At 47.4% G+C, this 71,582-nt stretch overlaps 2 protein-coding genes across 4 annotated transcripts; one reads left to right on the top strand and one right to left on the bottom strand.

Annotated features, from left to right (window-relative positions):
* Positions 1-26,278: 26,278 nt before the first annotated feature.
* Positions 26,279-29,959, top strand: LOC127297663 (uncharacterized). 2 transcript variants are annotated; one of them, XM_051327978.2, is made up of 12 exons: positions 26,280-26,497; positions 26,579-26,663; positions 26,756-26,807; positions 26,929-26,949; positions 27,036-27,089; positions 27,417-27,467; positions 27,660-27,722; positions 28,270-28,335; positions 28,451-28,489; positions 28,998-29,120; positions 29,353-29,445; positions 29,527-29,959. In XM_051327978.2, exons 1-12 carry the CDS (start codon positions 26,398-26,400, stop codon positions 29,770-29,772), a joined length of 993 nt encoding a protein of 330 aa, XP_051183938.1. In that variant the 5' UTR covers positions 26,280-26,397; the 3' UTR covers positions 29,773-29,959. The 2 variants fall into 2 exon arrangements, with proteins under 2 accessions (XP_051183939.1, XP_051183938.1); XM_051327979.2 differs by lacking the exon at positions 28,270-28,335 and having other exon boundaries at positions 26,279-26,497.
* A 2,326-nt stretch (positions 29,960-32,285) lies between these two features.
* Positions 32,286-57,160, bottom strand: LOC127297662 (protein ARABIDILLO 1). 2 transcript variants are annotated; one of them, XM_051327976.1, is made up of 12 exons: positions 55,731-57,156; positions 55,489-55,647; positions 55,335-55,412; positions 55,127-55,258; positions 54,502-54,629; positions 54,294-54,381; positions 53,855-53,949; positions 53,069-53,132; positions 52,472-52,647; positions 51,806-52,027; positions 33,293-33,377; positions 32,286-32,788 (listed from the first exon to the last, which is right to left on the bottom strand). In XM_051327976.1, exons 1-12 carry the CDS (start codon positions 57,024-57,026, stop codon positions 32,612-32,614), a joined length of 2,700 nt encoding a protein of 899 aa, XP_051183936.1. In that variant the 5' UTR covers positions 57,027-57,156; the 3' UTR covers positions 32,286-32,611. The 2 variants fall into 2 exon arrangements, with proteins under 2 accessions (XP_051183936.1, XP_051183937.1); XM_051327977.2 differs by lacking the exons at positions 32,286-32,788; positions 33,293-33,377 and having other exon boundaries at positions 51,835-52,027; positions 52,399-52,647; positions 55,731-57,160.
* Positions 57,161-71,582: the final 14,422 nt, after the last annotated feature.

Here is a 71,582-nt window from a genome sequence, read left to right on the forward strand (position 1 = left end):
TTTCGTTTTTACATTTTTTGAACTTTTATTTCCCTTTATAATACCCATTTGTTTTCAGGTCAAAACCTCGAAAGTTAACATAACTAGATGGTGAACCCTTCCAAACTTCAAATACAGAGATTGATAGATTGGTTCGTTTATCATTTTTACCGTGAATAGTAATGGCTACAAGAAATCGGTGATGGTCTATCATTTTTTGCGTGAAAAGTAATGGATACAACAAATCGGTGATGGTTTATCATTTTTTGCGTGAAAATTAATGGCTACAACAAATCGGTGATGGTTTATCATTTGGGATTTTCGTGAAAATTAATGGCTACAACAAATCGGTGACGGTTTAACATTTTTTGCGTGAAAATTTATGGCTACAACAAATCGGTGATGGTTTATCATTTTTTGCGTGAAAAGTAATGCCTAAAAGAGTTTATAATTTTTAGCGCGTGAAAATAAATACAGAAAACCGCCCTTTAGCATACTTAGAGAGTGGAAGGTAACCGCCGACAGAGAGAGAGAGGGGTTATCCTGCCCGTTAGATCATACGATCAACGGTCGGCGGGTACGATCCGCGTGACATGGGCTAGACCAATCAGGGCAATGTTGCACGTGTGAGAGAATTTGTGGAGGGAGAGGGCAAAACTGAGTAGTATCAAGAAACCAAGGGCACCTATGTAATAAACAGACTAAGGGATTCAAATATGAGATTTAAAAATGGAAAATGCGTGTTTTGTAGAATAAAACCCATCTTGGCCTATCTCAAACTATTTGCAATACAAATATACATGAGTGTGAGAATTGTGGCCTCATTTAGACAAAGTATGTTTTGGGGAAAGCTGTTTTGGGAAGGGCTTATTGTGGAAAACCATGCACCTTCATAGCTACTAGGTGATTTGAGAAGGCCTTTGAGAAGTGGCAATTTGTGGTAAAACTTGATTTATCTATGACTTATCTATGTTTTGAGAACTGGCAATTTGTGGTGAAGACTCCATGAGTATGTGCCACTATTTTTCGGAATTTTTGCACATTAAATGACTCATTTAACTAGTTAATCCCATTTGTTGACTGTCTGTTGACCAGCTACTTGAGGGTAAAACTGAGCATATTGCACTAGCCAGTATTAGCACTCAAGGGGAAAACTGAGCACACAAAAAATGCTAGTATAATGCTCGAGGTTATACCTGAGTATATCTAAATTTCCAGGGTTAGACTCGAGGACGCGTGTTGCGGTGCAGAAATGAAAGACGTGCAATATTTGACGCGTAGACGCCGGTCGCGGTGCAGAAGTCGAAGACGTGCAATCGTGGACGCGTGGCGCATTGCAGAAGTCCAAGACGTGCAGACGTGCAGCGGTGGACGCGTAGGACGCGGGTCGCATTAACCACCCCTTGCCTTTATAGACGCCTCCTCCCACTATCTCTGTCACTCTCACTCGCTTACGCAACGCCGCCTCTCTCACGTCCCATCATCTTCTCCAAAGCAAAAAACCCTCTCCCTCTCCCTCTCCTCTGCCGGCGAGATGGACAAGGAGAATGCAAATCCCATCGTCCACGGCGCCGTCGGCTCCAAGCGCGACGCCTCCCTCTTCGACGCCGTCCCCTCAACGGACGTCGCCGCCGCCTCCGCCGGTGCATCGGAGGCTGCTGCCGCCGGTCGCGGTCAGATCCCGCCGGGATGGGACCCCTACGAGCCGGTGCCGTACGTCCCGCCCCCGAACCGCTACGACACCTCCATAGAGGACCCATGGAACGAGGTAACTACGGTTTGCTTCCTTTTTTGTTCCCCATTCCTTTTTGAACCCTATTTGTGCTGGTGTAGATGGATCTGTGGATGGATGAGTATTGGGCTAATATTTGTGCCGATTTTATTCCATTTTGCTTTGATCCCTCCTTGATTTCGTTCAAGATTTGGGTTTCGGCCGTTCAGTTAATTTATGCAAGTAATAATGGGATCTCAATCAGTTAATTTATGCAAGTAATCATAGGATCTCAATCAGTTATTTTATGCACGAATCAAAAGATATCAACCGTTTAATTTTGCAAATAATCTGGAATGTGTTCAAGTTCAGATCTGGAATCTGTTTCTTTGCCTATGATGAATCGGTGGGCACAGATTTTTACAGGGAGGGTTCAGCGAACCATTTCTGTGTACAAATCTGTTGTGCATGAGCTTTGGTTCGCTTACACCGTCCTCGTAGACATATAATCGTGTCCACTCTAACCGAGGCTGCCTCTGTTTTTCCTAACTTTGTTATCATGCACGTTTGCAACTCATTCACTAATAAATTCCCGTTTGATATGGATCAGCTGTTCTGGCAGCGACGTCGGCGGCGACGACGAGCACCATGACGTCAAGACTCGCCAGTCTTTGCGGAGGCTGCAGGTCGGCCAGTATGTCTCCTACCTCGACGTCGCCAAGGGTGTCTACAGGTGCCCCTTCTGCACTAGGAAGCTCGGCGGCACTGACTTCAACTGCGTCCTCACGCATGCCGAGAACATCGGCCACACCAACCCCAAGGTCGGCGCGTCGGTGAACCCCAACTCCTTCCGCGCCAAGCACTTGGCGCTCGGCATGCACCTCCGCAGCATCCAGCGGGTGGAGATCTCCGGCGGGCGCATGCCTCCGCTCAAGCCCAAGGCTCCCAAGGGGAGCAACAAGTGGAGGCAGAGGCAGATGGGGTAGGCGGAGTCCTGGACGTGTGCTGCTGCCTCCTCCATTTTGTTGTTGGGATCCCTTTGTTGTTAGCTAGGGATCCCTCGTTGTTATGTTGTTATTATGATGGTGCTGTACTGCTGTGAAGAACCTCGAACCCTACTATGTTTGGCTGCTGAATGCAGCTTATTATCTATATTATCTATCCCTATTCTACTATATGACCTTGTGAATTTATCGTACATTCCCTGTAGATTTGCTTCTAGATTTAACTACATACATATGGACCAGATGGAGTACTAGATTGGGATCCCTACTAGATTTGCTGCCATATTGGGAAAACAACCAGGGCCAAAAGGCACAAATAATAATTGAAGAAAGACAGAAATGCAAGCTTCTCTAGATTTGATACTAATTATGTGAAAAAAGGCAGAGAGAAGGAGGCAGAAAAGGTACTCTTAAAAGGGAAATGTCAATGGCCGAGAGAGACAAAACCCAGCTCCTGCTCACGTGCAACCAAACGCTATCTCGTCCTGTCCCACGCGGTCCCTTTCTACCAGCCCCACGCGACGCGGGCCCACACGACGCGGCCCCACACGTCAGCACGGAGCGGTCAACTTAACGGGAATCCTGCCGTCTGAGCTGCCTTCTGCGGGTTTCAAACAAGCACTTGGGGAAAACTGAGGAAAAACTAAGGAGCTGGGGAAAACTGAGCACAACTAAGGAACGGAGGGCACGAAAATAGAAATCCCTAGAATGAACTGGCGCTTGACATCTCCAAGTCTTCTCGCCCCTTCAGGTGTAGCAATGTCAATCTCCAGGTCCTCGAACCCTTGGACTATGTCCTCCACCGTGACACGAGCATAGCCATCTTGAATGGGGTTGTTGTGGTGGAGTGCTCCAGGTAAACATGGTAAAGCACTGCCGATGGCTACCTTCATGGACATGTTCCCCATTGGATAATACAGATGACATTCTTTCATCTCCTTTACATCGTCCACGGGGTAGCGAGGAGGCTCCGGTGCAGTAATTTCGATCGCCGGAGGCTCCGGTGCAGTAATATCGATCGTCGGTGCATGTGCACTAGCCGGCGGGGCCTCTGTAGAAGCCACACTGCTTCTCCGCTGCTGGCTTCCGAGATCCGCTAGATGATCTGCATGCGTCCCAGCTGCTGATCTTTCTTGTACTAGTATATTCACGGTTTTCTTCATCTCATCGATTTTCGATGCCAACCGTGCCACAACATCTGCATCCTGATCCATCTTTCTCTTACGGCTTCTGTAACCGTACGGGTCATCGTTCTGGGAGAACCCTATTTTCCATGGAATGTTCCCCATGCCTTGTACACGTCCTCCGTGTTCAGGATTCCCGAGGGCTTTTGTCAGCGCGTCGTTCTCTCTGTTGAACTTGATCTTCCCCTCTTGAGCATCCCTCATTGTGTTAATAAGGGCTTGGGTGGGCTTAAATGTTTTGTCCCGGTGAACACACTCCCCTGTCTCCGGGTGTAGCGTTCCCCCATGCCCGTACCACCAGCTTTTGGCCCTTGGGTCCCATCCCTCCGTACCTGGACGGATTCCTCGTGCCCTCAGCTCGTTCTCCATCTTCTCCCACCTAGGCTCCCAAAGGCGATACCCTCCTGGCCCCATAATATGATTGTACTCCTTCTTAGCCGCATTTTCCTTATTTTTTCGACATTTCAATGAACTGCTCCGATTTCTTTTGCTTCACAAATTCTGGCCAATCATGTTTCAGTTTCTCATATTGTCCTTTGAAATCCGGAGTCTCGTTCTTGTTGACATAGTCACGGGCTAGATTTTGCTTGAATTTCTGGAATGCGGCGGCCATCTTATGAAGAGCGAACTGTTTGACTAGCCTCCTCCTCTCCTTGTTTTCCTCAATCTTGTTACCCTCCTCATCGAATTTGTTGTATTCCGGAGGTAGAACGGAATGTTGCATAAGCTTTTTCAAGCAATCTTTTTTTGTTCTCTTCTCGACAAAAGTGAAACCAAGACGTGCCTTCTTTGGCTCATTCCACTCCTGGACGGTGATCGAGACGTTTTCTCTAACAACGGCTCCGCATTGGTTGATAAACTTGGTGGCGTTCTTGTGGGGCTCCAGCGGCTTGCCGGTTGCACGGACAACCTCGATGGTATAAGTTTCTCCTTGTTTCAGCGTCTTGGTTGCGCCACGCTTTGACGACGTACTCGATTGTTTCGACGATCCGGCCGAGGGCTAAAATAAGAAAGAGAGTCGCGCGCGTTAGTACACACATATTTATTCAAATCAGTAAGTTTGTATCACCAGAGGCTCAATGTATATATATACCTCGGCGCCGGAGGTGGTTGCTACTTCCAATTGAAAATCGTCGTTTATCGACGTTTCTTCGTTATCATCTTGCTGACGGCCTTCATCTTGACCGTCAAGGTTCAGATAAGAAGAGATATCCTCTTCTTCTTGTTCGGTCGGCACATAAAGAATATCGCCGTTTATGAGGCCCATTATGTGTTCTTCAGCGTCCGGATCATAGTTGGCCATAATCGGGTCAGCTCTATCGTCCGCCATATGTCAGTCCTGAAAACATGTAGTAAAAACAAATTAATTAAGTGAAGAAGGGGGCGGTGGCGGTGGCGAAAGGGCGGTGGCAAAAGGAGGGGGCGAGGAAGGGGTGGGAGAGGGTGTCGCGGAAGAGCGCGAGACGGGGCGGCAGACAACGGCGTCACGGAGAGGGAGGCGAGGACGAGCGCGTTGGCGGCGATTAAAGGTTTTTTTAACGGCGTCACGGAGAGGGGCGACGACGAGCGCGGCGAGGAGAAGAAGTACTGGCGCGCGTATACGGAGGGGGCGACGAGGTGATCGCTGCCCCCTCCGTATACGCGCGGTGGTTACGTCAAATTTGAGTTTTTTTTAGTCAAATTGTAGTTCTTTTTTGAGACATAATTTTTAAGTCAATTTTTAGTTTTTTAAAGTCAAATTTTAGTTTTTTTTACACAATCTTTTTTAAGTCAAATTTTAGTTTTTCTACACAATCTTTTTTAAGTCAATTATTAGTTTTTTTAAATCAAATTTTAGTACAAAATAACATCCCAAATTTTGTTAAATTTATAGATTTAATGTCAAAACTACATATATAGTACATAATTCAAATTTTGTTAAATTTATAGAGTTAATGTTGTTATAAGATAGAGATTTAATTTTAATTTTAGTTAAATCAAATTTATAATTAAAATTTTATGAAGTTAAAAAAAGGGGCGCCACACACACGTACAGTACACGCGCGCACGGCGCCCCTGTCGGCGTTCTCTCTCTGATACAGCGGGCGGCGCCGCCGGCTGCCGCCGCCAGCCATCATGCATGGCGAACGGCGCGGCGTGGAGACAGGCGGCGCAGGGCGGAACGGGGCAGGGCGCACGGCGCAGGGCAGCGCCGGAGCGCACGGAGGCAGTGGCGGCGCAAGGCGGAGAAGGGCGGCGCCACGTGGCGCGCGGCGGCCCCGACCGAGAGAGCACACGCGCGGAGAGGCGCAGACGGCGCCGTAGGGCGGAGAAGGAGGAGGGGCACAGGGCGGAGAAGGGCAGCGCGGAGACGAACGGCGGCGTGGCGCGCTCCGGCGGCGTGTGTACGGTGTGGCGACGAGATCCTCCTGCGGCGTGGCGACGATCCTCCTCAGGCGCGCGGATGAAGACGAATGGCGAAGTGTTCGGCGCGGCCGTTCAGCGCCAGTTTATATAGGGACCCCCTTTAGTCGCAGTTGGTGTCCCTTTAGTCGCGGTTGGCCACACCAACCGCGACTAAAGGTATTTTCGCCCGAATTCCAGCGTTCCCGCGTAAATGACCTTTAGTCGCGGTTGGCCAGGCCAACCGCGACTAAAGGCCTTTTTCAAAATTCTTTCCATTTATAAATGTTAAAAATACAAAATAATATATCAACAAATTCAGAAAAATAAAACTAATTCATTTCTAAATGTGAAAAATACAAATAATATATCAAAAAATTCAGAAAAATAGAACTAATTCATTTCAAAATCTAAAAAATACAAATTATATATAAAAAAATCAGAAAAATAAAACTAATTCATTTCAAAATGTTAAAAATACAAATAATATATCAAAAAATTAAGAAAAATAAAACTAATTCAATTCAAAATGTTAAAAATACAAATAATACATCAAAAAATTCAGAAAAATAGAACTAATTCATTTCAAAATCTTAAAAATACAAATAATATATCAAAAAATTCAGAGAAGTTCTTCCCGGCCGCCTCTGTCTTCCCACAAGTTCTTCCCGGCCCGTCTTCCCGCCAGTTCTTTCCCGCCTATGTCTTCCCGCCATTTCTTCACGCCTCTATCTTCGCGCGTATCGATGCTCCTTTTATAGGCACGGCGCCACTTCTGCTTTGTCTTGTTCCTCCAACAGGGCGTCGTGCGCTACCCACGCGTCCTTATCCTGCCGACAGCTTTAGTCACGGTTGCACCCTCCAGCCGGAACTAAAGCTTACCCAAACGTCCTTATCCCACCGACAGTTTTCTTAGATGACACAAAAACCAGATTTAGTCCCTGTTGCACCCACTAGCCGGGACTAAAGGTTACCCAAACGTCCTTATCCCACCGACAGTTTTCTTAGATGACACAAAAACCACATTTAGTCCCGGTTGCACCCACCAGCCGGGACTAAAGGTTAGATGACCAGATCTGGATTCCTCTTCTTCCCGCCATTTCTTCCCTGTCTTCCCGCCTCTTTCTTCCCGCCACTTTCTTCCCGCCTCCTGTCTTCCCGCTCCCATTTTTCCCGCCATTTCTCACTACATATATGTAGCCCGGCTTGGCCAGCATTATCACATCTCTACAATCTCTCATCACTCTCTCATGGCTTCCACCGCACCCACTCTAACCTACCAGCAGGTGGAGGAGCTTTGCGCCTCGAACTACCCTTGTCCACCGGGCTACCGCGTCCCCGCCGGCTGGAGCATAAGCGCCGGAGGCGTGCCGGTCCCTCCCGTCCCTCAGGGTACTGCGCGCCGGGCGGCCATCACGAACCACTACTACCTCGATCTCACGCCGGAGCAGCGGATGAATCCCCGCTGGCATCCCGATAACCAGCATACTTGGGACGCCTTCTTCATCAATCGGCGTGACAGGGCGCTCGCCAGGTATGAGGAGGACGGTCTGCCTCCTAGGAACTTCCACGAGGCCGGCCGTCGGCTATGGTGGTACGGCCGGACTCTACAGAGCGTCATGGACTACATCACGGCCAGTGATATCCCCCGCCTGTGCTACCCTCAGTTCGAGCCACGAGCGCCGCCCGACGACAGCGACGACGACAGCAGCGACGACAACGGCGGCAACTTAGAAGGCGACGACTACCAGTACAACGGCGGCGACTATGAAGACTACGAGTATGCATATTATACGCCTAGGCAGGAGTGTGACTAAGTCACTCCAAATTTCATGTATCATCAGTGGTATCTCGAATCAATCGAATCATTCGAAAATGGACATCAAACACATCACAGATAATATAATTCACATGATCCATTCAACAAAGTTTGGTATAATAAATTATTACACATCATTTCTTCCCTTGTGTCCCTGCTTGCTTACGATTGAGCCGTATCCATGGAGCATCCTCATCATTTAACTTAATGCTTGGGTCAGTGTTCACTTTGAAGGGCGGAATTTCACCAAACATATTATAATCTTCTGACATGTCTGTCTTGCCCTCCACTCCCACGATGTTTCTTTTCCCTGAAAGAACAATGTGGCGCTTTGGATCATCGCATGATGTACTGATCGTTTTCTTATCTTTCTGTTTCCTCGGTTAGCTACTCATGTCCTTCACATAGAAAACCTGAGCGACATCTTTTGCTAGGACGAATGGTTCGTCAAGGTAACCAAGATTGTTGAAATCCACCATTGTCATTCCGTATTGCTGGTCCACCTTTACCCCACCTCCTGTTAGCTTGAACCATTTGCACCGGAACAAAGGGACCTTAAAGGAGGGTCCATAGTCAAGTTCCCATATCTCCTCTATGTAACCATAATATGTGACCTTTTGCCCATTCTCGGTTGCTGCATCAAAGCGGACACCACTGTTTTGGTTGGTGCTCTTTTTATCTTGGGCGATCGTGTAAAATGTATTCCCATTTATCTCGTACCCTTGGAAAGTCGATATAGTCGAAGATGGTGTCTTGGCCAGCATGTACAGCTAATCTACAACATCATTGTCATTCATTAAATGTTTTCTCAACCAACTGCCGAAAGTCTCCATGTGGGCCTTCCTAATCCAGGATTCAGGCTTCCCCGGGTTGTCCGAGCGTAAAATATTCTTGTGTTTCTCAAAGTACGGAGCCACCAAGCTGGAATTGGTCAGAACTGTGTGGTGTGCTTCAGTCATAGAATGGCCGTCCATACATATCGTTGATTTCCTTTAGATCGTGCCTTTTCCACTTAGTCTCCCCTCGTGCCGCGATCGAGGAAGACCAATCGGCTTAAGGTCAGGAACAAAGTCAACACAAAACTCAATTACCTCCTCATTTCCATAGCCCTTGGCGATGCTTCCTTCTGGCCTAGCACGGTTACAAACATATTTCTTTAATACTCCCCTGAACCTCTCGAAGGGGAACATATTGTGTAGAAATACAGGACCGAGAATGGAAATCTCTTCGACTAGGTGAACCAGGAGGTGCGTCATAATATTGAAGAAGGATGGCGGGAACACCAACTCGAAACTGACAAGACATTGGACAACATCGTTCTGTAACCGTGGTAGAACTTCTGGATTGATTACCTTCTAAGAGATTGCATTGAGGAATGCACATAGCTTCACAATGGCTACTCGAACATTTTTCGGCAGGATACCCCTCAAAGCAATCGGAAGCAATTGCGTCATAATCACGTGGCAGTCGTGAGACTTCAGGTTTTGGAACTTTTTCTCCACCATGTTTATTATTCCCTTTATATTGGACGAGAATCCAGACGGGACCTTCATACTGCTCAGGCATTAAAAGATGACCTTCTCTTCTTTGGTCAGAGCGTAGCTGGCACGACCTTGAAACCATTCCGGATGCCGGTCATCAGGGTCTTTCAAACGTTGCTGGTCCTGCCGTGCTTCCTTTGTATCATTTGTCTTCCCATACACGCCCAAGAAGCATAGGAGGTTCACGCAAATATTCTTCGTAACATGCATCACGTCGATTGCAGAGCGGACATCTAGGACTTTCCAATATTCTAGCTCCCAGAATATAGATTTCTTCTTCCACATGGTTGCGTGCCCGTCAGCTCCCTTCGGAACTGATTGTCCGCCAGGACCCTTTCCAAAGATGACTTTCAAATCCTTGACCATATCAAATACCTCAAAGATCGGCAGTGCTCCGGCAGCTTCGGCCGGTGATCTGCCTTGCCGTTGTAATGCTTGCCTTTCTTTCTTACTGGATGAATTTTCGGAAGAAATCGACGATGCCCAAGGTACACGTTCTTCTTACAATTTGGCAAATGTACACTTTCAGTCTCATGTAAGCAGTACGTGCATGCATTGTATCCCTTATTTGACAGTCCCGAAAGGTTACTAAGAGCAGGCCAATCGTTGATGCTTACGAAAAGCAACGCTCGTAGGTCAAATTCCTCTTCTTTGTGCTCATCCCACACACGGACACCAGGTCTGCCCCACAACTGTAAAATTTCATCAACTAATGGCGTTAGGTACACATCGATGTCGTTGCCGGGTTGCTTCGGACCTTGGATGAGCACTGGCATCATAATGAACTTCCGCTTCATGCACAACCAAGGAGGAAGGTTGTAGATGCATAGAGTCACGGGCCAGGTGCTATGGCTGGAGCTCTGCTCGCCAAAAGGATTCATGCCATCTGTACTTAGACCAAATCTTATGTTCCTTGCGTCAGCTGCAAAATCTTTGAACTCTCTGTCGATCTTTCTCCATTGCGTTCCATCTGCGGGGTGTCTCAACTCCCCGTCCGACTTACGGTCCTCTTTGTGTCATCGCAACAACTTGGCATGCTCTTTGTTCCTGAACAGACGTTTCAACCGTGCCGCGATCGAGGAAGACCAATCGGCTTAAGGTCAGGAACAAAGTCAACACAAAACTCAATTACCTCCTCATTTCCATAGCCCTTGGCGATGCTTCCTTCTGGCCTAGCACGGTTACAAACATATTTCTTTAATACTCCCCTGAACCTCTCGAAGGGGAACATATTGTGTAGAAATACAGGACCGAGAATGGAAATCTCTTCGACTAGGTGAACCAGGAGGTGCGTCATAATATTGAAGAAGGATGGCGGGAACACCAACTCGAAACTGACAAGACATTGGACAACATCGTTCTGTAACCGTGGTAGAACTTCTGGATTGATTACCTTCTAAGAGATTGCATTGAGGAATGCACATAGCTTCACAATGGCTACTCGAACATTTTTCGGCAGGATACCCCTCAAAGCAATCGGAAGCAATTGCGTCATAATCACGTGGCAGTCGTGAGACTTCAGGTTTTGGAACTTTTTCTCCACCATGTTTATTATTCCCTTTATATTGGACGAGAATCCAGACGGGACCTTCATACTGCTCAGGCATTAAAAGATGACCTTCTCTTCTTTGGTCAGAGCGTAGCTGGCACGACCTTGAAACCATTCCGGATGCCGGTCATCAGGGTCTTTCAAACGTTGCTGGTCCTGCCGTGCTTCCTTTGTATCATTTGTCTTCCCATACACGCCCAAGAAGCATAGGAGGTTCACGCAAATATTCTTCGTAACATGCATCACGTCGATTGCAGAGCGGACATCTAGGACTTTCCAATATTCTAGCTCCCAGAATATAGATTTCTTCTTCCACATGGTTGCGTGCCCGTCAGCTCCCTTCGGAACTGATTGTCCGCCAGGACCCTTTCCAAAGATGACTTTCAAAACCTTGTCCATATCAAATACCTCGGCACCAAGCAGTGCGTTCCGCAGGCTTCGGCCGGTGATCTGCCTTGCCGTTGTAATGCTTGCCTTTCTTTCTTACTGGATGAATTTTCGGAAGAAATCGACGATGCCCAAGGTACACGTTCTTCTTACAATTTGGCAAATGTACACTTTCAGTCTCATGTAAGCAGTACGTGCATGCATTGTATCCCTTATTTGACAGTCCCGAAAGGTTACTAAGAGCAGGCCAATCGTTGATGCTTACGAAAAGCAACGCTCGTAGGTCAAATTCCTCTTCTTTGTGCTCATCCCACACACGGACACCAGGTCTGCCCCACAACTGTAAAATTTCATCAACTAATGGCGTTAGGTACACATCGATGTCGTTGCCGGGTTGCTTCGGACCTTGGATGAGCACTGGCATCATAATGAACTTCCGCTTCATGCACAACCAAGGAGGAAGGTTGTAGATGCATAGAGTCACGGGCCAGGTGCTATGGCTGGAGCTCTGCTCGCCAAAAGGATTCATGCCATCTGTACTTAGACCAAATCTTATGTTCCTTGCGTCAGCTGCAAAATCTTTGAACTCTCTGTCGATCTTTCTCCATTGCGTTCCATCTGCGGGGTGTCTCAACTCCCCGTCCGACTTACGGTCCTCTTTGTGTCATCGCAACAACTTGGCATGCTCTTTGTTCCTGAACAGACGTTTCAACCGTGGTATTATAGGAGCATACCACATCACCTTGGCGAGAACCCTCTTCCTGGGTTTCTCGCCCTCAACATCGTCACCAGGGTCATCCCCTCTGATCTTATAACGCAATGCAGTGCATACCGAACATTCATTCAAATTCTCGTTTTCACCGCGGTAGAGGATGCAGTCATTGATGCATGCATGTATCTTCAGAACCTCTAATCCTAGATGGCAGACAACCTTCTTTGCTTCGTACGTACTGGCGGGCAACTCGTTATTCTTTGGAAACATATTCTTCAACATTTTCAGCATCAATGTTTTATCCCTAGTGGCAATAGCACATCCACAACCTTAGAACTTTCTGTCACTGTCCCAGATTTAATGGAGGCATGAACCCACTATCGAGCATAAATACTCCCTCTTGGAGTTACTAGCAAAAACTTGGCCAGAGCCTCTACAAATAACGGAGAGCATGCAAGATCATAAACAACACATAGGTAATAGATTGATAATCAACATAACATAGTATTCTCTATCCATCGGATCCCAACAAACACAACATATAGCATTACAGATAGATGATCTTGATCATGTTAGGCAGCTCACAAGACCCGACAATGAAGCACAATTAGGAGAAGACGACCATCTAGCTACTGCTATGGACCCATAGTCCAGGGGTGAACTACTCACTCATCACTCCGAAGGCGACCATGGCGGTGAAGAGTCCTCCGGGAGATGATTCCCCTCTTCGGCAGGGTGCCGGAGGCGATCTCCTGAATCCCCCGAGATGGGATTGGCGGCGGCGGTGTCTCTGGAAGGTTTTCCGTATCGTGGCTCTCGGTACTGGGGGTTTCGCGACGAAGGCTATAAGTAGGCGGAGGAGATAGGTCAGGGGGCCACACGAGGGCCCCACACGCTAGGTCGGCGCGGCCAAGGGCCAGGCCGCGCCGCCCTAGTGTTTGGCCACCTCGTGGCCCCACTTCGTATCATCTTCAGTCTTCTGGAAGCTTCGTGTGAAAATAGGCCCCTGGGCGTTGATTTCGTCCAATTCCGAGAATATTTCCTTACTAGGATTTCTGAAACCAAAAACAGCAGAAACAAAGAATCGGCTCTTCGGCATCTCGTTAATAGGTTAGTGCCGGAAAATGCATAAATATGACATAAAGTATGCATAAAACATGTAGATATCATCAATAATGTGGCATGGAACGAAAGAAATTATCGATACGTCGGAGACGTATCAACGACGCGCACGATCGCGTCTAGTGGCACGTCCTGGTGCGCTCTGGGCGTCACTGGGTGCGCGTGTTCTGGGCAATGCCGACGTCTCCTGTGGTTAGAGCGTGCACGGTCGTGATCAGCAAGGTCAGGGCAAGCTCAAGGACATGGTGTGGTCATCCAGACGTGAGAGGAGAGGAGGTGAGCATGTGTGTGTCATGTGGCCGGCATGGTGTGGATTTTTGTCAACATTGTACTAGGGTACAGTGGTGCAAAGTGCTAGGTTTTTTCCAGAGGACTAAGGAGAGTAGAAAAGATGACATGAGCAAGATGGTTGAGGCTAAAACTCACCAGGTTTTAGTGTGTGTGGAGTAGGTGAGATTGTGCACATAAGGTGTTTGATGTAATGGCCGAAAGAGAAAAGTTTTCGGATTTTTCCAAATCCTTTTATGGGTGTGATTCATAAATGATTTGGCACAGATTGGTGGTGGTGGGGTGCAAAATTGAGTTGGTTTGTGGAATTTCAAAAAGGGTAGAATCTAGAATCTGTTTCAATGTCACCACTTTGTTTGATCATATTTTGAAATCTATAAAGAATTTGCAGGGGTATCCTTTACTAAAGTTGTTCACCTTGATGAGGTCTTGGATGAGGTGCAAAGAGTTGAGAATGTTTAGTTTAGAAATCTCTTAATACTAGGGCTCAAAGTGGGAATCATGAAATAAATGGCAGTTTTGACCATTATCTCATGTGAGCTCAATTTGAATTCAAATTTGATTTTATTTGAGTTTCTTTGATTCAAATGGTGTTCTTAAGTGTTTAGTAACATTCTCCAACCAATGGCACAAGCCAAATTGGCCTAGGTTAAAGATTTACAAAAATGGGCATAAGCCTCATATGTGAATTCATGTTTTTATTTTATTTCTCTTTGATGTTGAAAATGGTAGGGTTTTGGGTTTAAGATCATTTCCAAAATACTTCAACAAAAAATCATGGCAAGAATCATCACACACATGCATGAGCACTATGCTCCTAACTTAGTTTAATAAAAGTTTTTGTTGGTTCCAAAATTTGTAAATAGGGAAAATGAATGTTTCTTTGTTTTGAAAATTTGGGGTGTTACAAACCCTTCCCCTTTAAACAAATCTCGTCCCGAGATTTTAAGAAAAGTTAGGTTCCTAAGAGAGATTGGGCAATTGGATTAACAGGAAAACATACTTGGGATGGCCTGAGGTGCTTCTTGTGTTTCTGTTGCATTTATGTGGTAGAGGCGGCTGTTGCGGTTGTTCGGGTTCCTTCTAGCTGCGAAGCAGCGCTGTTGCTGGGCAGGTGCAGCCGTATTGGGGGCAGTCTTGGCTAACCTTTTGGGGCACTCATTGGGGTAGTGACCCACAATTCCACATTCATAACAAGTTATGGTTAACTTGTCCTTTGGGGTGACGGGAACAGCGTTACTTCCAGTCCTTGGGGCAGTATTTGGGTTGTTATTGTTACCATTGGGGTTGTTGTTGTTGTTGTTGTTGTGGTTGTTATTGTTGCTATGTCTGAGCAGGTGGCTTGTTGTTTCTTGGGGCAAATCCTCCAGTTGAATTGTTGCGGTACTTTTGTGTATGGTGGGGTCCATTCTGGTTCATCATCCTGTGCTTGCGGTTCTTGTTGGCTTGATGCAGTTTTCCTTCCATCTAGATGGCTGAGTCCACCAGGGCTTCTAGATCAGCAAAGGGAATGTTGACCAATACAGTCTGCATCTCATCGTGCAGTCCGTTCAAAAATCTTTCCTTCCTCTTTTCATTGGTGTCGGTCTCATCCGGGGCGTACCTTGACAGAGTAAGAAACCTGTCGCGGTATTCCACCACGGACATCCTTCCTTGCTTGAGTTCTCTGAACTCGTCTCTCATCTTCTTGATTAGTCCTTGGGGTACATGGTACTTGCTGAACTTGAGTTTGAAGTCTTCCCAAGTCATCATTTGTCCGGCATTCATTGCGCGGGCACTTGTCCACCAGGCTCTGGCAGGTCCTGACAGGTAGTGGGTGGTGAACAGTACTTTTTCTGCAGCTTCTACTCCCGCAACTTCTAAGTTGTTCTCCATTGTCTGGAGCCAGTCATCAGCATCGAGTGGTTCTTCTGTCTTGCTGAACATTGGAGGGTTTGTGTTCTGGAAATTCTTCAGCTTGGATCCAGAGTGATCATGGTTTCCATGGCCTTGATTGTTCTGAGCTATCTGCTGCAGTGCGGCAATATTGGCTTGTCGTTCCGCTCTCTCGGCTTCTCGGTCTGCCATCATCATCTTCATCATTGCATCTTGGTTGGTGCTACGGGTTGGTGGGGCCGTCTGAATATTGAGGTAGATGATAAGATAAGAGGGGAATTTCTATGGTTTGTTTGGTTTAAGGTTCAAAAAATTTCAAAACTTGAGTAGTGTTGAGGGGGTAAAAACCAACAACACTTTTTCATTCATACCAAACATCACACATTACAAAGCTAACACACCGTTGGTTTTAAGAACCATTCATTCGTTCTACGATACAAGGGGACCGATACAAACTCACACCTACGGAAGTGATCAAGTGAAACTACTACTCATCACCCACATCTATCGGGATGCAGTCATCCTCTCCGGCCTCCAGAAACTCATAGTCTTCCATATCAGTGTTCTCATCTTCCTCGAAATCATCATCATCACTCAGGAAAGCTGCTCCTCCCTGAATGTCTTCTCCTTCTTCCTCCAGATCCCTCAACTGGTCCTCTTGGGCCTTGACAAGTGCCTCCAAGGATACTATCTTTGCGCAGAGGCGCGCAATGGTATCGTCCTTCTTGGCACGCTGCTGGTGGAGTGTCTTGCGCTCATGGGCAAGGATCCTGATGATATCGGTCTGCTGCACTAGGTGGGCGTGAGTCTGGTTGGCGTAGACGCGACAGTTGTCCAGCTCCTTCTGGGTCTCGTGCAGCATAAAGTCCAGGTGCTCCACGTGATACTTCAGCTCCGGGTGGGGTGATAGTGCCCTGGGTCCTCCGATGGAGTCATGCCTTGCAAAGTGAGAAAAGCGAGTCCCATAAAGCTCAGTCACATGCTGCCCACACAGACGGGCAAGTGCTTCCTGCATGGCTCTAGCTAGTCCATCCAGCCAGTTGCTTTCCATGACAGAGAAATGGATCCTCTCAGAAATAGGAGGCTCCATCTTGCCTCCCAGGTCCGCAGTGATAACCCACTGAAGTTCCTTTCCGGGCTGGTCGTCCACTTGAGTTCCAAGGAACTCCGGGTGCGGGCGTCCGAGATGCTCAGACAAAGCGTCTAAGTCCCTCTCGAAGATCAAGTTCCCACCATTCCCCAGCTGGTAAAACTTGGTGTTGTTGGGCAACGCCATCTGAAAGAGAATTGGATGAGTAAGTTAGAGAAGTGCAAGTGTGTCAAATTTTATGTATAGTTTCAAGAAAAGTATAGCATGAGTTTCTCTTTTGAAAAAGATCTCAAAGGTAAGAGTGTGATAAGTTTTCATAAATATTCACTTCATTGGTTTTGAAACCAAGTTTTTCAGACGTCCATTCTAACTAGGGTCTCCAAAGGTCAAACAATGGCTCTGATACCAACTTGTCAACACCCGGATTTTTAATTCCAGATGCCTATTATGTCGTACATCGCAATCCCAGGAATATTGTTTTTGCGAGACATAATAGATTGATATCACAGAACATCATTCATTACAACCATAATCGTCTTACATCAAGGGATCACATGATCTAGTCTTACAATAATAGTTGATCTAATGATCAATTACAAAACACACACATCGGAAGAAAGCGTAGTCGCGGTCCATCTGCTCCACAGGCAACTTTTGACGTCAGGAGTAGTCCTAGTTATCATAGACGTCCTCCTATCCACCATCTTGGTTCTGGTACTCTTCTTCATAGTCTGGCCATTTGAATAGCCAGGGACAAAGCCATGAGTACTTTAAAGTACTCGCAAACTAATACTAATGTATGTACTATCAACTATGGTAAGGGGGTGCTAAGCTCTAGGTTCACTTGCATAAAGCCAGTTTTATTTCATAAGCATTTAGTAGTAAAAGACTCTTCATTTGCCTAACTTACACAAGTGGGAACAATAGTGTCATTCTCACAACTCTGTTGTGACTCAAGTCAAAGTCACAATTCACTTTTCATGTTCAAGTCACAAGTCATATGTCACATTTTTGAAAACGGTCTGATGACGGAACAGTATGGCCTTTCCAACCGTCCATAACCGTGGACACTGCTATTCGAATAGGTTTACACTCTGCAGAGGTTGTACATCTGTACCACAACATTTGATTTCATCCGACAGGGATAGCCCTGAATAATCATACTCAGTATGCGGATCATCAACCATAACCTTTTACTTACATATCCTAGTATAGGCACCTCTCCCCATGAGCTTGGCCTCCCAGTGAAGACAACCCGTCAGCCTGGGAACTGCACAGGGCTTGGGCCGGACATTCACCTCATTTCACGTCATTTCACATCATTTCACTTTCAACGGAGGCAGCCTCAGCATAACCCCTATGACGCTTGTTTAGAGGGAACCCATACTAAGACACATAAACTTCCAGTTAAGCCCTACCCATAATCAGGTATTGTGGGGGTACTAAAAAATTGGAATGGTATCGCATCCGAACCCAACCATTAGTTTTTGTAAAGTTCACCGTGTCATTCATAAGTCACATTCACCTTCAAAATCTTTCAATAGAATGACTCATCATTCCAAGGTTTTCAAAGTCATTTTATTTCACATGTTCCCATCTAGAGTAGTCAATTTTATTTGTTAGCACTAGCAACTAGTCATGAGGGGTGCTAACTAGCTTATAGCTTTCTAAGCTAAGTGTGATGCTCTTGTACTACTCCATAGCTAGACCAAGTGAATCATGAATCAAAAATTAAATTTTGATAAACCAAAGTCAAAAACTTGTAAGGTAAAAACTTGGTGTTGGATCATTAAGCATAAAGTAATATGTAATGGGGCCTTGCTCTTGTAGAGCCTTGCATTAGGGTAGCTTGCAAGAATATTAGCTTTCCTTCAGTGGTGTATTGATCAAAGTGGTCTTCTTCTTCCTGGAAGTAGACCTCCTCCTCCTGGTATTCCTCGGTACTAGCGTCTAAAAACGGATATGAGGTATACAATCACCAAACAATTCTTAAGGGCTAAACTAAGCACACAAATGGTTCACACAAGCTAGTCTAGCATCACCACATTATTAACATGTTGGTTGACTTTGTTTTCTTTTTAAGAAAAATAATTTCCTCTCATTACCAATATTGGTTAGGGTTTGTATTTAGTTCTTTGGAGAAATAATTTCCTCTCATTGAATCTTGTTAAGATTTAATCTCCTCCATTAATAATGTATGAACCATGTTGACCAAGGTCAACACTTTATAATTATCATTTGGGGAAAATGATTTAAATGAGGTGTTACACCTCATGCAATTTAACCCTAACATAATAATAAGTTAATATCACCAAGTAATTCAATATGAGTCTAGATAGACCAAGGTCACTACCTCATTCTGAATTACTTGAGACAAAGATTTAAATGAGGTAATACCTCTCAAATGATTTAATAAATATTTTTGGACAATTTAAATGGACTAGAAATAGCCATAGGGCCATTATTTATTCTAGCCCATGATCATATGAGGCAACCATGTCATATTTTTACATATTTAGATAGACAATATGAAATGTGATTTTTGAGAGTTGGAATCAACTCAAAATCATTTATGGTTGATTTTTTATAAATGTTTGAAATTTGGAAAGGTCCTTCCTTGTTATTTTTATCACATTAATTCTACAATGAATCTAGTGTTGAGTCCAGTGTAGTTATTTAGATGATTTCATAAGCTTTCCAAATTTATCAAATTTATCAAATTTTGTTCAGTAGATTTTATTCTATTTAATTTTGAAAGCAGCATCTGCAAGGAATTTCATTTAAATCCAATATTTGAATTCAAATGGTTGGGCTCGCGCGGGCAGCTAACTGGGCTGCAGAGAGAAAAAGGGATTGGGCCGGCCCACTTCGCGTCCAGCGCGAGTAGGCCGCCTGACGGCAGGGTCCACACGTCAGTGGGACTTAGATAGCGAAACGGTATGGTTTAATTTGGTGCGCACGATTAGAATCGGATCGAACGGCGCACGGCCGTCGTCATCTCCGGTGAGAGGGGACTACTGGCACGGTGAGGGTTGGGGTCCGGCGAGCTCACCGGTGGTCGGCGATCGTCGGTGAGGGTTCGTGGCGGCGTTGTCGAGGGTGGCAAAGCTCCTGGTGCAGATGGCGTCGTCTGAGGTGGCGTCAATCTCCGGCGGCTTCTGCGGCGGTGCTACGGGCTCCGATGATGCAATTCAAGGGCGACGGTGGACAATGTGGACGGGAGAGGTGGCGACGCTGGCAGGTGGCCCCACTTTGCTTGCAGGTGCGCCTCCCGGATCCCTTGACGAGTCGCTCTACGGTTGGTGGCCTTGATCGCCTCGAGGAGTGTCCATGTCGTGACATACTCCAACCAAATCCATTGACGGATTGACCTTGTACGGGATCCAAGAATCTTTTCACAAGACACTAGCACTCTCCATCCTTTTCCTTTGCATGGACCGGCATGACGCCTGGAGCCAGATAAGGATATGCATGATCTCACTTGGCTGATGGCGGCGAGGACTAGCTGATGTTCGCTTGTGTTAGGTGTCCCCTTATGTAAGTTGCGGCTGCATCTAGTGGAAGGCATTGACAGGCGGAGACCTGTGAGAAGGAACACTATTTTTAGGCAGCTAGCCGGAGCCGACGGAGAACACAACCGCATCACGAATTTTCAAGCCGGGGCTTCAACTGATTTGGAACAACACGAGGTGGCGGTTGAAGCTAGTCGTTGCAGGACTAATTAATAAGAGCATCACCGATGTTGATCTGATATAGAGTCATCGGGTTTGTGCGAGGGATAGAAATACAAAGGAAGAGACGAGCTTCCTGGTTGCCGTGCCGACGGATACAACATTCATCCTCCTCATCTGCGTCAGAGCGGCAAGTTGAGCCACCTCATGCGCTTCGCCAGCGAAGATCCCAACATGCACCGGCCGGTGGGAGAGGTTGAATCCGGAGACAACTAGCTCGCCAATTAATGTGGATATTGATGGTGCTGAGCAGACTGACACACGTTGGCCTTTGGTAGATGGTACATATCAATACATACGTGTATTGTGTTGCATATAGACTCTGGTATGTCCTCAAATTTGAATTATGCTCACATCACGAAGCTCTATTGAATGGTACAGATTAGAGGAGCATCTGACCTCGAGAGCCAAAATGCCATGTCCAATATGGCCTTTGGATGGGCGTTGCGTCAACTTTAAAGTCGCCACGGTGGACCTTGGGGCTGAGCTCCTGCACGACGTGGATGGCCCTCTAGGCTCCATATTCCCGGTCTAGGGACAAGTATGACCTTTCTTATACAAGACTTTTATAGTGTCCCAAGTAAACAGAAGCCATCCAGTTTAGCTGATCGGGCGGCTAACGCCTGCCTGTACTCCACGACAAGGACCTAGAGTACTAGTATTTTTTTAATGGGAAACTCGCGGAGTACATCCACCAGAGGGTCAAAACATAATTCATAGTAGGTTCCTCCTGGTAGGGTGGCCACTTGTGCGATTTAGAAACTTCTTTGAGAGTTTCTTCTGCCATCCTCAAATACGCAGCTATATACCTTCAAGTTGAAAGTGTTTCTTCGAGACAATAATTAATATAACAAAAAAGCTTTACTACCCGGATGATAGAGTGTAATCTGATCGTGTGTTGGAGTTCATCGCCTAGTTCCGTAGATGGAATTGAGTTGAGAATTTAGATATCTCTACTCTCTGGAATTATGACTGCTACGTATACGTACCAGTGTAGTCCACGGTTCAATGCTAAGAAAATCTGCATTACCATAGATGTAAGATTGTGGACAAAATAATTTATTTAGGTACCATGTCATGCCCTTCCTCCTTCGCATGAGTACGTGGGTGCCGGCAGCCATGGGGGCTGCTGGTGGCCGTTCCGGCTGGTGGGTTCTTCCCCACCTTGCTGTGATGGTAGGGGAGCGGTGGCATGTCGGTGCCCTTGGTCGAGTTTGGTGTCCTCGCAGCGGTGTCTCTCGTTTGCCTTGGTGCGACAGTGCGCAGAGTTGGGATCCCGGGGCGGCAGCCCTGGACGATGGGAGTCTCGGTGGTTGGCGGGCGTGCCACGGACTCTGATGCTAGCCGGCTCCCTCGGCCGTGTGGAAGGCGTGGTGCCGGCGAGCCGCGTGGTGTGACAGTGGTACGGTTGTTGTGAGGGCGGCGACCGCTATCTTGTGTGGATAGTTAACTTCACCTGCCGAGGGAAACCCTTGCCCTTTGGGCCACGAAGGTGGCATCCGCGGACGTTGTTCCCTTCTTGAAGGCGTCGTTGTGGCGGTGCTCAGTCCTCTTCATGTTCTCCGGGTGAAAACCCAAGATCCCCGGATCGGGTGGCAGTGGCGCATTTGGCCGTACTCTTCTTGAAGATGCCATCTTGGAGATCTCACGCCTTGTAGATCTCCGTTGTTTGGGTGGCGGAGGTCGTCCTCGGTCTGCCCTCCTCGGCAAAGCTTCCTTCATGCTCTGCACCCGCGGTGTTTCTCGAAGCGTTCTCTCCTGGTGTCCTCGTCGGTGTGTGAGTTGTGCTAGTCGATTCCTAGTGGCGGCCGGCCTCTGGTGGCGTCTGCGACGGTGGTGTTGTGTCGTCGGCGTGGCGGTTGTCGGTTCGCCCATGCTAGGGTGGGCACCGGTCCGATAACGTATCATGTCATGTGTTTGCTCTTCCTCTTCGTAGACTGTAATAGTTGTGCCGACTGCTCGCGTTGTCGGCGGTTGTGGCCTAGGTTGAACCTTGTCTTGTGTGTTGCTATCATATAAGCTAGGCTCAGCATCTTGTATCTGTTTTGCCGTTGAAGACGTTATTAATTGAACGTGGGGCAAATAGCCTTTTATCTATAAAAAAAAATGGACGCCTTTTCCATCCCTTGTTTCCATTAGTCCTTTAAAAGAGCAGTAAAGATGGATGGTCGCATCAAATATCTACCATTGCACTAAACAAAATTATAGATTATATTATATTATATTATAACTCGAGATGAAGAAAGTTAAAAATTAAGCCTTTACCAAGCAATCCACATATCTTACCTGACCATCTGGAAGATCAGTTATTAGCCTTTTTATTTAGAGTGATATGCTCTATCCGGATCAATTTGGTGCACTCTCTTCTGATGTTTACCCATGCAATTATTTTCTCCCTATTTCGTACGAGTACAAACAGTTATAACATAGTTCCTGCTTGAAGGTCCTCTTAGTCTCTTTGTGATTGTGTTCTCTCCTTCGTCGCTAGAGTTTATATCATCATCAGTAGATGTGTCCCCGTCGTCATCGCGATTTGCTGAGTTAGGTCCCTTGTGCCATGTGCACTTGTCTCCCACCTTGCAGTTGGACTTCTGCATCACGAAAGGATCTCGTCGTCAAAACTTTCTTAATAGCTTTCCTCGTAGCAGAATCTCCATCAGTGATCACATATTTTGGGTGTTTATGGCTCATCGCCCCCAGGAAGGTATGAAGTAGCCACTCATATGATCCCACCGTCTCATCTGAAATAATACCAACCCCAAAAACAATTGTACTGCGATGATGATTCAAACCGATAAATGGAACAAAAGGGAGATTGTACCGGTTCATCCGATATGTGCTGTCAAAAACAGCCAAATGCATCATAATATATTTGAGATTGTGAATCTTCCCAGAATAAATTTCTAAGATGTCCGTCGTCATCCGTTGTGTATTTGAAGAAAAACTCAGCATTTCGTTCTACTTGCGCTTTCATGTGGTTCAACACAAATTCACCATTCCTGCCTAAATTATTTTTCTTGTTATACCTGGCACAGAAATTGTACATGTCTCTGGAAACAAACCCCAACTTGTCAAAACCACCGCTTTGAGTCACCATCACGTCATATATTTCGCAGGTACGAAGGCCACCAATTCCAAATTCAACCGCATCAGTTTTTTGAGGGTCGGTCATCCGATGATGAGATCGCAAAAAAAAAACTTGTTCCGGGTCCGCTAGTGGACGAGTATGATCATCAAAAAAATTCTTCACAAACCACTAATCCATACCAGCAAATGAATCTCAAGCATAGCTCTACATCCACAATGAATCCGCTAGAGACACCCTCTTTTGCTCAGGCAAAAAAACAGTACCTTCTCTGGAACAGACAAAACGTCTTCCTTTCGCTTCTTTGGTCCCAGCCACATACTCTTTCTCGTCCAATCTAACGCTGAACTCTTTCTCTTTCACATATCGGTTGTAGTGCTCATAACCTTGTTTTTCGCTACCAAATATCTGATTGACCATCATGATATATTCTTTTGTCGCCTCTGTATCATCATTAGCATCCGTCATCCAAACATGCCATTATCAAACATCATACGTACAACATGTCCATGTCATGTCTGCTCAATTTATTTAATCACATAATACCAGATACGTCTTAAGAACAAATTCTGACACAACTCATAAATTAAAACATCAGTAAACATCAACTGATTGGCTACAAATCGAATGAAAAATGTTATATAATTTCTAACATCAGTTTGGTTCAAAACTAGATATGATATCAGAGACAATCCTATGTGTTTCTATTTTCTCAGATTTCTCACCACTTCAAACAAACTGGGTATATGTTCAGCAATTAAAATCTGGGCAAAGAATGCAGTATGTCCAGTACTACTGTACTTTTACTTCACAAAGAATAGCAAGAACTAACCAGGGTAGGGCGATGGTGCAGCGATTCAGTGGGGGCCGGGGCCGACGCGAGGCGTCTGCGGCGCGAGAGGTGTCGGCGGCGCGAGAGGCGGCGATGGTGCCAGGCGTCGATGGCCAGAGGCGGGGGGGGGGGGGGGGGCGGGGGGGCGATGGGAGGCGGGGACGCGAGATGAGAGGCGGCCCACTCGGCAGCGGATACACAAGAGGCGTCGGCGGCGAGAGGCGGCGCGATGGGAGGCGGGGACGCGAGACGATAATCAACCGACTACAAAACTCTGCCTATCGTACTCCCCGTATCGTTTTGGGCTAAAGTGGAAATTGATGCTAATTTCTATTTTAGCACTTTCACAATAATATAATTTAAACTAGTCCTATATCACGGATCCCCGAATCATTTTGGAGTACCAGGGTAGCGTAAAAGTTGTCTTGTTATAGGTTTGACAATGGTGTTGAGATGACTACATCAAAAAGGAGTAATTGGAGGCGGATAATCAGAAGATACAAGCCCCAGATCCCATCAGACTATCATCGGCAAAAGAAATATGGTAGCTTCAATTCCTTTAAATTCCAATCGTGTTGTTACATTTATAATATTACTATTCATAGTTACCACAATGAATAATTATTTTTCTTCCTATGTGGTATTTTGCATGCCCTTTCGTCCACATGTTTCTCATGCCTCGCATGAAAGGATCGAAGTCACATGTTCCTTTGGCAATCATACCATTGAAGAAGTTTATGCCAAGCATGTAAATAATGGTAGAATCATTTTGACATCTAAGTGGGCGGACTGTGTTGATCAGAAGCTATACCGTCAAAGTGAATAAAATCTAAGTAAGGGAATATGAATTTAGTTGGTTTCTTAGATATTTTGCAGATGTATGTAAGTACTTTTCGTATAAATTATGTGTATTATCGTGTGCTTTGAGCTTCTCTGCATTATGAATTATATATTATTATGTGCTATGAGCTTATGTGAACTATACGGTTTATACAATATATGTACGAGTATACCATATGTGTACGAGCTTCTATATATATTGTAAAATTTATGCGCCCAGAGATGCCATACGAGACACTATGTAGTTACCATTCAGCACCTAATGGCATGAAACATAATTTTCGCTGCAAGTCCATGTAACTCGGCATTAGATCCGTCTTCCAGTACGCAAGGCGAACTTAATGTGCCGCCCAAAAAAAAAGCACCAAGTATGCACCATCCCCAACACAATTATCAATGATGGCTTATATTTTTGGGTTAGTATGGGCGTGGAGATTATGCATGTGCATCAATGTTTAGAACCACCAGTCCGTCCACATGTAATTACGTTTTTTACTGAATCTCGGGAATTTCAGTTTTACCATACCGAGAGGTCATCCAGTTAGATCATGATGATCGTGTCTTTCACGTATTGAAAGTACGAAACTTCCCCGTTAACCAGGTGCAGGACAACCCGGAGATGTGGCCCGCCCTCGTAGTCGCATAAGAGCATCTCCAGTCGCGTCTCTCAAATGACGTTTAGGGGACGGTGGACAAAAAATTGAGAAAAACGAGTTCCAGTCGCATCCCCCAAACAGCGTCCGGATGCATGCATTTTAATAGAAGGGACCACCCCATGTGGGAAAAGTAGGTGAGAGAAAATGTGGGAAAAAAGAATGACATGTGGGGAGTAAGGACTGCAGGGACGCGACTGGAAATGGTCTCTTTTTTGTACAGATTTTTAGTCTCTTTTTGTCCGGTGTGATCCTAATCGTTCTCAAATCATTTGTACCGGACGTTTTTTAAGGGACGACTGGAGATTATTATTTTTTTTGGTTTAAGGATAGCAGCTAGAGCCTCAGCCGCAAAGTTAAACAGAAGCGAAGAGAGTGACGCACCCTGCCCGTTCCGGAATAGCTTTAATAAGTTTTTGAAATTTAGAAATATATTTTTTAGTAATATTTTTAATGAAGAAATCGCTGTAGCTGGCACTTTCCGATCAACATTTTGTTTCCAAAAATTTATAGCGAACGTGCACGTGTGCTCCAAGGACACTTGACCGACGGACAGGGTCAATCTCAACCGTGAACCACGTCATCTCCGCGGCGCCTCCAACGGACAGCCGCTATGCCAAGAGCTCCGCGCCTCGCCGGCGCCGCCGTCGTCGCCCTCCTCTTTCTAGCCTTCCTACTGCCGGCGGAGGCCGTGCCCTTCGTCGTCCTGCACGGTTAGTCCCGCTTCAGTTTTCATCATCCATGGCGGCGTGCTGTCCGAGGAAAGCAAACGATTGATTGGTTCCGTGGAGCAGGGATTGGGGACCAGTGCGCCAACCGCGGCGTCGCCAAGTTCACCAAGCTTCTCGCCGACTGGTCCGCCGCCGACGGCTACTGCCTGTATTATGCCTCCAATCCCTCTCCCTCCTCTACTTTGACTTTTGCTCAGTTGTGCTACTGGATGATACGACTAATTGACTTTTTTTTCCCAGAGAAATTGGTAGCGGAACATTGGACTCTTGGGTGATGCCTCTTGAACAGCAGGTTGGCTTGGTTCCCTAGTTAACTTGCAATTTTATCTTATTTCTTGAAAATAATCAGGAGTCTTGTTTGATGTGCCAGTTTTCATATTCACTTGCTATATTTTCCCCTTGCATGTCCACAGGCTGATATCATTTGCAAGAAGGTGATTCCTTACTTCGGGTGATGTCTTACTCTGATGTATGGTGAGCAAATATTTATCGTCGCTGGAACTCTGATTGTTATAAACAGGTAAAGGAGATGAAAGAGCTAAGTGGCGGCTATAACATTGTCGGTCTGTCTCAGGTATGTTCGTGTTCTGCCCTTTTGTTCAAGGTCTTTGGCATTTGCTTTTATAAAACTATCGAGCAACCGTAGATGTCCTTGCTACATCATTTACTCAAGTAAACTAGAACTCAACCATTGCGGGAAAAAAGAAATATACTGATAAGGGTATTATAGTTCATTAGGTTTTACAAGCATAATGCAACAAAAACTGGTGGTAAATGCCTCATTTTTTGCGTGGAGGTTTGTCTGTGACAGGGCGGAGCAATCTTGATTATTGTGCCGATTCTGATGAAGCTTATGACAATCTTCTACTAATCCTTGCCTCCTCGCTATGTCCTTCCGCAGGGGAACTTGATTGGTCGGGCAGTAGTCGAGTATTGTGATGATGGACCACCGGTGAGTTCCTTTGAAATGGTACAAGTGATAAAAGGGATGCATTTCAAAATTTATTTCCCCTCCTATCAATACTATTCATAGATGTTTATTTTAAAGTGTGAATGATGCCAGAGCTGTACAATACATTTCGTCATAGAATGCTATTCAGCTTTTGTGCTGGAAGTCATGTGTTAAGATATTTGTATGTAACAGGTCAAGAATTTCATCTCACTCGCTGGACCTCATGCTGGTACTGCTTCTGTGCCACTTTGTGGTGTAAGTTAATCTCACTATCTCCAACAAATAGCCAGTTTGCTGTGTCAACAGTTTTTAACCAACAACAGACTGACGAATCATCTAAGAATGGATAGCTTTATGTTTTTTCATGGATTTGTGAGACAGCTATATATTAAAGAAAAAATATTGGAAGGTATATACTAATGCCATTCACTATTTAAACATCCTATATCAGCTCTTGCTAGCCTGAGCTGTGAGCACTTGCGAGTTGCAAGTCGGGACTCACCCACATCACAAAATGTCTAAGCTATGCTACAAAGTAAAACATATATGCACTCAAGCACATCAACCTGAGTGTCACGAAAAGGAAAAAAATGTTGGTAAAGGTAGATGGGCGACATTCTGAAGTATATACGCCTGGCTAAATCCCTGACTTGAACTATCACTATTGTATTTATTTGGATATATTAATGTGTGCAGGGAGCCTTGAGGTTTAGTTTTCGTATTTCACTTCTATAGTTTGATTACTGTAGTTATCTCTTGGCATTGTATATCTCTTTGTTGGCGCTGATCTCTTTGTTCGCAGTCTGGTATTTTTTGTGTTATTGTTGATGCCCTGATCAAATTGGAGATTTACTCGGACTACGCACAGGTTTTTATATCTTGGCTTACTCATGCCCTAGACTTTTAATTTCCTTCGATGTAGTGGTCAACACTGTTAATACACTAGACTTTCTATGGAATAACTTGAGGCGTGGTGTATGCAGGCACATCTTGCACCAAGTGGTTACCTCAAAATCCCAACTGTGAGTATTATATTACTTTTCTAGAGGCTATCATCCTGATAAAGAGGAATTTACCTTTATGTAGGTTTAGTTTTTATTTTATTGCTGGACTTGCAATTCCTAAACTTTAAAATTGTTTTCAGTGCTGGAAATTAATTGTTATTGGGCCCTTATAGGGCTCATGTATATCTGAATAATGAATTTGATCATTTTCTTTCCAAAATGATTATCATGAGGTTTGGTAACCATATGTTTGTTTGATGTTCTGTTTTTGTGTGTTGCTGTCTCTGAATTTAAGTAGGTCAACTTTGTGTGTCTAGCTTTGAACATATACTTCTTTTTTCGAAACTGGGTTAAAAGATTTGCATCATCAATTAATTCATAAGATAAGAGGTGCATTTACTTTTATATCACAGAACAAAATATTGCCAGAAGACATTGTTTGGGATTTAACCATAAACCTTGAAGTAAACCAGAGCAGTATTTGATGATATATTCTGAGCCACCGAAAATGTACTCTGTTTTATAGGATATGGAAGATTATTTGAAGGGGTGCAGGTTTCTTCCCAAACTTAACAATGAGATACCAGGTGAAAGAAATGCCACATACAAGGAAAGGTTCAGCAGCTTAGAGAATTTAGTATTGATCATGGTAAGGTTGAGCAGAATACTACTGTCAAGTGTTCCATACATGGGCCGAATACACCACTATCTCTTATATGGCACCGAAACACTAAAATAATACTATTAAAACATACGGCGAGGGGTATGCATTTTGTAGACGTGTTCCGTTTTGAAGCGGGGTGTTCCTGTTTCGAAGTGGAATGTGATATAACTGAAGTCACTTTCATGTCCTTGACGTTTTGTCCTAATGTGCCACGCAGTTTGAGAGTGATATTGTCCTCATACCTCGGGAAACATCATGGTTTGGTTATTACCCAGATGGAGCCTTTGATCCAGTCCTGCCCCCTCAGAAGGTATTATTTTGTCTTGCGTCTTGTTGATCCTGGGATGAGCCTTAGCGGGTTAATGAAGTTTTGAGGTGATTTGGTCTGCAGACAAAGCTATACGAGGAAGACTGGATCGGCCTGAAGACGCTGGACGACACCGGACGAGTCAAGTTTGTATCGGTTCCAGGAGGCCACCTGGGCATCTCCGACAGCGACATGATGAAACACATCGTTCCTTACTTGATGGACGAAACATCTACTTCCGCTTCGCTCGCCGCCACTTGGTACGCCATCAAGGAAGCACTGGGGCTGACAGGGAGCAACACCGGTGTCCTCCTTCAGTCCTCTACGTGACAATGCATCCTGCATATTGCATATTGCCAGGAATGTAACAGTGGGTGGCGAATATGTACTGTGCTATCCTTTGTTCAAGCTGTGCTTTTATCATCGGCTTGTGAAAGAGCACTTTGTTACAGCAATTGTAGAAACAGATCACACGTTACATATCAAGTCCTTATTGGGTTGGTTGCATCTTTTTTCACACTATGTTCCACAGTTATATTATAGCACTCAAACGAATGAGTTTTGTGGTTTGAAAGCTTACGGCAATTGCACAACCTTAGGGCAAATAAATGGCATCTCCTCAACTCAGCCTACATTGTTTTGCTGCCTAAGGAGGGCGATGCGGCAGCTACTTATTACAGGCCAGTTAGCTTGATGAATAATATTGGCAAGATTGCATGCAAGTTGCTGGCAACAAGGCTGGAGCCTGAGTTGAAAATGTCAGTTTGTGACAACCAGAGTGCTATCAAGATAATTTCTTGTATGTAAAAAAATGCTATCAAGGAAGCTCATGGAAAGAAAAAGGCTCTGTTGTTTCTAAAGCTGGACATTGCTAAGGCTTTCGACTCAGTGCATTGGGGATATATTCTCGAGGTTCTCAAGGGCTCCGGCTTTGGACAGCGCTAGTGTGACATTATCTTGTAATTCTTTTGAGTTCTTCGAGGGTGCTGTTGAATGGGATCCAGGGCCGGCTGTTGAAGCACAAGAGAGGATTGAGGCAAAGGGGATCCTCTCTCCCCCTTGCATTTGATCCTGATGATGGAGCCTCTTCACAAGATGCTTTGCAGGGCTACTGAAGTTGGGCTGCTTTCTCCTCTAGGGATGCTCGGCACAGATCCAGCTTCTACGCTGATGATGCTGCTTTGTTCATCAATTCTGTAAAAGATGATATGATTGCCATTCAAAGCATCCTTCATGTCTTTGGAAGTATCTCTGGGCTCAAGCCTAATCTGAGCAAATGTGTGGCTTACCCAATTCAGTGCGGTAACTTGGACATATCTGAGGTTCTGAATGAGTTTGGAGGCTCAGCTGGCAGCTTTCCTTGCCAATATCTTGGTCTGCCTCTTGGCATTAGAAAGCCTTCAAGGGCTGATCTTCAGAGAATCATTCACAGAATTGCAAGTAAGCTCAAGCCATGGAAAGGAAAATTGATTACTAGCACTAGGCGCCTCATTCTTATCAACTTGGTTTTAACATCGATGTTGACTTATTTCCTGACAAGTTTCTATCTAACCCCATGGGCTATCAAGATTGATAAAATCAGGAGTTTTCTGTGGAGAGGAGATGAAGAGGCAAAGGGAGGGCACTGTTTGGTTAACTGGAAGACGGTTTGCTCTCCAAAAAAAAATTGAGGCCTTGGAATGAAGGAGCTACGCATGTATGTAAAGCGGGCCGTGGTATCGTTGCGACCAAATTGAAAGGCCTTGGAAGGGCATGGTGTTGCCGTGTGATGCCAAAGATTTGAAACTTTTGGCTGCCTGCACCAAAATTTCTATTGGAAATGGTCAAATTGCAAGTTTTGGAAAGATAAATGGTTGGATGGGGTGGCCCGTGGCAAAAAGAAAAAAAAAACATGACACGGGCTGAAGCTTTATGCAATGGCAGATGGCTCCGGAGTGTATCTAGAATCTCTAATGAAGATGTATTGCATCAATTTGGCTCACCTAGATTCAGTTCAGTGCCTGCCTAGTGAGAACGGTTTGCTCCGTCAAGTCTGCGTTTGAATGCCAGTTTTGGGGTCAAATTCAGCAGCCTCGTCTTGAAAGAGTTTGGTAAGCTCAGGTGATAGGCAAAGTAAAAAAAAAAACATTTTGGCTTATTTTTATAGATTTCAATTACTGCGCATAATTGTTCTAATGATATTTATCGCTAATACGAGCGAGTGCTTGATAAAGATAAAGTGGATCTCTTGTCTTCCCGGATGCGGGAAGTAGTTCATCATTTCTACTCTACTAGTTCTGTTCAATCAGTAACCCACTTTTTTAAGAAAGAGCAGAGCGGCCTTATCTTGCGCAATAGGAACTGGACAAATGATCATCTCGTGAAGCGAGGATTGAACTGCAACCTGATTTGCAGCTTGTGTGATCAAGAGCTGGAAAATGCAGCACATCTACCATTGGGTTGTAGTTGTGCTAAATATGTGTGGGCTTTCTTTCTGACGACTAATAAGACTTAGCTCGCAGGCGGCATGGCCTTGTGGAATAAGATTCACCACTGCATTCCCAAGAAGCAAAATGAGAGGAACGTTCAGCTGGCTTGCTACCTGGTCTGGCATGTCTGGAAAGAGAGGGGAAGGCGCATTTTTGAAAGAAAGGAAATGAGTGTGCGAGTGATTGCGCCAAAAAGTACAGTAGAGAGGAAGTTGATGCAGCAGTTGCTGCTGGCCTGGGTTTGCTACAGGTTTTCTTTTCTTTTCTTTTCGAGTTTGTTCTCTATGCCTTTGGGCATTATGCAGTTTTCCCTCTTCTATCAATGAAATAAGCAGTACGGTCAAGAAAGTTTTCAACAGTGCAACAAAATGTAGCTGATGGAAAACACCTCATACATTAGCCAATACCACGGTCCATAATGCTTTATTTATCTTACACACCCCCAATGTGCAGCCTTCTTTTACTTGCTTTATACGCAAAATTACAAGGACACACGACAGAACCAACAAGACACTGACCAAGTTCCCTCCGAGGAAATAACAAAATTTGACAGACCGACTGATATCCCATCGTCTGTGTTCATGCCGACGTGCAGATCTCTCTCTCTCTCTCTCTCTCTCTCTCTCTCTCTCTCTCTCTCTCTCTCTCATGCCAACTGCAAAATAAGTTAACTGCTCATCTCCCACTAAAATGATTTCCTTCTATGTTGAAGGCCCTGCTTGGTGGAGCTCCAAATTCCGAAGGACGATCCGTGCGAAGATTTTGGCTTCGATGGGAGCTGTTGCCGCTGCGGCTGCCCACCTCAAGACCCGGGATGCCCCAGCCTTCTGAAGTAGGTCCACATGATGCAAAGCATGCCGACCACCTGGGATAGTGAACTGCATCGTTGGAGAGACTAGTCAGGAGAATATACGGCAGTATCAAAGCAAAACTGGAAGAACCGTCACAGAAAATGAAACATCTGAGGGCACATCAGAACACGCATGAAGGGAGATTTGAATAATCCATTCACCATTTCACATCAGGTCAGATATCAGGAAGCTGGCTGGATAAAAATTGAATACTGGAGGGACGAGGGAAGCACAATGGCCCAATGCCAAGAGGTAGACAAGCATGAAGAAACATAGTATGGATGCATGATCACCATAAACTTCGACAACCTTAGAATACAAACATATTACTATATGCTTCGGTTGATAACTGCTAATATGAAAATACATCATTACAGAACCACCGAATGCTAGAAAGTTGAGAAATTCGTTGTTTATGTAAATACTGTGAGGCGTACCCCTTATGCACGAGTAAGCCAAGTTACTACATAAAGACAAATATTATGGCACTCAAGCAATATTAGCTGTTGACGTGGATAAAATAGAACCAACCTGAAGCAGAGCAAAAGCTGCACAAGCTCGAAGAACTGATGAAGGATTCCGAAGCGTATCGATAAATCGAGCAATCTCAGCAGCGCTGAAGTTAAAACAAAATTAGTGTCCTGTCTTGTAAATTAATGTCTACACCATGCCAGAAGCTCCAAAACAACATTCATCATAGAAAAATAAATAAACCACAACAGCTCAAAAGGATTATCACATTATGACATATCGAACAATAGTCCCTGCAAGTATAGCCCAACACATTATCACATGACAAACAGATCCGAAACTATGACTTGTGGGAACCAAAATGAGCGAGTGAGGTGGGGAGGCGGTGAGCTCCCAAGCAGCGCTCCGCCACACCTCCCCTGCGCCGAGAGCCACTCCAGCTCCGGCGACCAGCAACCTCCCCGCCGCCCTCCACTCAGGTGGAGGCGGCCACCTTGTGGTCCTCCCCTACCCTCCCCCGGTCACCATGGCCTCCTCCCACAAATGTAGTGTTGGGCAGTATATGGGCTGCATCCTATCTAGTAGTCTGTCTAACTATTCTGGCCCATATGGCTGGTCTGTAAGTTGAGGCTGGTCTGTAAGAAACCCTATGAAAGACCACAGCAGCTGCTTGCTGTCTCAAGGGTAATCTTTGAGTCTGATTCTGTTGCTCTTGTCAATGCACTTAACACTGGCAGCTATGACCTGGCAGAGATTGGAATCCTCGTTTGCGAAATTCGAAGCCTTTGTATTGCATCATCTGATAGTTATAGCTTCAAATTTTGTAAAAGAACCTGTAGTAAGGTTGCCCCACATGGGGAGATGCGGTATAAGCTTGAGCTCATGCCAGCAAACAGATGCAAGTTTTGGGCACTTCGCCCACTTTGTGAAGGGAGATTTCACAATTAAGCAATTAACAATGCAATGTAACAAACATGCTCCCACGAAAGAAACAGAGGCGGCGGCTAGGGTGGAAACCCTAGCAGCTGACGCCATCTGCCTTGTCCTCGCCGTCTACGACTGGGAATCGACGGGTCCCTGCCTTCTCTGCTTGCCCCTCCGGTGACCGGGGGAGATGGGGACCTCGGACCTGCGCTCGGCACTATAGAAGGGTCCCTAAAGTTTTTTTTTTTTTTTAGAACACAGTACAACGCAGACGCTCACAAACACGCACGTACAAACACCCCTATGAACACACGCACGCACCCCTACCCCTATGAGCACCTCCGAGGGACTGAGCCGGCATATCTTGAGGTTGACGAAGTCACCACTGGCGCCTCGCTGTTGACGGGCACGTCACCTACCACTGAAAGCATAGCGCCGGTTAAATCCTGGAATAAATCCAGGTAAATGCAAACACCCATGTCAAGTCTAGGACTTGAACCTGGGTGGGCTGGTTCCACCACAAGGAACCTAACCACCAGAGCTAAGCTCTGTTTTAGGGTCCCTAAAGTTTTGGTCAACCGGCATCGTCGTTATGGTGGCTATGGCGACGTTTTGCGGGACAAGAATAAGGTATATACCCTCCTCCTCTTCCACCTCATCGGCGGCGATCTCGCCGGTGGCGTTGAGGAGGGAGGAGATTCGTCTAGTCACCGCTTTTATGGAGTGGTGAATCTCGTCCAGGCTACGTATGTGATAGGTTTGGTGTTACAAGCTTCGGATCAATTCAAGGGTTCAATGGCAACGACTTCGGCTCTAGGGCGCTGGTCCTTAGGGGCACGTGCACGAAGACTTACCGACTGTCATAAACAATGTCAGGCCAGCTCCGGTAAGGGAGTGGCGACAGCAGCACGTCGGCGGCACGCTCTGGCATCCAAGAACCTCGATGTCATTTTCATTATATCTGGGATGCTTTGTATTTCTTGTGAACTCATGGAATAGATTCGGATCTTTCTTGCAAAAAGCAATTAGAGCATCTCCAGCCGCATCCCCAAAATGGCGACGGATCGAGCGTTTGGGGGAGGTGATTTGTTCGTGCCGCGTTTGGGGGACGTCGCTCCCCACTCGCGTCCCCCAAACGCCGCCCCAAAACTTTTTTATAGGGTTTTCAAAAACACAACCATTTGTTAAATTTAGCATACAAATAAATATGTTTGCCAAAAAAATTCAAATTAAAATACAACAAACAATAAAACAACTAAACAAATGTAATAAATGGGGCTAGATCAAGGCGCCGCGGCATTTGCTGATAATCCTTTGATCCTCCACATATGCTCAACGAGATCATTTTGAAGTTGCTCGTGAACATTGTTGTCACGGATCTCTGCGTGCATGGCGAGAAAATTAGCAAAATCTGCGGGCAACTCATGATCAATCTCGGGCCCTGACACTCATAGGGACCAACATGTCTCCTGACATGATCATTGTGGTCATCCTCGATGATCATGTGGTGCATGATCACACAAGCCTGCATCACCTCCCACATTTGGTTCGTGAGACCAGCTTAGAGCAGGGTACCAGAAAATTGCAAATTGAGCTTGAAGCACACCAAATGCCCGCTCGACATCCTTCCTGCAAGCCTCCTATCACGAAGCAAAGTGGCAATTCTTCTGACCTGATGGAGCCGGGATTGTTTTGACAAAAGTGTCCCATTTGGATATATACCATCGGCTAGATAATAGCCTTTGGTATATTCGTGGCCATTGATCTCATAGTTGCATGGTGGAGCATGACCTTCCACTAGTTTACTGAACACCGGAGACTGCGGCAACACGTTGATGTCATTGTGTGATCCCGCCATGCCAACAGCTTCAAGCACCACACTGCAATATCCATGACGCCCTTTGTATATACCTTGCCAAGCAAACGGGCAGTTCTTCCATGACCAGTGCATGCAATCGATGCTTCCAAGCATCCCACGGAATCCTCTCGCAGCATTTTGTGCCATGATCTTTGCAGTCTCTTCTTCAGTTGGCCCTCTCAAGTAGTATTTGCCAAACTTTCCCACCACAGCTCGGCAAAACTTGTACATGCACTCAATGGCAGTAGACTCACTCATGCGAAGGTAGTCGTCCTGTGTATCGGCAGGTGCTCCGTATGCAAGCATCCTCATGGCGGCGGTGCACTTCTAAATCGACGAGAACCCAGCAACGCCTACAACATCGTGCTTGAGCTTGAAGCAGGGCTCGAACTCTCGAACGCCGTGGAGGATATTCATGAACAAACCCTTGCTCATCCTATACCGGCGCCGAAAATTGTCGGCCTGTGTTACGTCATCTACGAAGTAGTCGTTGTGCAGCATGGTATGCCCCTCCATCCTCTGTCGGGGCTTCGACTTCTTTCTCCTCGGCCTTGATCCTCTGCGGCGCGGCCTCTTCCTCTTCTCCGCCTCGGCATCAAGCATGTCCTGGAGGGACACGATCATCAGCAAATGCTCCCGGATGTCGCCGTCGAAGGCTTGCTCGTCCTCCAGCAGTCGGACAAGCATCTCGTCGTCGATATCCATGTTTGAAGCAAAATTAATGGTTAAAATTCAGCCGCGGCAGACGAGGCAACGAACAGCGGCCTATCGTGCCTACCTGACAAGGCGTCGAACACTTTATGTGCGCGGAGGTGGGGTGGATTTGACGCCGCGTTCTGGGACGCGCTGGCGAAGAAGCGGCAGCGAAAAGGCCGGCGAGAGAGCCAGCCGCGACGACGGTGCCCGACTTAGAAGAGATCTGCCGTCGAAACGGCCGGCAAATCGAGCGGCGACGGAGGGGTGGGAGGCGCGGCGAGAAATAAAAGGCGCGAACCAACGGTTATGGAAGTGATCGCCTACAGGTGGGAGCCTGCCTCGCATTTCGTTGTGTCCGGTGTGCCCGGACCGTCCCATGTGGAGCATCGGACACCGTATTGGGCCGCGCCGGACGGAAGGAGGCTTTGGGGCGCGCGGCTGGGAACGAAATTTTGTCCGGCACGCCCCAAATCCCTTTGAGGGACGCTTTGGGGGACGCGGCTGGAGATGCTCTTAAGAATAATATATTGATCCTACCCCAACTTGCTTGGGAAAAGGCTTTGATGATGTTGTTGTTGTGTTGGGGGGATAACCCCCGGTATGCCAAAGGCATGCCAAACCGGAGGGTTTGAGCCATCAAGATACCGGTTTAATGTTCTTACCGGAAGCCTAGTAGGAATCCGGGAGAGCAAGGCTAAGCCGGTATCCCCAAAGGGGTATGCCGGAACCCGGTAAAGAAGATACCGGAAAGGAGAGCCTCCGGCAGTCCGGTCAAAGATTCTCTTCAGAGCAAGAAGACAAGGATGAGCCAAGCAAAGTAACTTTATTCGAGCCACAGGCGCCAAAGAGAGGGTGACGTCCAAAGAAGCCGGAGGACATCAATGACCACGATAAAAGAAGGCCCGGTGTCATCTATGATTAAAGTAGCTTTGTACATGGCACTGTTAAAGTAGCTTTGTACAAGAGTCTTTGTTAAAGTAGCTTTGTACGATGGCTACGTAAAGTAGTTTGTCCAGTCAAAGATGCCATTAGGGTTTCTTGCAGTATAAGCCACCCTCTCCCCTATATAAGGAGAGGGGGCAGCCCTTCTTCACGGGCGAGCAAGTATGTACGCGTGTATGTAGGAAGGCAGAGCCTGTAACTTGTGTGAATCTATGAACATGGTGATCTAGAGGGAGTTCTTCCTTGTGTCTTTCTTCTTCAACTTCTGGCCTTGGCCAAGTTCTTGAGGAAACCATCCGGAATCTCTTCCCACCTGATCGCAAACCCTCCCCCGAATCCTCTTGCGTCCATTCGGCCCCACTCTAAGCCATCCTATGGCATCCGCTCGTTCACCACGACGACAGTTGGCGCCCACCGTGGGGCCCGAAGTGGCGCTTGATGGAGTTCACATTCGGGCGGCGTTCTCGAGATCTCCGGCGAACGTACGGTCCGCGCGTTGGTGCAGAGCATCTACGCCATGGACTTCATCAACGACAACGCGGCCGCTTCGCCAACGGCGGCGTCTTCCCAAGAACGGCCGCATCATCGAGTTCGCAGACCATCGCGTCTACTTCGACACCGTCCCCGTGCGCCGCCGCCTCTCGCCGGTCTTGGTGGCACCGGACCCGCCAAGATGGCTCTGTGCCGCGCCACGCCGCAGCGTCGAGGTAATGATGACCGGTGTGGCTGGTGCAGAAAGGAGGTTGCGGCCGAAGGTGCCGGTCGCGCGGTTTCGACCCGTGCGGCTAAGCCACCATTGGAGCGCAGCGCAGCGGGAGCATCATCCGCGCCACGAAACACCGCTCCAGCGGCGATGAACGTCCTCGCCACCCCATCGCGCGAACATCGATCCTGCAGCCGCTCAAAGTGAGCCGAGGCGCAGCGCCGAAGATGCTAGAGAGCGGCAAGGACATCGTCGAGCGGCGCGAGCCGAACCTAACCGTACGTGAGTATAACGCCGCCCATGGCTTTGCTTACGTTAGCGCACATCTTGCTAGGATCTTGGGAAACCGGCTAAAAGCTCGCAACCTAGATCAAGATTTGCGCAAAGAGATTCTTACCGGCAAGAGCGCCTACGCATCCGTTAGCATCGTGGAAAAGCCTAAGTATAGCAGCCCGGATAAAACTATAAAAGTCGCTAAGGCCGCTGTAGAGCCGTGCGAGTCGCTTTAGGAGAGGCTTTGGTAAAGAAGAAGAGCGTGTTAGAGAGCTGCCGGAAACCATTGAGCAAAGAAATCTTGAAAGCGGTGGCTAAGCCGAACAAGGCCGCGGCCTCAAAATCCGCGCGTTCAACAAAGAATGCCGTAGCAAATCCCATGGGCGAGCTTCGTCCCCATCCGGATAGAAGGAGAGAAAAAGAAGTGAATGCGCAGCAGATGATCGTGTACGATCCGGTTCTTGCCGGAAAGCAACAAGCCGGCAACACGATGCCGGTAGAAAAAGCCAAGGGGCGAGAGCGAGGCTATGCCGGAGGCTATGCGGAAACAATCATGCCGGTAGATATGAGACCGGGCAAAACTATCGAGCCGCAAGGGCGGCGTACGAGGAGGAGGAAATAGATCCCCCAAGGTATCGGCAGGCAAGGGCCGCGATGCAGGAATGTCACGATGAAGCCGATTCCACGAAACCGGCAGCATACTGGAACCCATTGGGAGAACGCTCGGGAGAGAGATACTTAGGAACGGGATGCGAGGCACCGTCTGGATAGAGTATACTTGTCGAAATGATCGAGGAGGAAGGTCCTCCAGTCCAAAGTGTTTTGGCCCAAGGATCATGAAAGAAAAACCACCGATTCGCAACTTTATGTTGCCCCGTGACACAAAACGTATGACGGCACCACAAAGCCGGAAGATTGGCTCGCGGATTACGTGACCGCGGTATACGTTGCGGGCGGTGGAGGAACCGTAGCAGAGGAGGAAACCGGCGTTGGGCCGTGAGAATCATACCATCGTTTTTGGTTGGACCGGCAAGAATCGCTAAACAACTTGCCGGCAGGAAGCATAAATGGCTGGTTGGATTTTGAGGAGGCCTTTGTGAGCAATTTCAGAAAAGACCTATCGAGAGGCCAAACAAAGCCGACAACTTGCTCTGTGCGTGCGGCGCCGAACGAAACAGCACCGGGATTATCTAGCCCTGGTGGAACACCACAAGGAACTCCTGTGAGGGGTGATCGAGGCACAAGCCATTGCTTGGTTTAGCGATGGATGCAGAAGAGGTTCACCGTTGTGGCAAAAGTTGCGGCGCAACATGCCGACAACGTTGGCGAGATGATACGTGTGGCGGATAGCTATGCGTTGGGAGACCCAACGCAATGCAAGAAAGGCAACCGGGCCGAACAATTGCGCCACGAACAAAGACGGACAACCGGAATAACAAAAGAAGAGAAGAGTTTCGGATCGAAGGTACGGTCCGCGACAAGTTCTTCTGTGCAGAAAACTTTGAGGCCGGCTGACGAGAGGCAAAAACCGGATCGCAGCCATGGGCGGGTCCTAAGAAACAATGGGTGGAAAAGAAACCCTGGGTCCGGAAGAAGAAGCGGCAAGAACCCGCGAAATACACCATGGAAGCCGCCATGGATCAACCTTGCCGGTGGCACACGCCGAATCCGGCACATCCGTCAAACCATCCGACGAAGGATTGTACCTGGACCAAGTACTTGATGCAAAAAGGAACGGTGAAAGATGCGCGGCCACCGCAAGACATGCGCGGCAGCAACAACAACTACCGCCACCACCACCACTTACCGGGGCAAACGCCTTACCGGTGCAAACCAAACCGGCGTGATGCCCGACAAGTTAACCGGGTGGAGCAAAATGATAACCGACCACCTCCACCGGCACCTTTAGGCCGGAATGTTTACGAAGATCCGCATCTGTCTTTGTGTTGTCTTTGTCACCGAGCCAACAGACCGGCAAAGTGTACACCGCGCTCCATGGAGGTCAATCTTTGTGATGCCGGTTCCCAAGTACATGATGTGGTCCATTCATGAAATTACATTGTCATCCAAGGATCACCCAAAGATCATGCCGAATCCGGGTGGATATGCTCTTGTTGTGGACCCGATCATGAAAGGGCCGCAAACTCGAGTGAAGTTGACAAGGTCGATAGACAATGGCAGTAGCATCAACATCATGTACGGGCACACCATGCAAACGCCGGGCATAACGAGAAAACATGCTTCACCCAACGCGCACAACGTTCCATGGGATCGTCCCTGGCTTGTCCCGTGCCCCGATAGGAAAAGTTCGGGTGGACGTGGCATTTGGAGGACGTGACAATTGCCGGTGGAAAATGGAGTTTGAGGTGGTGGATCCGGGACGGTCCCTATCATGCATTCTTTGGGGAGACCGGCGTTGGTCGCTTTCATGGCCACCACTCATACGGCTTACCTCAAGATGAAGATGCCGCACCTCGTGGGCCATTGACTGTGGTGGGAAACTATAAGATCTCACCGGAAATCGCATCTGCCGGATCAAACCTAGCGAGAATCGCCGGTGATCGCGTGAGGAAAAGAAAAGAATGCAGGCAATGTTGCGCCGGCTCAATCCTCACAAATGAGTTTGGCGGCAATGAGTGAAAACATGGGCACACCGGCATTCAAGCCAACCAATGAAACAAAGAACATTGTCTTGGATCCGCTTACCCCAGAGCGCACCGTTCGTATCGGCGCCGGCCTTGATCAAGCATAGGAAAGCGCGCTCGTCGGCTTCCTCCGTGAGAATCGGAATATCTTTGCCTGGTCAATCGATGATTTGGTAGGTGTTCCGAGGAGCCGGGCGAGCACTCTCTAAACGTCCGGAAAGATGCCAAGCCGGTGCGGCAACCATCGCGTCGGTTCGTGAAGACGGAAGAAAGATCATAGGAGAAGAAGTAACCAAGCCGCTTGTTGCCGGATTCATTGTGGAGGTCACGCACACGTAGTGGCCGGCCAATCCGGTAATGGTTGAAAAGAAGAAAGATGAGAACACGGAGGCAAAAGCTCCGAAGGTGTGGCGCATGTGCATCGACTACACCAACCCGAACAAGGCTTGCCCAAGAGATCCTTTTCCTTTGCCACGAATCGATCAAGTGATTGATTCAAGCTGCTGGTGTGAGTTGTTGTCCTTCCTGGATGCCTATTCGGTTTCCACCAAATTCCCTTAAAAAGGAAGATCAAATAAAAGCTGCGTTCATTACCCCGCACGGGGCTTATTGCTATGTCACTATGCCTTTTGGGTTGCGCAACGCTGGTGCAACGTACAGTACTGTTGTATGCAAAAATGCTTGTTTGATCAAATTGGAAAAAATGTGCAAGTCTATGTGGATGACATCGTGATAAAAACTAAGGTAAAACACTTTAATCGATGACATCAGGCAAACATTCGATAACCTAAGGCGGTTCGGATGAAACTCAATCCGGCAAAATGTACCTTTGGTGTCCCCGCCAAGCAAGCCGCTTCGGTTTCCTGGTTTCAAGCCGGGCATAGAGGTTAATCCGGTAAAGATCCGGCGATAGAAAGAATGGCCATCCCTCGAGAGTTAAAAGATGTGCAAAAGTTCTGGAAGCTTGGCATCGGCCGAGCCGGTTTGTAAGCGTGTTGGGAGAAAAAGCTCTGCCACTCTATGCTCTCATGAAGAAATCGACACGTTCGTCTGGACCCCTCAGAACGCGGCGTTTAAGGAGCTAAAAACGATGCTAGCCACAAAGACCCGTCTTGGCTTCACCTCTAGAAAGGGAGCCTATCTTTGTTATACATAGCGACAACAAACCGGGTTGTGAGTGTAGTGGTTGTGGTTGAAAGAGAAGAGGAAGAAAAACCGTCCGCAGGCCGGTATACTACTTGAGCGAGGTGCTCTCCCTCTCAAAACAAAACTACCCTCACTTCCGAAAATGACTTATGGCGTGTACATGGCCGCCACAAAACTCAAGCACTACTTTGAGGAACACCCCATGAAGGTGGTGAGTGAAGCACCAATTTCCGACATCATGTGCAACAAAGATGCCCGGCCGGATTGCAAAATGGGCGATCCAGATATCACCGTACGTGCTTGGTATATGAAAGAAGAGATGCCATAAAATCACAGGCTTTGGCTGATTTCCTTGTTGATTGGGCGGAGATGCAATACAAACCGCGAGATCGAGGATAGAATCTTGGAAGATGCACTTTGATGGATCTAAGCTCAAGGAAGGTCTAGGTGCCGGTGTGGTGCTTACTTCACCAAAGGAGACCACCTCCGTATGTTTTGCAAGTACATTTCAGGGGCATCGAACAATGTCGGCTGAATATGAAGCTTTGATCCATGGGCTTAAGGTCGCAAAAGAAATCGGTGCACACCGGATCATTTGCTATGGCGATTCGAGACCTTGTGGTACGGTGATGCTCGGGAGATTGGGATGCAAAAGACGCCAACATGGCCTCGTACTGGTTTCACGTGCAAAAGATTGCCGATTCTTCGAAGGATGTGAGTTTCACCATGTGCCGCGAGCAGAAAATGAAGCCGCGGATGCTTTGTCCAAGTTGGGCTCATCTAGGCAAGAAATTCCTCCCTAATAGCTTTGGCTCACCTAAGAGTGCCATCGATCAAGCCGAGCCCTAATCGAATCAATTTTTGTACCGGAGTCACACGTAGTACCCATGGATATCGATGAAGGGAACCCGGGACCGCTCCGGCAAGCTCGGGATCTTTCCGTAGGCTCGGGACCGTACCCATACCGGAAGAAACGATGCCGGTAGATAGCATGGAGATAGATGCACCGGTGTTTTTGGTTCGAGAAATACCATCATGGGTTAAACCTATTAAGGAATTCTGATCGGCCGGCACCTTGCGGGCCGACGAAAATGAATCAAGGAGGATACAAAGAAGGTCCAAAGCTTACACATTCATCAATGGTGAGGTGTACAAGAGAAGCGTTACGGTGTCCTTCAAAGATGTGTGGAACCGGAGGAAGGAAAAGAAATGCTTGAGGAAATTCACCAAGGAGAATGTGGGCATCATGCTTCATCAAGGGCTTTGGTAGCAAAAGTATTCCGGCATGGGTTCTATTGGCCCACCGCTTTGGAGGACGACGAGGATTTGGTAAGAAAATGCAACGCGCCAGAGGTACGCCAAGCAAAACCATACCCCAAAGATCAGGTTTAAAGACAATACCGCTAACATGGCCATTCATTGTTTGGTGCCTTGACATGGTTGGACCATTCAAAGCGCAAGAAGCAAAGATGACTCACATCTTGGTCATGGTGGATAAGTTCACCAAGTGGTCGGAAGTAAAACCTATCGCAAAGTGTGATGGGCATACGAGTGTGAAATTCTTGAAAGATGTCATTTTGCGGTATGGATACCCGCACAAGATCATCACCGATAACGGAACCAACTTTGCTCAAGGTGAGTTCAAAAGGTTACGTGAAGAAAAGAACATCCGGTTGGATTTGTGCTCATGGCACATCCACAGTGGTAATGGCCAAGTAGAAAGAATGAATGCCTTGGTGCTTTCCGTATCAAGCCTAGACTCATTGATGCGGTGGAAAAGTCAAGGGATGTTGGCTCGATGAGCTACCATCGATCGTGGAGTATAAGAACAACTCCAAACCGGTCTCTGGGATACACTCCCTTCTTCATGGTTTATGGAGCGTAAGCGGTGATACCAACCGATATCATCCATGATTCACCAAGGGTACACTCTATCTTGAGCAAGAGGTCAAAGAGGCCAGAGAAAACGATGTGGACTTGCTAGAAGAAGCAAGAGAGTGGCTTTGGCAAGAACAGCCATTTACCAAAGAAACCTAAGACGCTATCATAACCGGAAGGTTAACCCGAGAGTTTTCCGGAAGGAGATCTTGTACTTCGCACAGTGCGGCGCCGAAGGCCGACATAAGCTCTTGCCACCATGGGAAGGTCCCTTCATTGTAAGCAAGGTGCTTCACAATGATGCATACTACTTGATAGATGCACAGAATGGAAGAAAGGAAAGGCGGACAGAGTCCGGCGAGGAGAGCAAGCGTCCATGGAACGTAGCTGCATTGCGTCCTTTCTACTCTTGAAGTGGTGGTGTAAGAAGTTCCTTTTTGTACCTTATATGCTATGAATAAAAGATGCCGGAACCTTGAGTGAATCTCGGGACTACCCCAACTTAAGTTGCATGTAACTTGTCTATTTTTTTTACCAGGTTGCTTATTGAATGTTTTTTCTTTCCGGTTTAGTAGTGTGCTAAATCCTACCGAGTCTTCGACTCTGCTGTCCGCAAACCGGCTTCATGGCAAGCAAGATAAACCGGTAGGAGATAAGCACATGAAGCTGCGAAAAGGAGAGCAGGAAAGAACAATCCTAAGGTTTAACTAACCCGGTTTAACCGGTTTTTTGCAAAATTTCAAAGTTATTTCTAAGTTCAAGAAGATGCTTGTTTGGTGAAAGAACCTTGTGCTCATACGCCAAAGAACGCCCGTGAGAAGGCAGGCAGAGCCAAGGCAAAAGAACCAAGTATGCATCAAATTGGATGCGGAAGCAATTGAGAAATCTTTGCGGTGCGGGATAAAAGCGGAACCAAAAGCAAAATATGTTAAGGCAAGCTCATAAGTACTTAGCTACCGTATAACTTACCGGCAGAAATGTTGTAGCACAACCACGGGCAAACTTAAGTTTTACATCATAAGCCCCGCATTCCGGCGTAATTTAATGATATTGTCTTAAAGCAACAGGGACCAACAGATATAATGAGCAAGCACTTCAAAGGAAATCATCATGCGGCGGGGGTTTCCGGAGGAGCAAGACCGGCATCGGCGTCATCCGAAGCTCTTCTTCGGCTTCATCCTCCTCCTCGTCGAGATAGTCCGTGACGCCGTGGGGGAGGGATGAAGGTGCGCATGTCGGCATACTCCGCGATGCGGTGCGCGCGATCCGCCGCTTGGCGGAGAGGATCGGGTCCAGATCCGTTTCTGCGCCTTCGCGCACGCCCGATGGGCGTCCAGTTGAGCTCCGGGTACTGTGGAGCAAAGCGACGCGGAGGGCGGAGTCCGCTCCAGCGCGGCGTGAGCACCGCCACTCGCGGATCCTCCCGCCGCACCTTTCGGACGGTCGGCCGATGAGGGAGAAGGTGTCCGCACCGCCTCGCCAGCCACAAAGTCCCGTATAGCCGGGTAGCTACATCGAGGATGTCCGAAAGATTGCGGTCTATGCGGCGCATATGGGACACCCGCGCGTTAAGCGCGACCGGATGGTCCTTCGGCGTCCATGGCACAAAGAAGATCCGCTTGGCCTTTGCCCTTGCGTTGCGCATCGACCTTCTTGACGGCGTACCTCTGCGAGTCGGAAAGAGGCCTATGCAAAGAAAGAAAAGTTTAAGGAAAAGAGTCCTAAGAAAAGAGACAGGAAGGAGAAGAGTCAGGAAGAAAAAGAGACCGGAAGGAAAAGAGTCCTAATGAAAGATAACGGAAAGAGAATGGGGTAGAAAGAAAAAAGGCTCGTATGCGGTAGTCAAAATGTAAAAGAAAACAACTTACGGAGGGCAAGTGTATCGGTCTGCAGGATCACCGATCGCACTCTTTACGCTCTTCCTCCACGCGCGGCCTTCTCCTCGGCGCCCTTCCGGGCCTTGGCCATCTCCTCCGGCTGCCGCAACACCACGGTGGCATTGGAAGCATCCTCCGAGCCTCGTCCAACTTGGCCGCCGCGCTCACTTCACGGCTTTGAGGGCCTTGGCGTGATCGAGCCCCACCTGAATCACCGAGACTTGAGATCCCGGTAGCCGGTCTTGAGGGCGTTCAGCTCATCCTGGTCTTTGCCGGTTGAGCTCGTCCTTTTCCCCGTAACCGGAAAAAATGAGTGTTAGCAAGGTTACACTAGTAAACCGAAAAGAAACCAAGTTCAAAGGAGAAAGGAAAAATAGTACGTTGGGCCGTGGCGAGCTGCTCCTTGAGAGCATCGATGGAAGCTTCCGGATCACCGTTGAACAGAAATTGTAAATATCACAAGGAAAAGAGGTTTCGGTAGCAAAGATGCCGGTGAAACGAAAAACTTACCTTGGCACTTGTCATGTGCCTCGGCGAGCTCCGGTGCTCCCATAAAAGCTCCTCGAAGAGGGCCTTCCGAGTGTCGGCGGTGACTGTTCAAGAAAAAGAAGAAATAAGGTAAAATTTTGCGCTAAGAACAAAGTTCTTAACCCGAAACTTCGGGATCGGCAAAGGCTGCTTTTGCGTTTCTAAGTTAAGTTTTGCGCTAAGAACAAAGTTCTTAACCCGAAACTCGGGGATCGGCAAGTCGGTTTTGCGCATTTCTAAGGTAAATTATGTGTTAAGAAGAAGATGTTTAACCCGAAACTCGGGGGATCGGCAAGGCTTAGGTTTTGCGCTAGAAACTTAAGTTAAGTTTTGCGCTAAGAGCCGCGCTCTCACCACAAAACTCGGGACTCGGGAAGATAGACAAGAGAGAAACCGCATGAAACTAAGGAAAAGATAAAGCGTAATCCGAAACGAAGAAACCGGCAAAGGTTGAAAGTTAATAGAACATACCGTCGATTGTTCGTGGAATCGTACCACGCGCCGTCAAGCTCTTTACGGCAGCCCGGAGCCGCATGAAGTGCTCCTCGTAACACCGATCCCCGACAGATCGTGTGCGGCAGCCGATCCTTGCCCATGCCGCGGGTCGCCGGAGTGATGTCCGCGGCGTTCCACTTTTGGGCGTACGGCAGAGGTGCCCCAGTCCCGGCCTTGGCGCTGAAACTCCGTAATGCGGCCGAGGAGGCCGGTGGCCTTCATGCCGGCGCTTTTGGCAGCCTTGGAGACGTGCGCACCAAGGGCCGCCGGCCGCCCGAAGGGCGGCGGAGGCCGTCGCCTTCCCCTTGATGAGCTTGGAGGGCTTGGGCGGCGGCGCGGTAGAAGAGGCCCCGGAAGTCTTAGCCGGCGGCGCGCCAGAGCGGCCTTGGAGGGTCAAGGCGCGAGGAGCCTCGAGCGGAGGCATGAGGATGGTGCGTGGAGAAGGGAGCGCTAGGAGCGTCACCCGTCTTGGAGCCTTCCGGCGCGGAAGATTCCGGCGCGGAAGTTGTCTTTCGAGGACGGGAGGAGCAAAAGGCTCCGCCCGCCGGCAGCTTCTTCTTCTCCGCGCCGGTGTTGCCGGCGCCGTGTCTTGGTGTTCGGGAGGAAGGAAAGATCCTCCTCCGTGCGGTGATCTCGACGGTGAAGGGGCCGCACGCCCCGACTAGTTGTGCCCCGAAAGGGAGGCAGAGTGTTGCCGGCACCGAGATGGTGCCGGCTTGAACGAGGAGGAGGGGTTGAGGTCCTTGCGGATCCCTCGAGCCCGATGGCCTCGGGCCAAGTTTGAGAGCGGGGCCGAGAAAAAGAGAAAAGACAAGTGGTTGAGAAAAAGCAACCGGAAAAGGAACTTAGCAAAAAAGGAGGCAAGCCGGAAAAGGAAATTACCCTAAGCGGTTGGCATCGCTTTGCGCCCGTAGCGGCGCACGCCCACTTCTTTCTCCCCCAAGGGCTCCGTCCGAAGCGCTTGGAGGAGGAGCATGGCCGGAGCCGGCAGTAGATGCCGGCCGCTTGTTCTTCTCGGCCTGGGCCATGAGTTTGTCCACAAACTCGGGACCGCATCGGCGCAGGGCGGCACGCGCTCGTGGATCCGTGAGTTGGATATGGCTAAGAAGCGATTCGCGAGAAAGCGATAATGGCAAAGTATAAGAAGCCGGAAAAGAAAATACCTCGAGCACAACCAGCTCCTCGGGGTTTCGGTGGGCTCCGTGGTCCCGCCAAGGCGTGCGGCCAGGGGTCTTCCCCATCTTCGTGTCCTTCCAATAGATGTAGGGATCCGGATCGAAGGAGTCAAAGGCACGCTTCCGGAGAGGTCCTCGCGGCTCGCCCGGATAGAGGGGAAGCGGTCCCCGGCCCGAAACAAGGTAAAAAAGAAGGTTAGCAAAAGCGAAACTTACCGCAAAGACAACCCCAAGTGCGTAATCTCTTACTTCTTGGGTCGGACGGTTAGAGGAACCGAGGAAGGAGGCCCCATTCCCAAGTAAAAGGCATAGCGGTTTGACAAATCCGCTTAGCCTTGAGAACAACATCTTTCTTCTTTGAGAGCACGGCCGGTGATCTTGGTAGGATCGCTCGGGCCATACATCTCGCTCATCCTATGTGCGCGGCGCTTAAGAGGAAGCACCGGCGCGATATGAAAGTCCGGATGACATCGTCGAAGCAGATGTTGGTCTCCTTCTTCAAAGAGGCCAAGAAGCGCACCACCCGATTGGTTTCGGCATGTTACGTCCTCGGGTTGTAGCTCCAGTTGGCTCTGGGGGGGCCCCTCTTGGTATGGAGGAAGGTTGATGCGATCGGCGCGGCCGGTGTTCTTCACGTAGAAGAAAGTTCCTTGCCGTGCGGCAAGACTCGAGGCCGGTAAACTTAAGAAAAGTGCTCCCTTGGCGGGAGCCGACGATGCGAGGAGCCGCACCGCACGGCGGCTTGGGCTTAGGAATCTCCTTGCCCCGGACGGAGTTGATCCGCAAGTTGAAGAAGCGGGCAAACGTCTCACAAGTGGGACGAATGCCGATGTAAGCCTCCATGAAGGTGGCATAACAAGAGAGATAGAAAATGGCGTTGCCGGGGAAGGTGGTGAGGTTGGAGTTCGTAGAAATCTAGGAACTCCCGGAAAAAAGTAGAGGCGGGAAGGCCGAAGCCACGCTCAAAGTGAGCAAGAAAAACAACAAACTCGTCGTCTTAGGATCCGGTTCGATCTCGTCATCCGAATCCGACAGAAACTCCTTCGGAATCCTTCGAGACCGGTACAGCCAATCAATCTCGAACTCGCAACGTTGGAGCCCATCCAGCTCCGCGAGTGGGTGGGGAAGGCTCCTCGCCGGAAGATTGGCCGGAGCTGCTAGAGGCTTGGCCGGAGGCTGCGGCCTCTTGGCTACCGGAAGCTTGGCTAAAGCTACCGGATTCTAGGTTGCCGCCGGACTCTTGGGGTTACCGGATTCTGCCGGCTGCCGAATCGGTTTCCATTGGATACGAGGCCGTAGATTCACCGGAGAAGGTCTACGGCGCTTAAGAGAAAGGGAAGAAGAAGATGCGGAGGAGGATTCCTCGTCGGACATCGCGAGGGTAGGTGGAGAAACAGAAATCCCAGACTCGAACCCCGCGTGAAGATCTACGAGTAAGAGGACAACCAAAGACAAAGGAGCAACTGAGAACACCAAAGGCTCAAGATCTGGAAAGCAAGCGAACGGCGAGTAAAGAGAAATTAATACCAACCTTGAGCGGCGCGCCGTGAGAGAGTTTGTCGGCGAAGAAGCGGGTCTACACCGCCGGCGAGCACCGTCGACTGGCGAGGCGAGAAGCTCGCGAAGAAGCACAAAATGCGGCAGACGCGAAGAAGTTGTCGCCGAAGATCTCCGCACAGCCGGTCCGGCGGCGGCACGGCGTGAGTTCGCCGGCACCGAAGCTCGAACGGCGACGGCGGACGGAGAGCGGCGGAGGCGCAAAGGCGTGGAGCTACGTGCGCGAAGGAGAAGAATGCGAGGAAGATGAAGAGGAACGGGCGATTGCGTTTATATAAGAGAGAAAGTGGGCGTGGAACCGCTGGGCCGCGGCGGTTCGCCTCGCGGCCCACGGCGGTTCGCATCATGGGCCGCCACGTGTCAAGGAGATACACGCAAAAACAGGAGGCCACACGGAGATACCCAAAGGATCCAGAGCGGCTAGTGGGATCCGCTGCGGTGCATTTAATGCGTGCGCGGGAGTCGAAACGATGTGACAGCGGACATCGGCGCGTCGATTCTGATGCGCATGTCACCGGGCGCGGGACCCGATATATTCTCGACTTCGCCGAGGAGGGAGTAAAGACACAAGGTGCCGGAGAAAAGAGGTGCCGGAACAAGCCTTGCGAAGAGAAGAAAAGGAACAAGGGTAAAGGTGCCGGAACCAAGCTCAAAAGATGAGTGGCTAAACCGGTATCTTAAAAAAAAAAAAAAAAGATGAAAACCTGGCATGGTCTGTAGGAAAGAATCCTCCAGACTATACCAGCTTCGGGGACTAATGTTGGGGGGATAACCCCCGGTATGCCAAAGGCATGCCAAACCGGAGGGTTTGAGCCATCAAGATACCGGTTTAATGTTCTTACCTAAGCCTAGTAGGAATCCGGAGAGCAAGGCTAAGCGGTATCCCCAAAGGGGTATCTTAACCCGTAAAGAAGATACTGGAAAGGAGAGCACTGTCGGCAGTCTGGTCAAAGATTCTCTTGAGCAAGAAGACAAGGATGAGCCAAGCAAAGTAACTTTATTCGAGCCACGGCGCCAAAGAGAGGGTGACGTCCAAAGAAGCCGGAGGACATCAGCACTGATAAAAGAAGGCCCCGGTGTCATCTATGATTAAAGTAGCTTTGTACAAGAGCTGTTAAAGTAGCTTTGTACAAAGAGCTGTTAAAGTAGCTTTGTACAGTAGCTCTGTAAAGTAGTTTGTCCAGTCAAAGATGCCATTAGGGTTTCTTGCAGTATAAGCCACCCTCTCCCCTATATAAGGAGAGGGGGCAGCCCTTCTTCACGGGCGAGCAAGTATGTACGCGTGTATGTAGGAAGGCGAGCACAGAACTTGTGTGAATCTATGAACATGGTGATCTAGAGGGAGTTCTTCCTTGTGTCTTTCTTCTTCAACTTCTGGCCTTGGCCAAGTTCTTGAGGAAACCATCCGGAATCTCTTCCCACCTGATCGCAAACCCTCCCCCGAATCCTCTTGCGTCCATTCGGCCCCAATCTAAGCCATCCTATGGCATCTGCTCGTTCACCACGACGACATGTTGTAAGAATAATATATTGACTAAACTGTCTTTGTTTTATACTCCCTCCAGTCTCACGAAACTTGTCAGAGATTTGACTATATTTGGATGTATCTACATACTAAATAGTGTCTATATAAATCCAAATTTTGACAAATCTAAGACAACTTCCGTGAGACGAAGGGAGTATTTTAGTTGAAAAATTGAAGACCAAGCTTCAGTTCTACTCCCTCCGTTCCCAATTGATTGACTCAGATTTGGCGTGTATCTACCTAAATCTGAGTCAATTAATTTGGTACGGAGGTGTATCTAGCTAAATCTGAGTCAATTAATTTGGTAAGGAGGTAGTAGTTGATATTATTCAATGAAAAGCAAAGTCAAACCTGCATCTAAGATGTCCAGCTTCTGGTATACAAAGTACTTCAGCAACCTGAGATAAGGCTGCTGCGCCTGAAGATGAAGCAGCCATAGAAAACATTTGTGGATCTGAAAATGTCAACACAAATGCTTCTATATGCTTCAATGCCAACCTTCTTGCTCTCTCAAAATTTACAATTTTGGAACTACCCTGTGAGGATGTCCCAACCAGTGCTACCTCGTCCATTCTGCCAGCCAACAATTCAAGATCAGACCATACTACTGTAAGTGTAGCAGCATATCTACAAGTAGATCTCGAGAGTGGAAACCATATTGTATCAAATTAGTACTAAGAAAAAATAGCTTACTAGCATCAAAAACAGGCATAGATTGGAATATACTGTACTATCGAGTGAGAGAGGACCACATGTCAATGACGCAGTGGGTGGTATTTACTAACTTAGTGAGCTTTATACTGGCATGTAGCATCTAGGATTGTTTGCTTTTCAGACATCAAACAAAGAGTGCAATACGCACAAGAAAATACAAGGCAACATCATGTAGATTCTTGCATACAATTCATAAAGTATTAAGAGATGGGGAAGGAAAATAACCGAACCATGGTACATTTTGTCATGACTTGTACAGCTAGAGCAACATGAGGGAGAAGCCATGACTCATAAACAGCATACCTTCCATCAAACATATAAGCAAGGGTTAGTGCAGCCATGAACCGAGCCATTTTTGAACCAGATGACGAGCATAAGTTCACTAGAACAGGTACACCGCCATTTTCAACTATGCGGAGAGAATTACAAGAATAGAAGGCAAGATTCCACAGTGCACCAGCTGCTGTCTCATGAACCTCCTGTAGAACAAGCAAGTAACATAACGTGAGAAAATGAAGCATGACTAGCTTAAGAAGTAGGTATAAGATATCAAAGGATGCAAATCTAGATGACAAAGTGCCTTTAGAATCACATAAGCACCACCTCGAAAAAAAATATCACATAAGCACCAGAGATTAGCCAGTCTTAACAACTAAGGACGTCAAGATCCATTAATGTATGACGGTGGCGAAAACGTAATCATAGACCTATCGATAAAAGAAGAAACTAAGCGCATACAAGTATAGTGCACTGATGCAGAATACGAAGTGCACAATACATCTGCTGCATAGACGAGAGCACCAAATAATAGAGTATGCAGTTTTTATTAAGGCACCTCAGTGTTCATATTGTCTTTATAAACCAAACACACTGGGTGCACTGAAGATAAGCAGCACTTACTTCAACCTCTGACTGTGCCAACGCAATCAGAGGTACAACACCTCCTTCCCTTCCAATAGCAATGCTGAGTGCGCAACAGAAAAGTTAGCAGTGGTGATGTCATCAAGATTAATAATTACTCCTATATCACTGCTAAGGAAAATCTTGATAACTGTATCTTATATCACACCCAATCTGGCACATCAAACTAAAGAATAAAAAGAATATTTCAAAGTAAACAAATGAAGCTTATGCTGAGAATAATTCTTGACTATAGTCGGCAAAAAAATTCCCAGTATATGCCGCACAAAGAAATTATAGCACCTTATTCTATTTGCCGCACAAAGAAATTAAGATATAACAAAGTATATGCACAGTGTTGAAGTTGGATACTTGGATCTGTTTTATTACATGCTTATTTTCACAACATGATCATGTAATTCATAGCGGGCACATACATATGCACCTCCGCACTCTGCTCTATGTCATTTCATGGCAAGCATGCATAAAGTGCATATTTTTACACTCACTACTTTCTGTTCATAATCAATCTAATATTTAGCCGCCTGATCATACTGATATTCTTAAGGATAATTTTCCTACAAATACATTGCCAAAAAATATGAACTGAATCCAAATAGTACAACTTAAAGATTTATCATGTGTCTTTTGTTGCAACGGAAGACTTGAACTCAAGAGGTCAAGACAAAACACAGAGATATCATGCAAGCACAAACACAAAATATAATACGGAGTATAAGGAATCTCGTAAGCAAGATAATGCCATCAACTCAGTTATTCGGTTACCTGTTTGCTTGTGAAACAGATAGTCCCCACAAGGCACCTGCAGCTCTCTCTTGAAGACCATTCGAAGCATTTAAACATTCTTGACAGAGTGAAACCTACACGATTGAATCATTTATGTTAACGAAGGAAATGTTTCCTATTAGAAAGCATATAAAAGGTGCTCGACCAGGTGAGGTTTGTTGTCAGTGCAAGTCAAGGAGATATGGAAATTAATTGCCTCATGCTTTTCTCTTACATATTTTCTTAATTCTTCAAAAATTCAAAACTAGTGACATGCTTTTTCTCATAAAATGGTTCCTTGATTCTTCAAGATTTCGCTCAGGTGGAAAGCACATGAGAATTTCCTTAAGTCGGTTCCCTCTTTGTAAGAGACATCACATATACGTACAGGCAAAAGAATAACTAACTTGCAGTAGATGTAGCAAACAGAAACACATACCAGAGCTTCAACACCACCAGCAGTAGCAATGGATTCACGATTTCTATCATCAAACGACAAGTTCCACAAAGCACCAGCAGCTTCTTGTCTAATTACATGCATGAAAAATTGTCCAACTGTAACTTCAGATTATAAGATTCAAGAAAGCTGTAACATATAGGTCAAAAGCTTGGCAGGTCAATGTCACGCGACTAAAGCAGAACTATACCTCACGCCTTCATTTGGAGAACGTGTTAGCTGCACCAAAGCTTCAAGAGCACCTGCTTCCTGACCAACGGCAGCATTATTGTTGTTGTTTTCTCCATGTGCAGCTAAATTAGCTAAAGCTCGTGCTGCCTGCGTGCAAAATGACACTCGTGTTATCTAAGAGATAACCAAACACTGAACTAAATCAGGAACAGGAATTCGCACAGAATATGCAGTGGGAATCACTCCTCTGGCGTTGGCGAACATAAATCAAGTAACTATTGTATTGTCCACACAGCACACATACCAAATTTAATCAGAGAAGGCCAAAGCACATTTGCAACATGTTTTATCCATTTTTTTGTAAATACCAATTATAGAGGCCAACAACGAGATGAAAGGCGCAAGCATGCAGCTGAACTCCATGATGCAGTCACATCGCCACTAAATCATTTCACTCATTGCTACACTCCTTACATAGACCTAAATAATCAAAGGTGCAGACTCAAATGTGTCTAACCAACTGAGCATTTATGTTGCAGTGTCGGCCGAAGCTTATTTGACAACACAAGGGTGTTAGGATACATTTAAACTATTTGACAAAATTGGAAGATGTAGAAGCATTAAAAGCACAAGGTGCACCTTACCTGTTCTAAGACCCCTTCAACTTTGCAGGAACGAGCAAGTGTAACCAAGGCATGGATGCCACCGGCCATTGCAACCTCCAAGCTACACTTGTCATCAGCAGCCAGATTGGCAAGTGCACCAGCAGCACGCTCCTGTAAAAAATATTTGAAAATCAGAGCTTTCCAAGGAAAACATGTACGGTAAAAAAATATTAGAGACGGTCCTTACAAGAACTCCAGTTCCTTCAGGCCATCGAAATATCAGATCAACCAGAATTTTTATCCCACCAGCCACTTCGATAGCCACCTGATAAGGAATTAAAATGAGTCACCATGAAATGTTGAGGGTACATCAGTCAGAAACAGCACCAAGCGCTCACAACCTTGTGTTCTTCTCCCACTGAGAGATTCCATAGCCCACCAGCAGCTTCTTCAGCAACCAGCCGGTTGGCCGACTTTGCCATGTTAGTGAGTATGGTAATACCACCCTGATCTGCAACTGCTTTTGCAACCTTTGGATTGACGGATAAGTTGGCGATTGCCTACACAAACACATGAAGAATGCATAAGAAATGATTGACACAGCTAGCTTTAGCTTGAATATGTTGAGATGATTGCAGAAAACCTTGGCAGCTTCAGACTGCAGAGTCTCCCTGGATCGCCTTGCGAGATCCAGCAGCATTGGTATGCCCCCTTCCCGCATCACAGCCTCAGACCTTGCAGGGTCCACATTGGCGTTGTGGTCATCAACAACCGCAAACGCTGCGAGTGTGGTGGCTGCCCGCTCCTGCACATCCTCCTGCGAGCTCTTGAGCAGGCTGAGCAGCAGCGCGGTGCCCTGGTCCAGCCAAAACTGGTTCATGCCGCGCGGGTTGGTCTCAGCGATCCGCAGGAAGGACTGGGACAGGACCCATTCAAGCCATGTCATGAGCTGAGGCACCCCGCCACTCCAATGGCAGTCATCATCGAACAGCTCGGTGGGCTTGACAGCAGTGGTGTGCGGAAACAGCGCGGCGGCAGCAATGGATTCGGAGAGTGTGCTGTTGATGGTGAGCACGAGCTTGCCCTTGGAGTTGGCGAAGGCGGCCGGGCTGCGCGCCTCTTCCTCCTCGAGAGAGGGGCAGTTGAGAGCGCATATGAGGGTGAGGGTCGCGGAGTGCGAGACGAGGCGGGAGACGGCGCCGGGGGAGACGTCGGTGCGGGAGACGTCGAGCGCGGCGAGGGAGGGGAGCTGCGCCCAGGCTTCCGAGGCCGTGGCCCACTTGACGCCGGTGCATCCGGCGACGGAGAGGAAGCGGAGGGAGGCGAGGCCCGCGAGGGCGGTCTCGTCGAGGGCGAGGCAGTCGAGGAAGGCGAGGTCGTGGAGCAGCGGGCAGTGGCGCGCGAGGGCGGCGAGCGCGCCGGCGGCGACCTCGCGGAGGCCGGAGAGGCGGAGGCAGCGGAGGCGCGGGCAGCAGAGGGCGACGTGGCGGAGGGCGTCGCAGGAGACGCGGTCGAGGGGGTCCACGTGGAGCTCCTCGAGGCGCGCGTGGCGCGCGGCGAGGACCGCCAGCGCGGCGTCGGTGAGGTCCCGGCAGGCGGAGAGGCGGAGGGAGCGGAGGCTGGCGGCGCGGAGGAAGGGCGCGGCGTCGGCGGCGGCGCACCCGGCGAGGCGGAGGCGGCGGAGGTGGGGAGAGCAGCGCGGCGCGAGGGAGGCGGCGGCGGAAGGGTCGAGGCGGCGGAGGTCGAGCGCGGCCCACAGGCACGGGGAGGCCGCGAGGGAGCGCCAGGCGCGGCAGGTGGCGGCGAGGGCGGCGCGGTCCCGGTAGCTGAGGCGCGCGAAGAAGTGCAGCGTGGCGTCGTCGGGGAGCGCGGTCCAGTCGAGCGGCGGTTGCTGATGGGCGGCGTCCTTGGTGGTGCGGCGGCGCACGCGGCGCGTCATAGTCGGTGATCGAGCCAGCAGCTCCGGGAGGCAGCTGGCTCGATCTGGTCCGCTTGCTTGGACGCCACTGTACCCAAGACGACGACGGAAGGTAGGAGAAGGGGGATAGGGGACAAGGCCAGAGATACGGTCTGAATACGAAAACGCAACAACAAAATACGAATAAAAATCTAATTACAAAACATATGAATCCTACTAATCATAATCACATGGTCGTCGTGGTGGATCGGCACCAGGTCGCGGAAGTGCAAGCCGAGGCAGCGAATTTAGGGCTCATGCATGCTCTACGCCGACAACTTCGCCGACGATTCATTGCACGGTGAGGTTGTTTTTAGGCGTCGTTTCAGAATAAGCCGGAAGCTTTTCTTGAAAATTGTGTATGCCCTTCGAGAGTACGACTCTTATTGCAGATGTAAGTTGGATTGCACCGGCATGGCAGGGTTTTCCGCCCTCCAAAAGTGCACGGTGGCTATGCGGATGCTAGCATATGGAGCTCCTGGTGATTCTACTGATGACTATCCACCGCCCTTGATTGTTTCCACCGGTTCTGCAGGGCGGTGATAGCAGTATTCGGGGACATGTACTTGAGATCACCCACTATCGAAGACACTGCTAACATCCTCGCTGTCAATAAAGCTCGAGGATTTCCAGGGATGCTTGGAAGCATTGACTGCATACATTGGAAATGAAAGAATTGTCCGTTTACCTGGCAGAGAATGTACAAGGGACACAAAAAAAGCTGCATTGTGATACTTGAGGCAGTGGCTACCCATGATCTCTGGATTTGGTACTCCTTCTTTGGTATGCCGGGATCCAACAACGACATCAATGTCTTGCAGTGCTTGCCGATCTTCTCCAAGCTTGTTGAGGGTCATGCTCCCCCGGTTAACTTTGTGATCAATGGTCGGTATTACAACAAGGGATACTATCTCGCAGACGGTATCTATCCAAAGTGGGCAACATTTGTGAAGACTATCTCAGGCGTCGTCTTCCCAAGGAGGTGGAGTTTGTCGAGGAACAAGAAGGTTGCCGAAAGAACGTCGAGCGTGCATTTGGTGACCTCCAGCAGAGATTTGCTGTAGTCCGGTTCCCCGCTTTGACTTGGTCCAAAGATCAGATGCGGGAGGTGATGAATTGTTGTGTGTGTGCTTACACAAGATTATCGAGAATGAGCGGAAGTATCCGGTTCCTCCGAGCGAGCAAGGTGTAAGGGTACATTGCCCCTATGTGTGGTTTTGGTAATTAATGACAACCCCTATGGACTAATGTTTTCATTGAGTTTATATGAAGGAATATTCCATAGGTACTACTTGCTCTCCATGTGTTGGATTCAAGTATGGATGCCATGAAGATAAAAGTATACCTTGTGTATTGGCATCAAGATCATCGGTATGAAGATATATATGTGATACGATCAAGAAGAAGAAACGAAGATGGAGTTCTTATGTGGAACTCAATATTAGCCATGCTCTATCTTATGTGAGTATGAGAAGATACAAGGTTGAGTTGGGCAAGTTCAAGATGAGCATCTCAAGTGAATCACATGCTTGAAGCTTGCCATCCATTTGGTGATAATGGACTAGTGAAGATGTGCATCAATGGATCTTTCCCATCATAGTGTATGGGGGAGCATTTGTGAGTCTTCACGAAGCAACATTGGTCAAGTGAGGCATTCCGGCTTGAGTGAAGCTTGAAGAGTTATCATCAACATCAAGCGGGATGCGCAAGGCAAAGGTATGGCCTTGCTAGGTTTTCCTTTTACCGGTCTCAAGGTGGATGTTGGGAGACCGGATTATAGGATAGATAGCCGCACTATTAAGAGGGGCTTTCGGTTGAGTAACTTGATCACATCGTCTTAGGGAGCTCAATCCTTTGCATACTTTGCATATCCTTATTGCTTCTTGGTGTTTCTCTATGTGAGGTTCTTGAGCTTGTTGCTAGCTTTACAACAAGCCCAAGTTCATCGAAAACGGAGTTCGCATGCATCTTCTATTGCGTTTTCAAGGTTGGGTGATTTTACCGGTTATTCATGATATAAGGTTCTACCCTTTTATATTCATGATAAAATCCCCTCCCATAGTTTCTTGTGTTTGCACTTTCTATTGGATAGCATTTGTTGTTATCTTTCCAACGAAATTAATTTCATGTCAATCGGAGTTCGGGAGCAACAGTTATTAAAGAAAAGGGAAAAGGAGAAAATATAAAAGAAAAAGAAAAAAGAGGAGAGGGGCCGCCGGTTGGGCGCCCGGCCTGCCAGGCCACGCGCCGGCCCAGCCGGCCAGGTCCGGCGCCAACCGGACAGGCGCCCACCGGCCTTGGGCCGGGTCCACGACCGGCCCGCCCAGCCTGCTCCTCCGGTCCGGCCGGAAGCTTGTGAGCCGCCTCTCCGCCTTCGGCCCATCACGCGGCTGGCGCGCCCGCGCGGCTGAGCCTTTCGCCGCCAGCGCGCGATCTGCCGCCCGCCGATTCTTTGGGCCGGTCGGGCCAGGCTGCCGACCGGGCTCCTCAGCGCCCAGGCCGGTCGGCCGGCCTGGCAACCGGCTGGGCACTTTTTCAGCCCGATTTTTATGCGATTTTCACCCTTCTTTCTCCCCAACGGTTATTTCTTCTTCCCCCACTATAAATACCTTTCTCATACCTTGAGACAACAACTTCTTCCCTTTTCTCTCACCTCCATTGTTGCATTTGAAGAAGTTGCTCTCTCCCTTGATTCCTCCAACCATTCTTGCTCATACTTGAGGATTTGAGAGAGGAGATCTAGATCTACACTTCCACCAAACCATTTTCTTCTCTAAGTGAGGGAATCTCTTGGGATCTAGATCTTGGAGTCTTTGGTTGACTTTCCCCCTTGTTCTTTCTCTCCAATCTCATCCTAGCATTCGTTACTTTGGTGGGATTTGAGTGTGAAGGACTTGAACACCTCCGGTGTTCTTGCTTTGCATCATTGCATAGTGTTGAGCTCTCCACCACGATTTGTTCGAGTGAGAGACCGTGAGCTTGTTACTCTTGGAGGGTGACCTCCTAGTTGGCTTGGTTGGTGTCCCGGTGATCTCTTCGTGGAAGATTGTGAAGGGCCCCGGGCTTCTCCTTCGTGGAGCTTGTGAAGTGGTTGTGGAGCTTGCCATCTCCGGAGCGGAGGAAAAGCTAACCATAAGGAAAGGGCCATTATCCTTCGTGGGTGTGGTTCGGAGAATAGGGTGAGCCTTTGTGGCGCGGGGAATCCTTCGTGGGACCTCCACTCCTCCAAACGTGACGTACCTTGTTGCAAAGCAAGGGAACACGGGAATACATCCTCGTCTCCGCGTGCCTCGGTTATTTCTATACCCGAGCTCTCTTTCCTTGTGATAACCATCATGTTTGAAGTACATATATCTTGCTATCACTTATGCTACATATATCTTGTGCCTATCTTGCTTAGCTCTAGTTGCTATTGTTACACTTAGTTGAGCTTAGCATATTTAGGGTTTGTGCTTGTAAACTAAACGATAGTTTAATTCCGCATTCTTACAAGACAAATCCGCAAGAGTTTGTAATTGCCTATTCACCCCCCCCCCCTCTAGGCGACATCTCGATCTTTCACAAGGTGCACCATATGACAGAGAGGGTCCTCTTGCACAGCCTAACCACCAGGTGTCGGCATCATGGGTTGCATTCATCGCTATGCGTTAGGAGATTCGAGACTCCACAATGCATCAACAGCTGCGGGATGATCTGGTGGAGCACATATGGCCGCTTCGAGGCAAAACCAACTAGTTTCCGTTTGATTTGTTTGAAAACTTGTCTTGTTTTGTTGAACTGTAATGTTTATTTATAAAAATAAGCTAAATGTTGGTAAACTAGTCAAATTCACCGAACTATGCTGGATGTTTGATTTTGGTCGTTTCCAGGGACGTTTTTTTTAAAACGCCGAACACTGGGTGTCTACCGTGGAGACGGCTGGAACTTCGGCGCTCCCCGGGCCAAACTTTCATCCAATCCGGCGCTAAATAGCGTCGGATTTCGGCCCGGAGATGCTCTAATCCCCACCAAATTTCAAATCTACACTTGTTCCTAAAAAATTGTTTGGTGCTAGAGTATTGAACGAGTTTAATCCCGCTTATCCCCACTTTTCCCCAAATTTTAGTGTATTTTTTTATCCCCAATACTCTACCTCTAACAAGTGGATTGAGGATGGGGTTTTGCAGAGATTAGGTGACGGTAGGGGATCACCCAATACTCCATAGTATTATCCGCACTAATCCCCACATAAACTCTAGTACCAAACAAGGCCTTCAAGTGGAATCTTGATCAACTCCCTCACACCCTTGTGAAACGTCCGGTGGAATGAAGAGCCTGTGGATGTCATTCAGGTCTAGTTTAAGGTAGCAACTACGAGAAATGAGGGGCCTAGGTATGTGCCAGAGCTTCGGCTAACTGTCATGGATGTGTGGTGACATCGCCGCTACCTCTACCCTACCATGTGTAGGAGTTCGCAACAGAAAATAATATTTTTTCTAACTACCGTACTTCGGTCATCCAGATATATCTAAGAGTAATGTTGTAGTGGAAAGAGATTTCTGTAACGTACCCTCAGAGACCGAAAGTGATTAACGTTTCGTCGGAACGTGGATGATGTATCTGTACTTCATTGCCGACTTCAGGGTCATGGTGATCTCTCGTATAACGACATGCACGACGAATGGCAGCACCTCCGTGGTATCGCACACGTACAGTGCTTAGCAACGACTACCGGTTCTCCGATCCAACAGAGAGTGCGAAAGTAGACCGTTTAGATTGGAACACTAGAAGCACAATGACGTATTGGAATGGAGCCAACTTCCATGTACGTAGATCTTCGAGGAACCGTGCGCGGGAGAGAAAACTAGAGAGCGAGAGAGAGGAGGGGTGCATGGGAGAGGGGGGCTCTTATTTTTCTTCATTGGGTTGTGTGCTCTCATCTTCCTATGTGTCGGCCTCCTCCTTATATAGGGGGGGGTGGCCGATCAAGGGGTTGGGGTCGTGGCCAACGGTGGCCCCGACCCACAAAACCCTAACCCTAGCCGCCCCCATCCATATCCGTTGGGGTGCTGTCCGGCCCGTTAATCAGCTCCCAAAATGTAACTCAAAATGTTGATGTGTAATTTGTGGAACAACTTTCACAAGTCTGTATGTAGAAAATATAACTCAAATAGTTTGTCACTTTGATCAAATCGCAGAGAATAGATTTTCTTGTTAATTCAATGCCCTTCTCCATTCTTAAATTCCTTGAGCACGTCAAATGGTTTCACATTTGTGTTATAAACATATTCACTAAAATCAACAATGAAGTTTATGAAACAATGATATACTCTATTTTACCAGAATGCGGTGTTTTAATCATGAGGCATAATTTACATGTGTCAAAAGATCAAGTATTTAAAGACTTTGTGTTTCATCAGAACGAACACACATAACACCAACATGATTCAAAACAGTAGTGGTATTCAAAAATGATGTCATTATCAAGTTTGGATATCTTTCGGAATTTTATTGTTTTATAAATGCTTAAACTATTATCATCGAGATTAAAATAAAAATAACTCATTCATAACCGAAATGTGACTATAAAGATTTTATTTATAGAAGTAGAAACTAGTTTTTCTCTAACTCATATGAATAATTGTCCCACGAAATACAATACATACTGATAAAGTTCACACTTATAATGATTACAAAAAATTATTCAAATCCACTTAATAATTCAAATGATAAATGTAGAGGGAGAATGTCGCCGGCCATCAACCATCTTGCTTGCCATCAACACACACTATCGCCTCATCTCCTCCAAACAACTCTTGAGCAGGTCATGTTTTCAAAAAATTGAACAAGTATCAAATACTTAGTAAACCGCGACAAGTGTTTTAAGGAAAACATTTATCACATGCATACCATATATACCTTCTCCGTCGATAACTTCTCCTACTATTGGTACTACCCTTAGAGTTCTCAACTTAATCACGATACCATGAAAAGTGAACATTTTCTCTTCCATGACATATCCCATGACATGATCTTTGTAGATAGGAGGAAGCGAACGCAACACCTCAGCTACGGCAAATCTGTTTGTCATCCGGTAGTCCCAAACATGCACCAGGCTTGCCTGAATTCTATACATGTTCACCACGTGTCTCTCTAAGAAGACGTTCTCTTCCATCTTAGTTGAAAGAAAATCGTCCAGACACTTATACCTTATCTTCATGACTTCAGATACGAATAATACCTTGATCTCATCAATCATATCATATTCGTTGGTGTCGGAATTTCCAACTCAGAAGACATGGTACAAAGCATAGCACTTTTGTCTACTATGAACAACTCACGATGAGTATGATAATATTCCTTATCATCCTCACTCGCGGAGTCGTTGGGTTCATCTCCCAACAGTTCTTCTATCACGAAGAGCAATTCACTTATTTTGAGGATATCCCTCAGGCTTGGTACTAGTCTACGGCTAGCCCTTTTTTCTAGTAGTGTGAAGATGGACTCATCATTTTTAAGTTCCTCGTTACGCACAAAGGAGCGAAGGTGGACAAACACATAGGGAAAATACATGATCTACAAAGATATATGAAAATATATTTAGACTAAATTCATAATATGAGTTCAAGTTATAATCACATTCTAAAAGGGCTCCCACTAAAACTATCATTCCTAAGAATGTTTTAGCAATTGCACGATCCTAATTCACTATACCACCCCCAATCGCCATGGCCGGCGACATAGTTACAAAGGTGGACATCGAAATGTCGATTACATCACTCGTGCAACTAATGCTCGATCTCTCGTGTTCTGAACCCATGTATGTACATGCTAGGACCGCCAAATTAATTTTAGTGTATTCGGTGTGCAACATGGCTTACATAACAGAGAACTTTCTTGGTGGTGCACGCTAATGGAGGCTTTTATTGGTATTAATTTTACCGTAATGTATCTAATATTAGCAACAAACAAGATGCATTAATGTATTAACATCAGATGACATGATATGGGGTTTTCATTAATGTTCCTAGATCTCCATCGAGTGCCCTCTTATGGCGCTAAGAATATGGCACCTCCAGTTGGTCGCCCATTATGATGATTGACTGAAACCGTAAAACTCTAACTTAGCAACAACAAGTAAAACTACTTTACATCATGGCCATATCGTATAACATGCCCCTTTCAACTACAAAGTTAAACACTTTTTTTATAATAAGCAATTTCTATTAGGTCAGCAAGCCCGCCTCATTAAAAACCTTCAAGTCCCTTGCGGTACCCTGGTAGGAAAAGAGTGCGTCCAGAAAACTTGCCGCCTCACAACAGTTACAGGATTGTTACATCATGAAGGAGTGGTTGGAGAAGAAAGGTAGGGGGTTCATCGACCCAGGTACAGGAAGTTCTAGACCTAAATCAATGCCTAGCAATATCATGGGCAACTTTGTTTATCTCCCTCTTACAATGCATGAATTCAGCAATACCAATACTACCAGCACACTCTAGGATCTCCACATAGATAGCCGTTGCATCACTCCAGATTCTTTCAGTACCCGTGCAAAGTTGGATCACCTCCATAGAATCTGATTCAGACTGAACATAAGTATATCCGAGATCTCTTGCCAGTTTCAAGCCGTGGCACATGGCCAGTGCTTCCGCCATACTAGCCGATGGTGAAAGAACATCTCTCATATTATGTTTTGTGTGTTTGATGTCAATGTATGTGATACACTAATGTTTGTCTAAGTGGTTCAGGGATTATATAGATACATTTATATGTGTGTTGGATCTGGTCAGTTCTGTCAAAAAGAAGCAGCAAAAAGATCATCAGGCCGGATAATCCGGGCCGGATATTTCCAAAATATCCGGCCCCCAGTTTTCGGCCAAGGACTTGAGGAATTGTGGCTCAGTATGCTTCTGGATAGGGGCCGGACATTTGCCCGGATATTGTCCCGGTTTTGTCCCAGGGCCGGATATTTCCAAAATATTCGGGGCCCTCGAAAATGGCTAAGGACCTGAAGAAAAGCAAGTCTGGATAGGGGCCGGACATTTGGCCGGATATTGTCCTGGTTTTGTCCCTGAGGCCGGATTATCCGGGGGGGGGGGGGCGGATTATCCGGCCCTTACTTAGGCCGGATTATCCGGCCCCCCAGAAGCCCCAACGGCTGGATTTTGGAGAGGGGTATTTATACCCCCTTCTTCTTCCTTCCTCCTTTGCTCAATCATTGCACAAGAAATCTGCCAAGCTTCACCTCCATTAGAGCCACCTCAAGAAACACAAGATTTGCAAGATCTCCTTCCTCCCCCAACCAAAGCTCTTGATCTTTGGAGATTCGAAGGAGAAGACACCGATCTACATCCTCACCGAAGCGTTTTTCATTTCCCCCTCATTTGTTTGAGGGATCTCATGCTAGTGTTCCTATTTGGTTCCCTAGATGATTTGTGTTGATGTGTTGTTGTTGATTGTTGTATTGTTACAGATTTGGGAGCCTCCAATTCAGTTGTGGATGTGTGCCCCAAGAACCTTGTAAAGGCCCGGTTTCCGCCTCGAGGAAATCCCTTAGTGGAAGTGGGCTAGGCCTTCGTGGCGTTGCTCACCGGAGATCTGAGTGAAGCCTTCGTGGCTGTTGGTTTGGCTTTCGTAGCAACCACACTCCTCCAAACGTAGACGCACCTTCTTGCAAAGGAAGGGAACTACGGGAATCATCTCCGTGTCATCGCGTGCTCCACTCTCGGTTACCTCTATCCTATTCTATCTCTTATATTGCGTAGCTATATCTTGCTTAGTTGCTTATCTTGTCATATAGGTAAATTCACTTAGTTGCATATCTAGAGAATTTACCTTTGTGTCAAGCCTAAATTGAAAAAGAACTAAAAATTGGTTAGCACCTATTCACCCCCCCTCTAGGTGCGGCATACGATCCTTTCAATTGGTATCAGAGCCTCGGCTCTTATTTTGGGCTTAACCGCCTAAGAGTATGCCGGACGAAGAACCTATGGAAGGGGAGGCTAAGATGGTCACCATGGATGATATCAATTCGTTGAGGTCATCCATGGAAGCTCAAATGGAAAGCATGAGAAAGATGATTTCCGAGCTTTTGACTCCGCCCCGTCCCGTGGCTCCCACCAAAGAGGTTAATGTCACGGATGCGTTAGAAGAGGGTGATGCTTCGGTATTACCCTCCGCTACCACACCCGTGGATGGTGATAACTTAAACACTACCAAATCTACCATTGCATCTCCTAGGGGAACTAGTGGAGGTGAGAGCTACAATCGAGTGCCTCCACCTTTTCTATCTCCCGATATACCGGTTCCCCATCCTCGTATAAACATCCGGGGCGACCCACCTAAGTTTTCCGTTAATGATTACGATACTTGGCAATTTGAGTTTAGCTCTCATGTTCGCAGTGCCTCCAATGAACTTTGGAGAATCATCGTGGAAGGCTTCAAGCCTTACAACCCCGACAAGTTGACTAGAAGAGAAGCGGTTGATAGTCAACTCAACAACACCGCCTTGCACATGATTCAAACTAGTGTGGGGACAAAGGAGTTGTCTCGTGTTCATCATGTCACCACCGCCAAGGAGGCTTGGGATGGTTTGGCCGCAAGTTGCATTGGAAGTGAGAGCACAAGAAGGAACAAGTATAATGCTCTTCGGAATAAAGCCGAAGGATTCATGAGGCTACCGAATGAAGATCATGAAGACATGTATGGAAGACTTCTCACCGTTGCCGGTGCTTTCCGGAATGTTGGTGCCACTCACATTGATGACTCTTGGATCAAGGAAAAGTACATTGATTGCATGATGCCGTTTGAACCTATTGATGTCAAGACTCTTGTCGGTAGAGAATGATATGCCTCTCTCACCTCTCAACAATCCGTGCACGAGATGAAAGCTCTCAAGGTGCTTGAGCAAAACTCTCATGATTCTCGCAATCGCGCTCTTGGGATGTCAAAAGGGTACAACCTTGCCTTGGTGGTCAACTCCGTGGAAGAAGTGATTCCTCAAGAATCTTATAGGGCATCTTGGAGCATGTCCTATCCGGAAGACTTGGAACACCACTACCATGACCACATGGCATTCCATGCAAACACCTTTTGGGTTGACCCATCCAAGGCCAAAGAAGACAACATCAAGAGAAACAACTCAAGGGGTCCCTCAAGCTCGGGTCCAAGAACAAGATCTTGCTACAATTGCAATGACAAGCGCCATTTCATTGCCGAATGTCCCTATGAGAATAGGGAGACTCATGGTGGAAGGCTCATTCCCAAGGACAAGAGCAAAGACTCAAAGGGCAAGTATTCAAAGCCCCCCAACAAGAAATTCTATAACAAGAACAAGAAGGGCAAAAGGCCCTCGAGGATAGTGCTAGTGACTAAAGAAGAATACTCTTCCGATGAGATTGAAAGTGCTAGTGATGATGAAGAGGAAAGCTCAAGAGAAGTGGCCGCCATTGTCACTACCAACATTCCCTCTTCCTCTCTCTTTGATTCACCCAATTATAATCCTCAATTCAATAATGCACATTGCTTCATGGCAAGGTCCACCTTGGACACATCAATTGTGCTATCAACTCAAGAAGAGTATACCTCCGGAGATGATGATGTTGATGATGAAGAAGATGCAACCTCAAATGGATTGGTTGCCCTTGCTTCCCTCTCCACTAACTCTTCATCAACAAGTGAATCTCCCAATGAGGTCATTCATGTGGAGGAAGAAAGTTGCCTCATGGCTAAATCTTTCGAGGTATCATCTCCTAACCCCTCTTCGCCTAACATTTCAAATGATCTAGGGGTTGATCTTGCTAGTCTAAAAGTGAAACAAGAAATGCTAGAGTTTGATGATTTCATTCTTAACCTACAAGGTAACACTAAGAAGCATGTTTCAAATCTCATGGTTCGTATAGCTCAACTAAATGGTACTCTTGAGAAAAAGTGCCAAATAGAAAGAGAAGACTCTCTAGAAATACATGCTCTTAAAAATGCTCTTGAGAAATGTCAAGAAACCATAGCATCTCTTGAAGAGAGGCTAGAAAATCTTGAAGAACCTCAAGATAAACTTAACAAGCTCACTAAATCTAGAGATCTTGCTAGAGCTAAGACTAAAGTGCTTATAAAGGAAAAGGCCAAATTTGGTGTTGATCATGAGAAACTTGTGAAGGATCTAGATGAACTAGACAAGGCTCACAAAGCCTTGAAGAGTGAATACTCTCTCCTCTCCAAGTCTTATGAGCAACTTCAAATTAGGCTTGCTTCATATGACATACCTAGTACCTCTACTCCGTCATGTGATCATGCAAATATAATTGAGGAAAATGCTAGGTTGAAGGATGAACTTGCTAAGGCCTCCTCTCCCCAAAGTGAACTTTCCTTGGATGATCTTTTGAGTAAGCAAAGGTCAAACAATGGGAAGGAGGGACTTGGTTTTAATACCAAGGCTAAAAAGGCAAACAAGAAAAAGGCCAAGCCCGCACATGAGAAAGCTAATGGTGAAACCCGAAAGGGCAAAACCATTAATGATGATGGTGCGGGAATTGATAACCCTCACTATGTTCTTTTTAAAGATTATTATGGTGATGTTTATGCTAAATATGTTGGTCCATATGATGGTTATGTTGCTTGGTCTATTTGGGTCCCAAAGACCCTTGTTGCTAACAAAAGAGGACCCATTGAAAAATGGGTACCTAAATCCAAGAATTGATCTCATGTAGGACTATGCCGCCGGAGGTTCAAAATGGGTACTTGATAGTGGATGTACAAGTCATATGACCGGCGGCAAGAACTTCGTCAAGGAGTTGAGGCCCAACATAAATGATATCACCGTCTCCTTTGGCGATAATTCTACATCCGAGGTATTGGGTTTTGGCAAGGTTGTGGTTGCACACAACATTACTCTTGTGGATGTCATGCTTGTCAAAACCCTTGGTTACAATTTGCTTTCCGTTTCCGCCCTTGGCAAGATGGGTTTCACCGTCTTTATTGATAATGATATTGTGGTCCTCTTGTGGAGCAAGACTCTAAAAGTCGCTTTTGTTGGGTATCGCGAACACAACTTGTATGTGGTGGACTTTTCGGGGACCACCACGACAAGTGCGATGTGCCTATTCGGAAAGGCGGACGTGGGTTGGTTGTGGCATCGCCGCCTAGCCCATGTCAACATGAGAACTTTGCAAAGTCTTCACAAGGGGAACCATATTGTGGGACTAATGGAAAATGTGTCTTTTGCCAAAGATTGTGTTTGTGGGGCTTGTGTTGAAGGCAAAATGCATGACTCTCCGCATCTAAGCAAGACCATCATCTCTTCCAAGAGGATCTTGGAGCTCCTTCATGTGGATCTCTTTGGTCCCGTTACTCATGCAAGTCTTGGTGCGAAGAAACATTGCTTGGTGATTGTTGATGACTACTCAAGATATACTTGGGTCTACTTTCTCAAGACGAAAGATGAGACTCAACAAATATTCATTGACTTTGCTACCGAGGTGCAACGCCAACACAACCTCCTCATTATGGCAATAAGAAGTGACAACGGCTCCGAGTTCAAGAACTATACACTCAATGACTTTCTTAGTGATGAGGGGATTCGACATCAATATTCCGCTGCTTACACCCCTCAACAAAATGGTGTTGCGGAGAGGAAGAACCGGACTCTTATGGATATGGCAAGATCTATGATGGATGATGTAGCCCGACCTTCGGCCTTCGCCACATCATATGCATCGACGCCGACATGTCACGCAAAGGTGAATCTTCTCCTTTATGCGTGCGTACAATTACCTATGTGGAATGGTATGCTACTTCATCCTCCGTCATATGACCATGATAGGAATACATCGCCAAGTACGGAGGAAGTGGAGGATGCCATGGATGCTCGAGGACTCAAGGCCGAGGTCGTGGAAGCATGGAAGAAGCTCCAGGCGCAGCTGCACCGGAGTCGCCGGCCTCACCAACTCACAACGGAGTCTCCGGCCCATGAAGATCAAGACCGGAGTCTCCGGCCTACATACACGAGAGTCTCCAGACTATGTGAAGCGCTAGCCACAAGTCAATTAGGGCCAAGGCCCATGTACCCCCTTCTATGCCTAAACTACCCCTCCTTAGTGGCTCCCTATATATAGGCTCCCACCTCCCCTTCATTAGGAAAGAGTTGATGAACTAGAACTAGGCTCATGCCTCCACCATCCCTTTGGGATTAGGGAAACCCCCTCCTTAGATTACCATAATCTATTGTACAAGACACTCCTTATATGATTAGTCTCTCACACTTGTGATTCTACCACCGGTCTCTCACTCGTGTGATTCCACCGATCGTATACCGATCTTCCTCTCGGGGATTCTACCGCGTGTCTTTCTCTTGAGGGATTCTATCGGGATAGTGGTTCGGGCTATCAGGAGTAAACCGAATTGTATCGGGTTGGTGTGCGTTTGCGTGTGTTCATCATGTTCATCGCCGTGTTCTTCGTGTTCTTCCTCTCCCCCGCCTTTCCCTCGGTCAATTCGTGAGATCGGGCAACCCACGTCCCCTTAGGCCGCATCATATGGTATCAGAGCAAAGGTTGCCACGAATTTGACCCTCGAATTGCTCCAATTTCGCCCAAAAAAATTCCCAAAAAAAATTGCCCCAAAAAATAGCTCGAAATTTGATCTGCGAATTTATTGCGTTTTTTGTGATTTTGATCCACAGATCTGTGTTCTTAGATGCTGATCTATACTTCCCCATATTTTTCCCCTTCGAATTCAATCAATTTTGGCCCCAATTTGAGATTTTCGAGCCGGCCGTGGTCACTTTCGCGAAGAACAGGGCACGCCTTCATCTTCCTCGTTTTTGGTCAACACCAGCACCAGCTCGCCCCGCGCACGCCCTGGTCCGGCCCCACCTCACTGCCGCGCTGCCGCCGGCCATCCACCGCCTCCCTGCAGCACGCGCATCTCCTTGCGCCTACTCGCGCCCATCGCCCAGGCCGCTGCGCCGCCACTCGCGTCGACCCTACCTCCGCCCTGCCAAATCCCGCCGCCCCGCGCTCGATCCACGGCCGCAGCGCACGCACCCACCCAGGCCAGGCCATCCCTCTTGCGGCCTCACCGCGCGCACAAGTCAACTGCCACGCGCAGTCCACCTCCCGCCCGCCCAATCGATCACCACTGCGCGCCGCTAGCCCAGGGCCACGCACTGCCTGGCCGCCCGCCTCCAAGCCGCCCCACCTCATCTGATTCGCCTGCATCACGCCCAGCTCGCGCAGCTCGATTTCACTTCGCGCAGAAAATTCCCGGTTGAAACCGGATTCATACCGGGCGCCAACCGGAAAAACCAGCTCGGACCGGGCGCCAACCGGGCGGCAACCGGATGATTCGGCCCCAGACCCGGTCCAACCGGCCCCATGACCGGATTTCCTAGTTTTGACCCAATTTTCATCCAATTTTGACTCCACTTTTTGCCCCAAATTTTGACAACTTTCCGGAGTCCGTTTGACCCCAAATTTTAACAGCATCCCCCAAATACTTCACATAGTCTACCCTCAATTTTTGACGATTTTTGGAGCCCAACTTTTGACCGCTCGTTTTGACCC

Source organism: Lolium perenne, chromosome 4 (genome assembly GCF_019359855.2).
Source record: "Lolium perenne isolate Kyuss_39 chromosome 4, Kyuss_2.0, whole genome shotgun sequence".
Classification (NCBI taxonomy): domain Eukaryota; kingdom Viridiplantae; phylum Streptophyta; class Magnoliopsida; order Poales; family Poaceae; genus Lolium; species Lolium perenne.

Bases quoted from the DNA above. Each gene is read 5' to 3' on its own strand.
- LOC127297662 (XM_051327976.1), bottom strand. From the start codon at position 57,026: ATGACGCGCCGCGTGCGCCGCCGCACCACCAAGGACGCCGCCCATCAG. The intron at 55,413-55,488 runs GTTGTGAGCGCT...ATTCCTTATCAG, and splicing joins CAGTGGGAGAAGAACACAAG to GTGGCTATCGAAGTGGCTGG. The intron at 54,382-54,501 runs GTATAGTTCTGC...GCATGTAATTAG, and splicing joins TCTCCAAATGAAGGCGTGAG to ACAAGAAGCTGCTGGTGCTT.
- LOC127297663 (XM_051327978.2), top strand. From the start codon at position 26,398: ATGCCAAGAGCTCCGCGCCTCGCCGGCGCCGCCGTCGTCGCCCTCCTC. The intron at 26,950-27,035 runs GTGATTCCTTAC...TGTTATAAACAG, and splicing joins CTGATATCATTTGCAAGAAG to GTAAAGGAGATGAAAGAGCT. The intron at 27,090-27,416 runs GTATGTTCGTGT...GTCCTTCCGCAG, and splicing joins ACATTGTCGGTCTGTCTCAG to GGGAACTTGATTGGTCGGGC.